The 55,280-nt window shown below is 47.4% G+C and overlaps 2 long non-coding RNA genes across 2 annotated transcripts, besides 20 other annotated features; both read right to left on the bottom strand.

The window, feature by feature from the left end:
* Positions 554–1,053: an enhancer, noted in NCBI's record as "H3K4me1 hESC enhancer chr9:92179407-92179906 (GRCh37/hg19 assembly coordinates)". NCBI's record gives its function as "activates a minimal SCP1, AML or CMV promoter by ChIP-STARR-seq in naive H9 embryonic stem cells {active_cell/tissue: H9 hESC(naive)}" and the evidence as "EXISTENCE:reporter gene assay evidence [ECO:0000049][PMID:30033119]".
* Positions 5,796–5,965: an enhancer, noted in NCBI's record as "experimental_108686 CRE fragment used in MPRA reporter constructs". NCBI's record gives its function as "activates a minimal promoter by MPRAs in K562 erythroleukemia cells, with activity observed for both the introgressed and non-introgressed 9:92174580 variant alleles {active_cell/tissue: K562}" and the evidence as "EXISTENCE:reporter gene assay evidence [ECO:0000049][PMID:34662402]".
* LOC124902207 (uncharacterized) lies at positions 8,402–12,179 on the bottom strand. Its single transcript, XR_007061655.1, has 2 exons — positions 10,676–12,179; positions 8,402–10,041 (listed from the first exon to the last, which is right to left on the bottom strand). It is a non-coding gene; the product is annotated as an uncharacterized LOC124902207 (long non-coding RNA).
* Positions 11,743–11,832: an enhancer, noted in NCBI's record as "active region_28554". NCBI's record gives its function as "activates an Ori minimal core promoter by ATAC-STARR-seq in GM12878 lymphoblastoid cells {active_cell/tissue: GM12878}" and the evidence as "EXISTENCE:reporter gene assay evidence [ECO:0000049][PMID:35858748]".
* Positions 11,886–12,487: an enhancer, noted in NCBI's record as "NANOG-H3K27ac-H3K4me1 hESC enhancer chr9:92167973-92168574 (GRCh37/hg19 assembly coordinates)". NCBI's record gives its function as "activates a minimal SCP1, AML or CMV promoter by ChIP-STARR-seq in naive H9 embryonic stem cells {active_cell/tissue: H9 hESC(naive)}" and the evidence as "EXISTENCE:reporter gene assay evidence [ECO:0000049][PMID:30033119]".
* Positions 15,453–15,622: an enhancer, noted in NCBI's record as "experimental_108683 CRE fragment used in MPRA reporter constructs". NCBI's record gives its function as "activates a minimal promoter by MPRAs in K562 erythroleukemia cells, with activity observed for both the introgressed and non-introgressed 9:92164923 variant alleles {active_cell/tissue: K562}" and the evidence as "EXISTENCE:reporter gene assay evidence [ECO:0000049][PMID:34662402]".
* Positions 22,455–22,524: an enhancer, noted in NCBI's record as "active region_28553". NCBI's record gives its function as "activates an Ori minimal core promoter by ATAC-STARR-seq in GM12878 lymphoblastoid cells {active_cell/tissue: GM12878}" and the evidence as "EXISTENCE:reporter gene assay evidence [ECO:0000049][PMID:35858748]".
* Positions 22,705–22,844: a silencer, noted in NCBI's record as "silent region_20015". NCBI's record gives its function as "represses an Ori minimal core promoter by ATAC-STARR-seq in GM12878 lymphoblastoid cells {active_cell/tissue: GM12878}" and the evidence as "EXISTENCE:reporter gene assay evidence [ECO:0000049][PMID:35858748]".
* Positions 22,955–23,014: an enhancer, noted in NCBI's record as "active region_28552". NCBI's record gives its function as "activates an Ori minimal core promoter by ATAC-STARR-seq in GM12878 lymphoblastoid cells {active_cell/tissue: GM12878}" and the evidence as "EXISTENCE:reporter gene assay evidence [ECO:0000049][PMID:35858748]".
* Positions 23,520–23,569: an enhancer, noted in NCBI's record as "active region_28551". NCBI's record gives its function as "activates an Ori minimal core promoter by ATAC-STARR-seq in GM12878 lymphoblastoid cells {active_cell/tissue: GM12878}" and the evidence as "EXISTENCE:reporter gene assay evidence [ECO:0000049][PMID:35858748]".
* Positions 23,600–23,649: an enhancer, noted in NCBI's record as "active region_28550". NCBI's record gives its function as "activates an Ori minimal core promoter by ATAC-STARR-seq in GM12878 lymphoblastoid cells {active_cell/tissue: GM12878}" and the evidence as "EXISTENCE:reporter gene assay evidence [ECO:0000049][PMID:35858748]".
* Positions 25,784–25,953: an enhancer, noted in NCBI's record as "experimental_108676 CRE fragment used in MPRA reporter constructs". NCBI's record gives its function as "activates a minimal promoter by MPRAs in K562 erythroleukemia cells, with activity observed for the introgressed 9:92154592 variant allele {active_cell/tissue: K562}" and the evidence as "EXISTENCE:reporter gene assay evidence [ECO:0000049][PMID:34662402]".
* Positions 26,321–26,490: an enhancer, noted in NCBI's record as "experimental_108670 CRE fragment used in MPRA reporter constructs". NCBI's record gives its function as "activates a minimal promoter by MPRAs in K562 erythroleukemia cells, with activity observed for the non-introgressed 9:92154055 or rs62558383 variant allele {active_cell/tissue: K562}" and the evidence as "EXISTENCE:reporter gene assay evidence [ECO:0000049][PMID:34662402]".
* Position 26,405: a transcriptional cis regulatory region, noted in NCBI's record as "Neanderthal adaptively introgressed variant 9:92154055 (GRCh37/hg19 assembly coordinates) or rs62558383 in the experimental_108670 CRE". NCBI's record gives its function as "modulates activity of the experimental_108670 enhancer by MPRAs in K562 erythroleukemia cells {active_cell/tissue: K562}" and the evidence as "EXISTENCE:reporter gene assay evidence [ECO:0000049][PMID:34662402]".
* Positions 29,183–29,352: an enhancer, noted in NCBI's record as "experimental_108664 CRE fragment used in MPRA reporter constructs". NCBI's record gives its function as "activates a minimal promoter by MPRAs in K562 erythroleukemia cells, with activity observed for both the introgressed and non-introgressed 9:92151193 variant alleles {active_cell/tissue: K562}" and the evidence as "EXISTENCE:reporter gene assay evidence [ECO:0000049][PMID:34662402]".
* Positions 29,622–29,791: an enhancer, noted in NCBI's record as "experimental_108660 CRE fragment used in MPRA reporter constructs". NCBI's record gives its function as "activates a minimal promoter by MPRAs in K562 erythroleukemia cells, with activity observed for both the introgressed and non-introgressed 9:92150754 variant alleles {active_cell/tissue: K562}" and the evidence as "EXISTENCE:reporter gene assay evidence [ECO:0000049][PMID:34662402]".
* Positions 33,122–33,291: an enhancer, noted in NCBI's record as "experimental_108657 CRE fragment used in MPRA reporter constructs". NCBI's record gives its function as "activates a minimal promoter by MPRAs in K562 erythroleukemia cells, with activity observed for both the introgressed and non-introgressed 9:92147254 variant alleles {active_cell/tissue: K562}" and the evidence as "EXISTENCE:reporter gene assay evidence [ECO:0000049][PMID:34662402]".
* Positions 33,122–33,293: a biological region, named in NCBI's record as "Neanderthal introgressed variant-containing enhancers experimental_108656 and experimental_108657".
* Positions 33,124–33,293: an enhancer, noted in NCBI's record as "experimental_108656 CRE fragment used in MPRA reporter constructs". NCBI's record gives its function as "activates a minimal promoter by MPRAs in K562 erythroleukemia cells, with activity observed for both the introgressed and non-introgressed 9:92147252 variant alleles {active_cell/tissue: K562}" and the evidence as "EXISTENCE:reporter gene assay evidence [ECO:0000049][PMID:34662402]".
* On the bottom strand, positions 34,083–41,448 carry LOC105376137 (uncharacterized). Its single transcript, XR_930102.3, has 3 exons — positions 39,055–41,448; positions 38,521–38,653; positions 34,083–37,713 (listed from the first exon to the last, which is right to left on the bottom strand). It is a non-coding gene; the product is annotated as an uncharacterized LOC105376137 (long non-coding RNA).
* Positions 42,415–42,524: an enhancer, noted in NCBI's record as "active region_28549". NCBI's record gives its function as "activates an Ori minimal core promoter by ATAC-STARR-seq in GM12878 lymphoblastoid cells {active_cell/tissue: GM12878}" and the evidence as "EXISTENCE:reporter gene assay evidence [ECO:0000049][PMID:35858748]".
* Positions 42,665–42,744: an enhancer, noted in NCBI's record as "active region_28548". NCBI's record gives its function as "activates an Ori minimal core promoter by ATAC-STARR-seq in GM12878 lymphoblastoid cells {active_cell/tissue: GM12878}" and the evidence as "EXISTENCE:reporter gene assay evidence [ECO:0000049][PMID:35858748]".

Below are 55,280 nucleotides of genomic sequence, written 5' to 3'. Positions count from 1 at the left end.
TATGAGGACATTTGTAGTTATTAACTTTATAATATATAATGCAGTACATAATTTTTCACAGTTCTTATAGGGAATATGAAAGAAAACAAGTCTTGAGAGTTGTTTTTTGTTTTTTTTTGAGACGGAGTTTCGCTCTTGTTGCCCAGACTGGAGTGCAGTGGTGCGATCTCAGCTCATTGCAACCTCTGCTTCCCAGGTTCAAGTGATCCTCCTGCCTCAGCCTCCCAAGTAGCTGGGATTACAGGCACCTGCTGCCACCCCTGGCTAATTTTTGTATTTTTAGTAGAGATGGGGTTTCACTGCGTTGGCCAGGCTGGTCTAGAACTCCTGACCTCAGGTGATCCACCCACCTTGGCCTCCCAAAGTGCTGGGATTACAGGCCTGAGCCACCGCGCTGGCCTTAAAGAAAAAACTCTTTCCTGCCATGGGAAGTCTGGGGCCTCCAAAGGTGAGTCAGGAGCTCCTGTGAGAGGAGGGGGAAGCACCTGCGCTCAGGGTGAGGGAGAGGGCGCGGGGAGAAAGAAGTCCCACCCAGGACCCTGGCGCACCCATTCTCCAGCTTCCGGGGACTGCACCCTAAACAGGGGCTGGTGGTGGAAGGGGGCACCAATATGCCAGTCTCTGGCCTCAACCAAAAAAGGGTCTGTTTTGCTTTTTGTTTTTAATCAACATTTTTATCCCCTTCTCCTATGCTTCATCCTCCTGTGCGTGGCTCTGTCCCAGCCTCCAAACAAAGCTGGCTCTGCAGGCTCCAGACCGGCTGCGATTGGCTGACATCATGGAGCAGAAAATTACCACCAAGAGCTTCGTGACATCACCATCGTAGATCAGCGGGAAGTAACCAGGGCCTCAGACCAACAGAGCCAGCTGTCAGTCACCAGAGGCTAGCTGGAGGCTTGCCCCCGCCGTCATCTAGAGCTCCCTCTGGCCACAGCATCAAAAATGGCAGGTAAGAAGCACTCTCCTTTGCCGTCTTCTGAATGGCTGGCTGTCAGTATTTACCACTTTCTCTTCCCTTGGCCTCCAAGACACCCTACTTCTCAGAGGCCACGGTTCCCCGTGATCGATCACCCAGTCAGTGCAGTGTGGAGCCGCATACTGGTGCATGCTTAGGACAAGAGTCCTGTGGGGACCCAGCACAGCCCTAGCCACCTGAGACAGACCGAGGCTACTTTGCCAGTGGCCTCTCCTCCATTCTGGTCGTTTCCCCGTGTGTCCTCTGCAGTCCTGGAGCGGTTCTCCACATTAGAGATGCAAAAATGCCAAAAGAGACGCACATGCAGAGCCTGTGCTGACCAAGATCAGAGAGATCATTCCCTTATTCCCCATTCAACAAAAATGAGGGTAAACCACATGAACCACTGTGCGGGGGACAACAAAAGATCAGATATTGGCAATTTTCAATCTAATCGTATTTATTGAGCCCCTCCATGTCCCCTGCACGTTTCCAGTGCTGAATATTGTGAAAGGAAATTAAATCTTGAGACCCCAAACTCATTAAGCCAAAGGGAGAAGTCAAGCTGGGGCCTGGATCACGCAAACCTCCCTCCCCCTTTTGGCTCCTAAATAAGATGGCTACAAGGTGAAAAGCTACATGCCTCCCCTGTATTTTGCCCACAAGGAAATTCTTAGTGAGCTGCAAGATCTTTTAAGGTGTTTCTGTTAACATTTCACCATGACAACGTAAATTCAAAGCTTATCATTACAGACGCAGTCACCCCCCGCCCACCAGACACAAATGCATATGGGATTGTTTTGCTGCCCCATTTTGTCTAAGTTATCTTATGTAAAATGCAGATTCCCTGCATTTTTCCCCGACCCATTTGTCAATGTCATCTTATGTAAAAAATGCAGATTCAGTGAGCCAGACAAAGTCATGAATGACTATTTTTCCCTACCCGCCTCTTACATGAAAACTGTGTGCTTCTCAATATCCCGCCCTTTCCCCTTTAAATTTGGAGCCCTCAAAATCGTCTTCGGAGCAAGGAATCGACCTGTCTCCCTGGCATGTCCTTAACTTTGGCAAATAAACCACCTAAAATGATTAAGACTTCTCTCGTCATTTTTCTCAATTGACAACACAAAGCAGCGAACCCAGGTCCCTGACCTCGTGCAGGTTCTTCAGCCCCAGGGGCATGGGCAGTGGACTGATGTGAAGTCATTTTGTTCATGGTGGAAAAGCCATTCTCTTCCCAGCTCTCAGGCCGTGGGACAATGTCATAAGAATGGCCCATTCAAGCTTGTGTGGAGTGTGTGTGTGCGCGTGCACGTGCATAGGTGTGCTGAGGGTCTGGGGTGTGGGTGGTGGTCTTGCCCTTGGGATAATAACATTCCCATCATACTAATACTCTGACTGCTACATCTTGTCATCTTCAATGCTTGTCCCTAACATCTCTTCCTGTCATTGAGATGCAATGTGACCAACAAACATTGAATCAGGACTGACAATGTCAGAAAAAGACAAGTTAGACCACACATATATAATACTTCTAATAATTAAACTATTCACTTTGGGAGAAATAAAAACCTAATTACGTATATTAAAAGAAAGGCAAGCTGGCCTAGGAATAATGTAAAACAGTCATTTATTAATGGTAGGTTTCACTGGCGAGGTGACAGATTCCCTAATTGTTCTGTTTAGCCTCATAACTAATATTTTAATGCTTTTTAAAATTTTTGATTATTGTAACAACCCCTAAGCAAGTAACTACAGAGGAAAGAAATTGTCACAGAAGAGGCCAAGAAAAATAGGAGTAAGTTAATCTGGAATCTAAATATTGTAGACAGACCACAACGTGGTTAATCTTTAGCTTGACCTCCTCTCTAGGGAACCAAACAGAATGTAGTGAAGTGGAAAAGACAATTTCTTAAACTGATAACTGTGGCCTTAAAGAATTCTGTAACTATGACACCCAAGTCATACCCAGTCTTTTTTAAAGCCTTTCTCCAGCTCCTGGGGCCCTTTGCAAATTGTTCATTAACTCCCCAGGGTTGCACAGTGCTGGAAGGAACAAGAGCTATTATAGCACGTCAGCATCTGAGGCTGGCCAACTTATAGGCCTTGGAGAGCCCAAATTTCATCAGGAAGGGAGGGCGCCAGGGAGCCAAGTGTAAGGAAGCCCTTCCAAGGAGGGTTGATGGAGCCATCATCCTATGACCACGGCGTGGTGGGCAGCCCCGGGAGCCTGGGAGGGGAGGAAGGCACAACTCTGGACCCGGGTGTTCCAGGCTGGGCTGTTGGAGATGGGCCCTGAGCTCCCTGCGTCAAGCCCCATCCCTGATAAGAGCAAGCAGCCTCTATAAATGCTAGTTGAATGATGGAGTTGGATTCTATAATAACTCGGGCACTTCCCGTAGCACAAAACCAGATGTCCCAGGACAAAACTTTGGGGACCATGAGGGTTGCAGGCGCTGAGGAGTCCCTCGGGCAACCAAAAGCAACACCACTGAGAAGCAGTGATGAGGGAAGTGACTGCTAAAAACACGTCCACACACACCTAAGATCTGGGAAAATACTGGCTACGAGGGTGGTAGCCCCATGCAATTACTGAGCCCTGGAAATGTGGCGAGTGTCACTGAAGAACTGAATTCTAAATTTTAATTGAATAAAATTTCAATAGCACATACAATCTGTGGCTGTCAAATTGGACCATGTAGCTCTAGGGCAATGGCAAGGCACCAAGCATGTAGAGCAGGAAGATGACACTATCAGATCTGCATTTGACACCGTCTGATCTGCACAAAACGTCTGGTTTTGTGCCATGGGAAGTGCCCACGTTTTTTGTGTTTTTAATAAAAGGTAGAAATCAAAATTGCATTTGCAATATGATCTACATTTTGACAATTTTTTTTTCTTTTTTTGAGATGGAGTCTCACTCTGTCGCCCAGACTGGAGTGCAGTGGCGCGATCTCGGCTCACTGCAACCTCCACCTCCCAGGTTCAAGCGATTCTCCTGCCTCAGTCTCCTGAGTAGCTGGGACTACAGGTGCCCGCCACCATGCGCAGCTAATTTTTGTATTTTTAGTAGAGACGAGGTTTCACCATGTTGGCCATGATGGTCTCCATCTCTTGACCTCGTGATCCACCCGCCTCACCCTCCCAAAGTGCTGGGATTACAGGCGTGAGCCACCGCGCCTGGCCTTGACAATTTTATATACATTCATACTTACATACACATGAACTGAACAGTTTGGGAAGAACTCCAGAAAATATCATAGTAGGTTAAAACTGTTATGGGGCTATAAAGTTTTTTGCTTTTTATGCTTTTCTCTATTTTCCATGTATACTACAACAAGCATAATATACATTTTTCATAAAATAATAAACATCTTTATTTTTCTAAAATTATACTGCCCACTTTTAAAAGCATTTAATTACTACCATCAAAAACATGAAAATGACCCAAATGTCCAGCTACCTGTAAATGGATAAACAAATTGTGGCACATCCATAAACAAAAGACCACCCGGCAGTGAAAATAAATGGATCACCGGCACACACAACATGGGTGAGTTTCAGAAACATCACGCTAACGTAACATTTACATGGACTATTCCTGGAAATGTGTGCAGGAGCAAGTCAAGAGTTTTGGTTTTGTCTTTTTTAAGAGCATCTAATAGGACCCGTACATCTGATTGCAACTATCTGAGCACATTGCCAACTTTGAACAGGAATCCAAAAAAAAAATAGGAAGTTTGGGTTTTACTGAGTATTTTTCTTTTTTATTTTATTTTATTTTTTTGAGACAGGGTCTTGCTCTGTCGCCCAGGCTGGAGTGCAGTGGTGCAATCTCAGCTCACTGCGACCTTTGCCTCTGGGACTCAAGTGATCCTCCCACCTCAGCCTCCTGAGCAGCTAGGACCACAAGTGCACACCACCGTGACCAGCTAATTTTTGTATTTTTTGTAGAGATGAGTTTTCGCCATGTTGCCCAGGCTGGTCTTGCACTCCTGAACTCAAGAGATCCTCCTGCCTCAGCCTCCCAAAGTGCTGGAATTACAGATGTGAGCTACCTCGCCCTGCCCAGGCATTTTTCTTTCCTGTTCATGTTGCATTTCCATACTGATGCATCACAGGTGAAATTCCTCCTAACTTTCTTAGAAATTCCGGCAGCCCAGGTCTTTCCTTGGAGCCCTGCAGCTGCACATCTAGACAGCCTGTTCCTCCCGAGTACTGGGCACCCACTCTGGAAGGGACGGGGAACCCCACCAACTTTGTCCTTCTCATATCAGCAGCCTGAGAAGGAGTCCTGCCAGCTCCCTTCCCTGCCCACTATCAGAGGCCACCACTATTCTGACTCCCGAAGATCTCTTGAATCTTTCCGAGATCATGCAGCCATTATTTACCCCCAGCACCACTGTGGCAACATCTCCACAGGTCCTTACACTGTCCGCATGGAGCCACAGTGAGTGACAAATAACAGTAACAAATGCAGATCCGATGGTGTCATCTTCCTGGTCTACATTCTTGGTGACCTGCCGTTGTGCTACAGCTATGAAGCCCAACTTGGCAGCCACAAGTTGCATGTGCTATTGAAATTTTATTTAATTAAAATCTAAAATTCAGTTTCTTGGTCACACTAACCACATTTCCAGGGCTCAGTAGTTACATGCGGCTACCACACTGGTCACTACAGATACAGAGGTTTTCTCTCTGTGCAGCAAGTTCTGCTGGACGACGCCGAATTGAAACATAAAGCAAGACCTTGAACTGGCCCTCGAGGCCTAGCAGCACCCCCAGCCTCACCTTGCACAATGTTCCCTCACACGCCACCCTCCCATTGCTCCAGTCCTGGCATCCCAGAGTCCCTTCCACCTCAGGGTCTTTACACATGCTGCTCCCTGCACCAGGAGCCCCACCTCTGCCCTCTGCCCCCACACACCTACCTCATCTAGCTGATTCCCCTCCTCTGGTAGAATTCAGAATTCGCTGGTCAGAGATTTCCCTGCCTTCCCAGATGAGGTCAAATCCCCTTGTAGAGCAATCTAATGGCTCCTATACTTATGGTTTAAAGCACTTTAATGATGAGAGCGTTGTTGTAGTTTAAGTAGTGAAGGGTATCATTCATTGCTTAGAGTGTCTTTTCCTAACAAGAATGGAAGCTCTAGGATAGCAGGTGTCTCATCTGTCTTGGACAACACCCAAACCAGTGCAGTACCTGGGACATAGTAGGAGGTAAATACATATTTGTTGAATAAATGAATGAGTTTAGAGGCTGATTCAAACAACATGAGTATCATAAGAGTATTAACACCTAACAAAGAAGGGTTTCCTCCATTCTAAACTCAGAGTAGTAGAAGCTGTGAATTAAATAATGTTTTGACTATCTGCTGTACACTTCATGTGGGATTTGCCGCAAGGACAGGGGAGGGGCCAGAGATAACAGCTTAGGTGGAGAGAACCTGCTGAGCAGCTGCCTGTGAATTGGAGAATGTAGCCAGTCCAAAGCTTTCCCCAAAAGCCTGGGTAGTGAGGGACGTTTGGCTGTTAACACCAGAGGCAAGAGCAAGCCTCTGCTGAAGGCAGGCTATGATCACAGGCCTTTAATATGCATTGCATTCAATAGAATCTTACACTTTTATACATTAGTGCAAAAGACTGAATGTGCCTCCTCTCCCCAAACCATATGTTGAAACCCTAACCTGAAATGTGATTGTATTAGGAGCAGAGCCTCTGGGAGGTGATTGGGTCATGAAGGTGGAGCCCTCATGAACAGGATTAGTGCCCTTATAAAAGAGGCCCCAGAGAATTCACTAGCTCTCTACTCTCCATCACATGAGGACACAGCAAGAAGGCATCATGGTAAACCAGACGCAGCCCTCACCAGACACCATACCTGCTGGTGCCTTGATCTTGGACTTCCCAGCCTCCAGAACTGTGAGAAATACATTTCTGTTGTCTATCAGCCACTCAGCCTATAGTATTTTATAGCATCCTGAACTAACACAGCGATACATACTGTACTGAGTTCAGAGGATATGATAGACTGTCTTGGATTTGCTTCAATGTGAACAGATATCTATAGGAAAAAAATAAACTTCGTCCCCTGCCTATACATACACAAAGAGAAATATGGAATGGATTACAAACCCAAAATAAAAACTAAAGCTATAAATCTTCTAGAAGAGAACATGTGCCAGCTTCACAGGAAAAAGCAAAAACCACAAGAGAAACTATTGGTAAGTCACTTTCATGAAAATATAAAACTATTATTCATTAAAATACACCATTTAGAAAATGAGGAGGCAAGCCACCTATCCGGAGAAAACGTCCAGGGTTGATTCGCATTACTGGTGGTAGTTACAGTCTGTGAAGTGCCTCTGTCCAGGGTTGATTCTCATTACTGGTGGTAGTTACAGTCCGTGAAATGCCTCAGCACCAATTTAGTGAACACCAAACCACGGTTCTTAGGGAAGGGAAGGTTCCTATGAGCCTCTGGTGATAGCATTGTCATCAACCCATCAATGCATAACCTTGTTTGATGTGTGTTTCTATTGAAAGATGCTTTATTTGATCAGCACTGTTGATTCCTTTACATTGAACTCGCAGCCAACACACTTGAATGAAGCTTCTCTAACACACCAGTTTTCTCCATAAGGCACAGCACAGCCTTCTTGCACTTTGGAGCCCCAGACAGCGCTTCAGCACCATGCCGGGGCTGTTACAAACTATGAGATCCCCAACAAAATGCACAGAAACGTGAAAAAATGGGGCACTAAATGGACCGTAAAAAGGACACTCACCGTCCCTGTGGGAGCTGCAGCAAGAAGGTGGGGAGTTGCCCTGTCCATCCCAGCTGGGGCCACACACATCAGACAACTCCAATGTCTCAGGGCTCTGTGTGTGCCCACAAATGGCCACAAAATCGTCCACAGTATTGACTTAGGGGTTATAAGTACATTTTATCAAGTAAATGAATTCAGAAATATGGAATCCACGAAGAATAAGGATCAACTATGACAAAGAATTGGCATCAAAAATATATAAAGGCTGGGTGTGGTGGCTCACTCCTGTAATCCCAGCACTTTGAGAGGACGAGGCAGGTGGATCACGAGGTCAGGAGTTTGTGACCAGGCTGACCAACATGGTGAAACCCTGTCTCTACTAAAAAATACAAAAATTAGCCAGGCGTGGTGGTGGGTGCCTGTAATCCCAGCTACTCGGGAGGCTGAGGCAGAAGAATACCTTGAACCCAGGAGGCGGAGGTTGCAGTGAGCCAAGATCATGCCATTGCTCTCCAGCCTGGGTGACAGAGTGAGACTCCATCTCAAAAAGCAACAACAAATTTATATATATATATATATATGTATGTATATATGTGTGTATGTATGTATGTGTGTGTGTGTATATATATATATATATATATATATATAGAAGTTATACAACTCAATAACAAAAAGACCAACAACGAATTTTTTTTAATGAGCAAAAGATTTGAACACATTCTTCACAAAGGAATGAACACCCTTGGCCAATAAGCACATGAAGAAAGGCTCAGCACGGTTCACCTACAGGAACGTGCAGATTCAAACCACATGAAGGTGCCACGGCACACCCACGAGAGTGACCGGAGTGTGAATGCGCAACAGCGCTCGGCATCGGTGAGGTTGTGGTGGGTTGGTGTAGGACCCCCACATGCGGTTATCGGGAATGGGAAATGGTCACTGCTCTCAAGAGACTTCCCAGCAATTTCCTGTACAAGGTACAAGTAAACATTAGTCACGTCTGATTGAGCAAGTCCACTCCTAGTGCTTACCCAAGAGAAATGGAAGTCCTCTCTCTCTCTCTCTCTCACACACACACACACACACACACACACAGACTTGCACACAAAGTTTCATAGCAGCTTTGTTCCCGGTAGCCCCACACTGGAAACAGCCCAAGTCCAGGGCAGTCTATGGTCTATGATCCCCTCCCCCTGGGCCACTGCAACCTGTGTTGCAGCTCACCCACCCTAGAGGGCAAAGGTGGGGAAGTGCTGGGTGCTGCCGGTGACATCACAACAGCGTCTGAGCTGGGGATGACACTCCCCCTCTGCAGAGTCAGAACACCCCCACCGGGCCAGCCAGTACCTTCCACGCCGGAAAGCACTCCACCTCCACTACCTCCCAGCTGACCTTCCAGGTGAGGGATGCCAGGCTGACCCCTGGTCCTGGAGCTGTCCACCCTTGTGCCTCATTCAAATCCCATCTGTCCTTCCAGGACCACCTCCTCCAGGAAGTCGACTCGCTGACCCCAAGCCACCTCTGACCTGCCCGTAGCAGGCATGCCTGCTCCCTCCTAATCATGTCTGTCCTGCACAGCTGGGGTTTCCTTGGTTTCATTTTAACTAACATTAACTGACCACATCTTAGGCCCCAGACTCTAAGCTAAACACTTGAAGTGCATTTCCTTATTTAATCCTCTCACAACCTGCCACATGGCATTAGGGTCCTTATCTTACAGAGGAGGAAGCTGAGGTGAAGGGAGGTAAGGCACACGTGTCCCTAGTCAGCCAGCTGTTTCATCAAGATTCAAACCCAAGTCAGGGAGGGAGGAGGAGCAGGTGCCCCAAGGGAAGGGGGAAGCTGCTGCCAGAACTGGGGTAGGGGCAGAGGCAGGTGGCATCAGGGGCTCTCAGCCAAACTCAGCTCCCCAGGGGGACAGAGGCACACCCGGAGGGCTTGGCGGGAACATCAGTAGCGTGCCCAAGGGCACCCACTTCCCAGGGCTACTCCTGCATGGGCAGGACACGCCAGCAACAGCAGCCTGGAGGAGTGGGGACCAGTGACCCTTCTTCAAATTGCCAGGCCTCAGTGTTCTTCGAAAACCCCAGAGGGGCCTGTGGTAGTCCTGGAAAGCCAAGAGCTGCTGGGCCAAACTTATTTGATCTCAAAAAGAGAAGAAATGTGTAATTTCCAGCCCTGAAAGGTTGTGGAGCACACCACAAACACCTGTCATAGCTGTGTGAGTATCTTTACTTTTCAGGCATGCACGGTTCATTTCGTTTCTTCACTGAGACTTGACGGAGGGCCTTGGTATGTCAGGAACATCTTTAGTGTCTGGGGAACAGAGGTGAAAAAGACATAAGGTGCCCACTTGTGCAACTGACACACAATAAACACAAACAAGAGAAATATCAGGGAGTAGCCACTGAAATGCAGAAAGTTAGGGAGTGAGTATCCTCGGGACACACCAGCTCCTATGGGTGGAACAGTACCCAGGGTGTCTTGGGGTTTCCACGTGAAGGAGCAGGGAAGTGCTCGGTGAGGTCCCTCAGGCTAGCAGGGCCTGTCCCGGGAAGTAGGAGGGCAGGGAACTGGGGAGGAGGCCAAAGGAGAGACCGGCAGATGCGGATGGCCTTGGAGTCCATTTCCAGCACCTTGGCAGGCTATCAGAGGGTTTCAGCAGGAGAATGGTAAGACTTGACTTGGGTTTTTCAAAAATCCCTGAGCATTTTCAAGAATGCCTGAGCTGTTTTAGAGACTGGATTTGGGAGTGGGGAGCACGAGTGGACTCAAGGGCCAGGTGGGGCCTCCTACAGTGTCCGGGGAGACAGAGGGTGGTGGCCCAGGGAAATGTGGGGACAGATGGGGTCCGGACACATTTCAGAGTTAGGGAACAAGATATACTGAGGGATTGGAGAGAGGAATCAAGGATGACTCCTGGGCAGAGGCGGAGTGGACGCCCACTCACCAGCGACTCAGGCTGAGCGGGGCTCTGCCCTCCTCGCCTCCCTGCAGCTTCTGGGTGGAGAGGCTCTTTCTCCCTGCTCTCCCCTTCTTTCCACTCTTCTGAAGACACAGCTCAGCTTGCATCTGGTTGCATGCAACAGAAATGGATTCTGGCCCACTTCCAGAAGAAAAGGATGTGATGGAAAGAAGTGGGTTGGGGTCAGGCTCAGAAACCCCAAGAGAAGCTCCTGGGGAAGGGAGGGGCTAGGGCTGCTGGGGTCCCTGAAGCAATTGCTGATGAAGGATCCCTTCTGCTGTGGAGGTAAATCTCCAGGAAAGGCCTGAAGTCCCCAGATGGCTTACTGGAAATCCACACTTCCCAGAAAGTCCAACTGGCCAAGCAGGATGTCCTGTTGTGACAGGACATTTCACCCACAGTCTCACTCACCAAGATTAACGGTGAGAAATGTCCTGTGCGAGAAGTCAGAAGAGGGAGCAGAGGCTGGGGCCACCAAAGCTCGCAATACAACCCGCTCTTGGCTCTATTTTCAGATGTTTTGGGTGTGAGTCCTGGCTCCAGAGCTGTGTGATGTGGCCAGACTACTTATCTTCCCTGTGCCTCAGTCCCCCATCTGAGAACATGGAGATAATAGCAATGTCTACTTGATAGAGATGTTATCAGAATTGAGTGTAAAATAGAAGAGTTTCTGGTATCAGATCAATGCTCAATACGTGTCCTTGTTATTACTAATTATTGTATAACTATGATTCCTCTTGGACAAGCAGGGACAGAGGATCTTAGGGGAAGGAAGCCAAGTAGGGGAGTCAGAGGCCACGTGAATTCCCTCAATGCAGAGGGTCCACCATGTGCCTGCTCAATGGGGAACTGACCCATGACTGTCTTTAGGGATGGGTGGGAACCTAGAATGCAAGTTCTCACTGAAACAATCTCTGGGCCAGTGAGTTTCTGGAGCAGCCAGCACACACCTGCCTAATTCGTGTTAGAGCTAAGCTCTACTTATTACAGCCCATTTCTGTGGTCAGCATTCTCAGGTGCTTCTGTGGCAAGATGCTCGCTCAGCACCTGCCACACAGTGGCAGAGAAGGTAAGAAACCTGGACTCGCACCACCCCCCAGAGCGGAAACAAGGCTCCCTGCCTCTCTGGTATCCCAGGGCTCCAAGCAGGAGTGCAGGGCTGGAGGAGGAGTGAGCAGGTCCCAAGGCTAGGGTGAAGAGGGCTTCCGGAGAAGTGGACAGCAGGGTAGGGGCTGCAGGAAGGACACAGGGCTGAAAGGGTGGCTGCAAGACAGCACAGGGCAGTGCAAAGAAGGAGATGGAGGCTGCCTGGGCTCCCTGGGAGGGAAGGAGATGGTGGTGGGGCGGGCCTGGGGGCAGCTGCAGCCCTGTCACACCTGTAGAGATGAACAAAGAAAACCACTTTAGTTTGTTAATGTTTGAAGGCGTCCTCAAGATGAAAAAGAGTTAAGAGTTACTATTAAATACTGTAATTACGCGTTTCAAAAGCCCTCAGAATAGGGAATGAGGAAAACAGCTCTACACATCACTGTGCATCTGCGTGCAGGTTAATGCCTGCTGACAAGGACATTTCCGCTCCTCATCTGGGAGCAGGCCTTGACTATAGTCATCCAGGTTCCCAGCTCACCTGGGCATATTAGCATATTAACCTAGGAGAGAGAAGAGACAGGGCTGGGGCCCCTTCTGGTGCAAGACAGAGAGATCCTTCTACAGCCTGCACCCTCATCTCAGAGGGACAGCCCGTCACCTTTGCCCTACGGGAGGAACTCACACAGCCAGCAGGGGACAGACCCTGGCCTGATCCCACCCCCTGCCCACTCTACCTGCCCCCTTTCCAGATCACCCCAGCTGAGAACATCTGCACTAAGGCCATGGCTTTAGTGCACATCGAAGAGCACCCGGGGGGAATACATTTCCAGAATACATTTCCTAAAAGATTGCACAGGTTACATACATCCCGTTGCAGTGACACAAAGTCCTGAGGTGGCAGGGTCCTGACTGTTCCCTGGACTCATGGCAGTGACCCCCAGTGGCCCACACCTTGTGTCATTCCCTTCCCTTCCATGTCAGCAGGACCTGAGGCTCACTTGTAACTGATAAAGCAATGCAGAGGGGACGGGCTGTCCCTCTGAGATTAGGAGCGGGATGTAGAAGGCTCCCTCCGGCTCACATCATCAGGAAGCTCCTCCAGGTGGCCTTGCAGAACAAGCTGTGCAGTGAACTGTCCACGGAGAAGACCGCCTGGCAGAGCGTTCTCCGGCCCACAACCAGTGAGAAGTTGATAAAAAGATCTTTCAAACAGCTTTATTCCCCTGAATTTGAAGTCAGAGATAAAAGACACAATCCTGCTGGGCACAGTGGCTCATGCCTGTAATCCCAGCACTTTGGGAGGCTGAGGAGGGTGGATCACAAGGTCAGGAGTTCAAGACCAGCCTGGTCAACACGGTGAAACCCTATCTCTTCTAAAAATACAAAAAAAAGAAATTAGCTGGGCATGGTGGCAAGTGCCTGTAATCCCAGCTACTCAGGAGGCTGAGGCAGAGAATTGCTTGAACCCCAAAGGCAAAAGTTGCAGTGAGTGGCGATCACGCCACTGCACTCCAGCCTGGGTGACAGAGCAAGATTCTGTCTCAAAAAAAAAAAAAAAAAGACACAGTCCTAGGAGAAACAAAATCTACCAAAACTGACCCACACACACAAATAGAATACATGAATAGCCCTTTACCTGATAAAGAAATGAAATATATAATTCAAAACCCTCCCACAAAGATTACTCCTTAAGAGATAAATTCTTCCAGAAAGTGGTAATAGAGGAAACAGTTCCCACTCAATTCATATGGCCTGCATGATTGTAATCCCTGAACCCAACAAGAATGTGAAGAGAAAGGAAAATTGCAGGCTGATCTCTCTTACAAACAAAGGCATAAAATCCCCAATAACATATTAGCAACCTGAATCCAGCAATTTATAAAACAGGGATAACAGATCATAACTAAATTGAACTTATTCCAAGAATGCAAAGTTGGTTGAATATTGAAAAATCAAAGTATATTGCCATATTAAACAGATAAATAATTTTTAATTATATAAAATCATTTTAATAAAGGCAGAAAAGTATTTGATAAAGTTCCAGCTATTCATTGAGAAATAAAAATAAAATCCTAAGCCCCACAACTGAGTGAATGGACCCTTTCTTGGCCAAGGGGACCCCAGGGTTAAAAACTTCAGTGTTATAAAGATGTCAATTATCTAGAAGTTGATCTGTAAATTCAATGTGATTCCAGTCAAATTTCCTGTGTGTGCGTGGGGTGGGGGGTGGGGGGAATGGGGTGTGTGTGTGTGTGTGTGTGTGTGTGTGTGTGTGTGTAAAAGCTGAGGGCCGGGTGCGGTGGCTCACACCTGTAATCCCAGCACTTTGGGAGGCCGAGGCCGGTGGATCGCGAGGTCAGGAGATTGAGACCATCCTGGCTAACATGGTGAAACTCTGTCTCTACTAAAAATACAAAAAATCAGCTGGGCGTGGTGGTGGGACCTGTAGTCCCAGCTACTCCGGAGGCTGAGGCAGGAGAATGGCATGAACCCGGGAGACAGAGCTTGCAGTGAGCCGAGATCACACCACTGCACTCCAGCCTGGGCGACAGAGCAAGACTCCATCTCAAAAAAAAAAAAAAAAACTGAGTTTCCGGCCATGACGGGATGAGAGGTCAGACCCACCTGAGTATGCCCCCTTCCTTATTAATCTTTAACCAGAATTATTTCCTAAGGAATAAGCAGAAACCAGCTCTGGAAAACAAGAAACAGACAATCATTAGCCAATCACCTCAGGCCTCAATCAAATGATCTCTTGCTTTTGTGCGTTCGACACAGCTGACAAACATCCCTTTCTGAAAACTGACCACCATCTCTTGACTAATTTGGGTCAATTTACGGAGAACTCTCAGTGAGAGTTTTTTTGTTCTCCATTTCACCTTTAGACATCAGAGAACCTAAAACTCCATCCTTGGATGGTGCTAACACTGCCCATTTTAAATATGTGACCAGTGAAGAGGTGTGAAGCTCAACTGTGTATTTTTACCTTTCATGAATATTCGTGACTCCTCCCATAGCGTGCTGAATATGCATACTTAGCCAGCCGGTTCAGCATGAATTCCTGACTTACTCTTCCCTCCCTCCAAGCACTTGCTCTCGGTGTGAAGGCTGTGCTTCCCAGCCTGCAGGATGGCCGATCTACGGGCTGCAACCCTTTATGAGAAATAAAGCTCTCCTTTCCAAATTGATGAACCTTGTGATTCTCTTCAGTTTGCATCATGTTTTTTTTTTTTTTTAGAAATCGTAGAAAAGTGGAAGTAGGACAGTTCCTTTAACTGATAAAGGGTAATCATAAATGTGTATTTAATGGTAAAATGTTGAAATCCTTTCTTCTGGGATTGGGAGGAAGACGGATGCCACTCTTGGCACTGGTGATCAGCACTGTGCAGAAGCCCATAGCCAGAGAATGGCAAGAAAAGGAATAAAGGGTGCAAGGATTGGAAAAGAAGAAATGAAACAATCAGTAACGTGAGTAGTACGATTGCCTAGGATGAAAATCCAAGAGGGTCGATGGGAAAATTGTTAGAATTTGAAAGTACGTGTAGCAAGTTTCCCAGATAAACATCAAAATTCAGAAATCAGTTATACATCTTCATACTAGCAACAAAGAGAGAATTATTTTAAAATATATCATTTATGATTATACCAAAAATATCAAATGCTTGGGAATAAACTTGATGAAAGATGTGCAAGAGTCTATACAGCAAAACATAAAACAACATTAAGAAATTTTCAAAAGACCTAAATAAATGAAGAGCTATACCATGTCTACGGATGAAAAACTTCAATGTTATAAACATGTCAATTCTCTAGAAGTTCATTCATAAATTCGGTGTGATTCCAGTTAAATTTCCATTATGTGTGTGTGTGTGTCATGTGTGTGTGTGAAACTTGACAAGCTGATTCTAAAATACATGAAAATGGAAGAGCCAGGACATTCAACAAGGTTGGAGGACTTGTTCTAGTGGACATCAATTTATGATATACGCTCAAGAATTAATCCAATGTGATATTGGCTCAAGGATAAAAAAGAAAATCAGCCAATGGAACAGACTAGAACACCCAGAATGATATCACAAAAATATGATAGTTGATTTCCGAGGAAGGTGGTCCCACAAAGTGGTGGGGTCTTTCCAAGGAGTCCTGTGGAAACACTGAGATCAGATATGACCCTTGGCCACTGCCTCCCACAATTCCAGGTACACTGAGAATCTATTTGTAAAAGGCAAAACCCTAGAGCTTTGGGTTACTTTTAGAAAGTAATGTAGAATGTCTTTGAGACTCGGCAAAGACTTCTTAATCTGGATGTAAAAAATTCTAACCATCAAAGAAAATACTGAGAAATAAATATTTCTCATAAATACTACATTGAAATGAAAAGTTGTATGTATCGAAAGAGACTATGAAGACAGCAAAATGGGCAAAACTAAATAGTAGTGTTTAGAGATGGTGCTGAGAGGGTAGGGTAATAAGGGAAGTGGGAGGGGATGACCGTTCCCAGCTGAGCAGCTGGAGGGGGATGAGGAGCTCGACAGGCAGGGGGCACCAGAGAGCAGGAGAGCTCTCGAGGCTGGCCACATGCAATTTCCTGAACTGAGTGGTGTTTATATGAAGGTTTGGTTTATAACAATTAACTAAGCCATAACTCATATGTTTTCTGAGCTTTTCTGAATAGGTAGCATATTTCACAACAGAAAGAAGTAAAAATACCTACATAAATATTTAATTATTTTAGAAATCCACTTGGACAGTTTAAGTGGATTGGTTTTTTGAAATGGATGGTAATGATATGTGAGCTGTGTATTTTTTTATTCATTATTTTTTGTGAGGAGACAGGGTTTCACTCTGTCACCCAGGCTGGAGGGCAATGGCATGATCTCGGCTCACCGCAGCCTCCACCTCCTAGGTTCAAGTGAGTCTCCTGCCTCAGCCTCCTGAGTAGCTGGGACTACAGGCATGCACCACCCCACACCCAGCTAATTTTTCTGCTTTTAGTAGAGACAAGGTTTTGCCATCTTGGCCAGGCTGGTCTCAAACTCCTGGCCTCAAGTGATCCGCCCGCCTCAGCTTCCCAAGGTGCAGGGATTATAGGCGTGAGCCACTGCACCTGGCCTGTGAGCTGTATTTTTTTTTTAAAAAGAAAAGGCTCTGCAGGAGCTCATGGAGGAGAATGTGCTGTTTCTTCAGGCCACCCTATTACACTCGGGAAAGGTGCTCATGCAGCAACTCAGATTCAGCACCTGCATTTAAAAGCCTCTTGCCTCATTTATGTCTGTCTGCCTGGTCTCTGCAACGACTTTGCTGAAATAAGCATCAGCTCATAAAGTCAAACATGCCTATTCATGACTGCTCCACCCTGCGCCGTGCAGACCGCGATGAGACACCCATGTGTCCTGGAGATACAGCTCAGCAAGACACAGTGACAGGGAAAGTCATCTGACGAGGGGAGTTCTTTTCCTTCATGTCTAATTCTTCCAGTCAGGTGGCAAAATAGTCAGTGAAGAGGAACAACACAAAATGAAAAATTCCATTCTGCACAGTGGAAAAATTCAGTGTTTTCAAGGACACTATGACCAAGCAGGCCAAAGGGTGCTGAGCAGAAGCAGAAGAGCCCGTGGGAGCTGGGAATAGCCAGGTTGGTGAACCAGTGGACACCCACGTCTCTGCATGGAGACCAGCCTTCTAGGAACTGGTCCAGTTGTTTACTGTTTGGGGCAGTCAGATGTCCCTGAAAGTAGCTCTAAAGCTGGGAATAAAGGTCCCAGAGCAAACTACTCAGTGAAGAACCCCCTGAAAAATTAACACAGAGAACAGCCTTGCTCAGCCCCTATGTGCAAAATGACTTGGTGAGCTTCAAGAGCAAGGGATTGCAAGGACTTGGCTGATGGTTCCATGATACTTTCATCATCTCCAAAAGCCCAGTGGCACACACAACCACAAGGCTCAAAGAACAAAGCCAACGTTTACTTGGCTCTGAGTTCAAATTATTTTCCAAGCATTGGGTAGAGGATGGAAAATAAATATTTAATTTTCCTTTATATTTTAAGGGAAATAAGCATTCATGAAAGTTACTAGAACCTGAGATAACAATGCATTACGGGCCAGGCACGGTGGTTCATTCCTGTAATCCCAGCACTTTAGGAGGCCAAGGCAAGTGGATCACCTGAGATCAAGAGTTTGAGACCAGCCTGACCAACATGGTGAAATCCCGTATCTACTAAAAATACAAAAAATTAGTTGGGCATGGTGGCAGGTGCCTGTAATCCCAGCTACTCAGGAGACTGAGGCAAGAGAATCACTTGAACCTGGGAGGCAGAGGTTGCAGTGAGCCGAGATTGTGCCATTGCACTCCAGCCTGAGCAACAAGAACAAAACTCCATCTCAAAAAAAAAAAAAATGCATTACATAGGGAAATCATTGTTTAGATTTCCCTTGCTATAGAAGAAACTGACATCATAGTTCCTTTTAAAGTGTAACCCTGAAAAAGACTGGCATCTGTAACAATTTAAAATATAAAAAAGAAACATATGTAACTTTTTTAAAAAGATATACAATAACAAGTGTTGGTGAGGATATGGGGCAACTAGAAACATCGCACATTGCTGATGAGAATGCAAATTGGTGCAGTCACTTTGGAAAACAGTTTGGTAGTTTCTCTGAAAAGTTAAATATAAACTTACTGTATGAGCCAGAAATTTCACTCCTGGGAATCTATCCCAAAAAAATAAAAACATTCATCCACACAAATATTTGTACATGAATGTTCATGGCTTCATTATTCATAATATTATTCGTAATGTACTTGTCAAGTCAAAGCAAAGGAAGGCATGTGCAAATTATAAGATGATTGTAATTATAAATTATAAAGTGATTATGATCTATTTAAAATATACTTTTTAACAAGGATACAAACATGGGAAGGGAAACTCCCCATTGATTTTAACTGAAGTGATACCCAAGAAGGAGGTGCTCCATGAATACGGATGGCAAAATCATATTTAGGAATATCAAAACATGATTTAGAAAATCAGACAGAAAATATACTGAAGAAGAGTTAAAATAAGTAAGCAACCATCTCTCTGGGGATAAATAATCTGAAAGCTGATATTTCATGGAAACGCTTGGGAACTTGTCTGGCCAATAAAATCTTGAGACGGCAATGGCTGTGGTGACATGACTGACTATGTTTTCTAGGAAATAAAGAAGAGTAGACTGACATATTCGGAAGAGAGGAGGAGTAAAGAAGGCAAGAAAAAGAAAGAAAGAAAGAAAGAGATAGAAAAAAAAGAAAGAAAGAAAGAAAGAAGGAAAGAAGGAAAGAAAGAAAGAAAGAAAGAAAGAAAGAAAGAAAGAAAGAAAGAAAGAAAGAAAGAAAGAAAGAAAGAGAAAGAAAGAAAAGACAGGTTTAAAAAGACAGAAAGAAAGGAGAGGAACGAGCACAGTGACTCACACCTGTAATCCCGGGACTTTGGGGGACTGAGGCAGGAAGATCACTTGAGGCCAGGAATCCGAGACCACTTTGGACAAAAGGACAAGACCCCATCTCTTCAAAAATAAAATAAAATAGCCAGGAGCAGTGGAGTGTGCCTGTGGTGCCAGCTACTCGGGAGGCTAAGGCAAGAGGACTGCTTAAGGCCAGAAGTTTGAGCCTGCAGTGAACTGTGATTGCACCACTGCACTCCAGCCTGGGCAACAACGCAAGACCCTGTCTCTTAAAAAATAAATAAATAAGAAGCAGAAGAGGAAAATGAAAAAAGAAAAATAAAATAAACGCTCTACAGAAGTTTGCAACAGCAAAATAAGTGATTGCAATAGCACAAGAGACAGCAGGGTTAAGGTAGATGGAATGATACTATATTCACATCTTATACTTTATGTGATGTGGCACACCATCACTTTATGTGGACTGTCTTTCCAGGATGCCATGTACAGGCATGCAAAGCCTTTGGTTGAAGGTAAGGATGCATATTCTAATTCTAATGTTTGTATCCCCTGTAGGTCTATTTCTATATTGGGTTGTTTCTGCTTGTTCTTATTAATGTTACCTTGTCTCCTCCTGTGTTTGACTAATTTCTATTCCAGACATTGTATTTGAAGTTATTTCTAGAAATACTTTGAGGCCTAAAAAATTTTCATGACTTCTGTAAGTCTCCTGGCCAAGAAGCAACCTGGAATTACCTAACTTTTTTTTTCAAAACTTGAGAGTTTCTGAGCCCCCAGATGTTTCAACACCAGGCCACAGTCTATTTAAAGTGGGCTTTGTTTTTGTTTTGTTTTGTTTTGTTTTGTCTTTACCTCTGATTCAATGTTACTCCAACAGTGTGGCCTTTTAGGGTTCCAGTCCAAAGCACAGGAGATCACCATGGGTACCCCCAGGCTCTGGCACTCCAAACTCCCCCCACATTCTTCCAGGATGTCAAATGCATTGCTGGAACACTCAGCCATCTCCATAGCAAAAGTGACCCAAGTTCCAGGCTCATGTCTCTGAACTTCTGTCTTCTCTTGCATCTCAGTCGTGGAATTCTTCACATCCTGGCTAGCTTTCTGATGCTTTCAAGCAAACTTTAAAACATACCTTTTCCAGCTTTCCTATTTGCCTTCAGCAGAAGAACTGGGTTGAATTACTTAGTGTAGCATTGTCAGAAAGTCTCCAAATCAAATCTTAATGTTTTAAATATTGGGGGTCTGTGATGGCAGAAAAACACCCACATGAAGAGATAATAGAGTTTAATTAGTAAATATAAATTAATAATATGTTTTAATACACATAAATGTAAGTTAGTAAATATGTGCTTTGGACTGGAACCCCAAAAGGCTACACTGTTGGAGTAACATTGAATCAGAGGTAAAGACAAAACAAAACAAAACAAAATCTAGGCTGATAGTGCAGATGTATTTATTCATTGATTCATTCATTTATTCAACCTCTCACTATGAGCCAGGTAGAGTTCAAGGGATTTAGAGTATATCAGTGAACAAAACAGTTGAGGACGCTCTCACGACTGCATGTCACTGGGACAGGACATAACCTGTACAATCACCTTTAAAAGGTACTTTGGATGTGTTCTCCAAGACACAGACTCACATGCATGCTTCCTAAGTGCACTAAAGCTATGACCAGAGCGCAGGTGTCTCCAGCTGTGTGATCTGGAGAGGGAGGCAGGTAGGAAGGGGGCAGGGCTGGGGGCAGGCTGGGCTCTGTCCCTGCAGCTGTGGCAATCCCTTCTGCACTGGTGAGGAGCAGCCCAGCCCTGTCTCTTTTCCCTCCTTGGTTAATATGCTAATGTGTCCAGGTGTGCTGGGAGCCTGGCTGGCTTAGGAGGTTGGCAGACCCTGTCGAATGCCTGCCCTCACAGGCTCCATGAGAATGCTCCGTGCTTTCAGCAGGAAGTGTTACTCTACACTCACATGCCAAGGGGCCACCCTCTCCGACTCATCAACTCGCTCTCCCAAGGGTTTTTTGGAACACAGGTATTGCCTTCAGCAGCAACCCTGAGCTTTCTCCATCTTGAAAATTTCTTCAAATGTTCATAGGCTGTAGCAGTTCCGTTGTTCATGCTCTCTTCGGTGAGATCAAAGGGCATGTGATTGGCCAGAAGTGGGGAAAGAAGCTCTCAGTCCCTGAGGAGCTCCAGGTGGCTGACTGCCCTCAATGTCCCCATGTGCCATGGCCCAGCCAAGAGCATATTCTCTTGGTGATATCAGTTGAGTCCATGGGCAGGCCGCCTGCTGTCTCCTCTGCAGCTCCCTCCCATCCTGTCCTCCAAGAATCTCCCCCTCAGTCCTGCCTGCTGTGCCTGTGTGTCTTTAACTGTGCCCTGGGTATTACTTGAAAACCTGCTTGTAGACACGCTCAGAGGCCGAAGATAATAACACTTTCCTGAAGAGAGGACTTGTCTGTGCCTCTGTGCTGGCCTTGGTTCAGTTTCAGGGACTGCGATGGTCCGGGCCGCGCAGGCGACAGAGAGCTGGGTTGCAGGCGTGGAGCGGACCCTTGACTTAGTGAACTTTTGGAGTTCTTTTTCTGCACCCACCAGCCTTCGACCAGGTCTGGTTACTGCTGACTCCAGGATTCAAGGCCACGGTGGAAAAGCAGATCCAAGGGCTAGATGAGCTTCCTGGGTTCCAACCTTCTTCCAGACCTTGGCTGGGTGATTTTTCACCAACCTGATCACTTTCTGATGCCCTGGAGCAGCACACCGTATTTTATATTGTGTGAGCTTTTCTAGTTCTCCTCTGTAGGACAGTTGATCTAAATTACTGCATCCACCACTATCAGAGGCAGAAGCTCTATGTTCTTTATGGAGAAAGCTTTCAAATAATGCAGAAGCGTGCCCACAGGAAAAGTGAACATTGGCCCTTCCGGCTCACTGCCAACCCATTTCTATGGGGAGCAGCTGCTGCAGTTGGTATGGAGTCTCTGTGTGTGCATACATGCATAGGTTTTTATTCCTCGACTGAACAATCTCCTCACCATGGGAGGACCAGGGGGCGTGACAGCTCCACTCTGGGAGTTGCTGCTCCCTGACGACCATCAGCACTCCCGGCCTCTCTCAGGACCGTCCCGTGTGGCTCGCCATCCCAGGTGGCCCTGCCCCCACCCCTTCTCCAGAGGATCTGGCAGCTGTATTTTCATTCCAAGGTACCTGACCTAAAAGTGTATTGGCCGCATGTTGGCATCTGTCCTGACACAGGGAAATCTGTCAGGGGAGAAACAGACTTGTCCACACTGCGTGATCATCCTCTGTGTTGTGCCATTTTGGTTGCTGAGGACAGGAAGGCAGGCAGACGTGCCGCCTCCACGGGGATTTTTATAGCAAGGCCTGAGGGCTCCAACGCCTCTTCGGCTGGCTGAGGCATGCAGAGGGATTTCCAGGCACAGTGTGTTTTCCAGTGCATGAACAGGAGCAAGTGCTGCCTGAGATGGGCGGCCAGCAATAGTGGGAGCCTGTCACGCCCTGTACACCTGCATCCTGTCTGGTCCCCGTTTTAACAAGCACAAGTATTAATGGCTTGGCCTTAGCAGGTGCCCTGGGAGGCTGGGGCAGGTTGAGGTCTGAGCAGTGCAGCCAGCCTGTCACCTGACTCACAGCCCCCATCAGCTCTGCTTTCAGAGCAGGGACAGTGGCTGTCACACACATCGCAGAGCACAGGCCAGCACTGTCTAGCTCTTGGGGCCCTCAAGGCTTACAGCAACAATAGAATTGTCTCTTCACTTAGGATGGATTTGTGCCCGTTTCTCTCTCCATCTCCAGACACGCTGGAAACACACACATCAAACAGGGCCAACTGAGCCTTCTGTCCCCATCTTCACTACTGAAAGAGCTTTTCAGCTGACTTTTAAAAAAAATTCTTCACTATCACACACATGCATTCACACATTTTTTGCGGATCTGGAGAAGTGTTGGCCGTATGTAGCTGTAATTTGAGAGAAGGATATCAAAACACAAGTCCATGGTTTTCTCCGTATTGCCTCATGACAAATTATGTGTTACACATATTTTGTGAACTTCCTTAAATCCTTCCTGGAATGAAACAGGTGTCTTAGTCTGCAATCCTCCAAAAGCAGGCCCTGATGCAGGTAGCTTTTTGGAAGGTGGGTCCAAGAAGCACAAGTGAGGGATTAGGGGGCTGAGCCAGGGAGAGGTGAATGGCTTCCAGGATGCATTCATGGGCAGGTGACTGTGGGTGATTGGCCTCAGTCCCACCACAGATGCTCTGAGGACCTGCATGGAGAACTCCACTGAATTGTCCCTGTGGGTGACAAGCAGCCTGCCCAGGGTAGCCAACTGCCCTGCACTTCCCTGTCACACCAGCCTGCATGGGACGTCCCCGGGGACCAGAAAAGCTCTCAAGCAAAGAGACTGCTGCTGTGCTGAGATGCGATGCTGCCCACCTGCTGCAGCTGTAGAACCCAGGCAGGTTGCAGGGATTTGGGGAGGGGGACCAGCAACATTGGTTTGCTGGGCTGTATAGAAAGAAATGAGACCACAAATCAAAGAGCCTTTGAAATGACCTGTTTGTTTAAGTATGTGAGTAATTGACCCCAGTCTTGTCTCCGGGCCACGGTAAGGGCATTCAGGAAGTCCCTCCTCACATTCATACCATCGGGTGAGAAGAAGGCAGGGCTCGCCTCCAGCAGGGTCTGCTGTCAAGCAGGGGGTCTTCAGGTGTCTGGGAAGATGGGCTCCAGGGGCAAAGGCAGCAGCCACCCCCTGCACAGTGAGAGATGGGAAAGGGTAAGATGACCTCCTCCGAGAGAAGCAAGACAACTCTAGCCAAGAAAGGAATCCACAGCCTCTCCCTTCTGTGGCGTCAAGGTTGGCAGGTGTGAAGGGGGGCTCTCAAAATATTAGAGTGTTAAGACAGACTTCCAGTTAAAAAGTCGTAGGATAACCATGGGCTCCCTCTCCAAATGTCCCTAAAATAAGCATACAGGACAAAAAGATAAAAACCTACCTATACCCAAGCAAGGACATGGATTCAAATATGTGAAGAACTCCTGCAAGTCAGTAAGAAAAGGGCAGACATGCTAATAGAAAAATGGGCAAAATATTTGGATAGTGCAATGGGTATTTTTATGGGTCCACTTGACTGAACCTCAGGGTGCCCAGATATGTGGTCAGGCATTATTTCCAGGTGTGTCTGTGAGGGTGTCTGGAAGAGTATTTAAATTGGTGGACTGAGGAATGCAGGTGGCCCTCCCCAGTGTGGGTGGGCAGCATCCAATCCATTGAAAGCCCAAATGGAACAAAAAGGTGGAGGAAGGTTGAATTTGCTCTGCCTGCTTGAGCTGGGACATCAATCTTTTCCTGTTCTCAGTGCTCCTGGTTCTCAGGCCTTCAGAATCTTCTGAAATTCCTTCTGGAATCTAAACCATCAGCTCTCAGGCCCTCAAACCATACCATCAGCTTTCCTGGGTCACCAGCTTGCAGATGACAGATTGTGGGATTTATCAACCCCCATAATTGTGCAAGCCAGTTCCTTATAATAAATTTCTTGTAAAAGACTTGTACGAGGCTGTTCAGAGTACAACTGCACATAATCGCTACAAACTGAAGCAATTCAAATTCCACCCTCAGTAGAATAGATAAGATATATTGAAATACAAAAATATAATCACATATTAGGTAAATTATATATTATTAATTATATATAAACCATGTATATAAATTATGTACAATATATGCATGAATAAATTATATATTATATAGAATATATGATATATTACACAGCTATATCATTACATTGTGTTGTATAATACATAAATATATTATTATACATATCTATATATTTAAGTGACACTTATATCATGCACATGGCATATTACAGAATGGAATCCAATGTGGCAATAAGAATGGATGGACCATGCTCATGAGCACCTGGGTGAATCTTACAGCATGGACATAGCATGGTGTTGGAGGTGAGTCAGACACAGAAGGGACACTGTGATCCAGAGACAGAATCAGAAACCAGCCACACTAAGCTCGGTGGCCACACTCTGCCACCCTGAGTGTCTTCAGGCTCATTCTCAGGAGGAGTTAAACTGCAGGAATGGGCCAGGGCCTGCTTGTTCTCCTCCCAAGTCTCTGGTTCTATTTGGCTTTTTCAGCTCTGTGCATCCATTACCTTGGTGAAAATAAACATTAGTTTAAAAAAAAAAACTAAGTAAATCAACTCAGGCAGTGCAGGATGCCCAAGGAGCATTTGAACAGAGCTGTCTATGTGTCAGGCAGCCCCAGGGAAGACCCAGGGAAAGCAGCCCTCGTGGGTAGGGCTGGGGCAGAGGACACCCTCCCAGGCACCCACGCTGCAGGGGCTGTGGGTGCTGCCACTGCCCTTATGTGGGTCCCGTCCTTTAAACCTCATTTTCAGAGCTCAAATGAGGGAGCCTGGCAAGACGTACCTAGAGATGCACGTGTCAGCCAAGGGGCCACTCTGGGAACTCAGTCTCCTGGGAGGCTTGAGGACATGAAGTTTATGTTTTCACAGAAAAAGGAGAATCAAGCTCTTCCCCAACAGACACAGGCACACATATGCAAGCACACATACCCACAGACATGCACACACACACGCATACATGAAGAGGCATGTCGACACACGTGTATGCATACATGTGAGCAAACATGGACGCAGGCCCACATGTGTGCGTGCTCATACACACATGCACAAACTCAGACACACAGCACATGCAGGCACATACACATGCCCATGTGCACACACGCTGGCTGCACCATGCATGTACTCTAAGGGGCAACGTGGTGGTGAGGTATTGCAGTGACCACGGCAGAGCAAAGAGGAGGGAGAGAAACTGGTGACCCAGGTCCTGAGCAGGGCAGGGTGCTGTGTGGCACTGCCCTTCCCTCTAAGACATCATCCTTTCTGGTTCACCGAGGGGACAATGGAGGCCCCTCAAAGTGACCTCAGGCCTTAGCTCAACCCCAACAGCTAAGAGGACTGGAGACCAACACAGCACTTTCTCATCTTTCTTCCCCTGCACGCTGTCTAACCAGCCTCTGTCCCCACGACACCAGCTCCTGCATGCCAATGCCCACCCCTGTGGTCCACCAGAGCAAGGAGAGGCAGCCAGGGAAGGAAGGTGGTAGGTGACAAGGACAGGCAGCTGCCTGGCGTTGGCAGGCAAGACGGGGACAGGAGCCACCCTGCCCCACCCACCTGCCTTTCATTACCAGGTAAACATCTGCCTCACTTGACACCCCACTTCAACCTCAGCAGCTGTGAGGCACCAAGAACCTTAGAAAGCCAGGGCCCTGCCAACAAAAAGGGCTTGTCATTACAGAGCCCGTCCCTCTGCTGGTGACCTGCAGACACCGGGTGGTCCCTGCACCTTCCCCGCTCGCTCAGGGAAGCCCTCGCCCCCATGCCCATCACCCCACTGCACACACTGAGGCTCAGGCTCCCCAAAAGGCATGCGAGGGAGCACCCCAGTTGGTGGAACGGAGCCTAAAAGAGTATCCACCCGGTCACTCAGCCATCTCTGACCACAGCTCCCCACCACAGGATCCCATCCCCTAAGGCTTTCCCTGCCACCAGGGCCCTGCTCTTCTTGGGGCCTCACACTCACCCTTTGGAGTGTAGAAGGGACCAGCAAGCCTAAGTGGGAGAGTCTGCATAGAGGGAGCCCCGCTGGACATAGGCCCACATATGCATCTGGACATAGGCCCACCTATGCATCTGGACAGAGGTCCATGTGTGCATCTGGACACAGGCCTATGTACGCACCTGGACATAGGCCCACATATGTGTCTGGACACAGGCCCCACGTATGCACCTGAACACAGGCCCATGTATGCACCTAGACATAGGCCCATGCATGCATCTGGGCCCTCCTTGCGGCAAATATAGCATCATTGCCATTTAAGGATCCAAGAACTGGAAATGACAATTGCTCCAGAATTTGCCAAGAGACTGGAAAGGAGATCAAGGCTCAGCTCTGCCTGCAAAGCCCATTACCCCAGGGATGAGGAAGGCAGTGCTGCAGGCTTGCCGGTGGGTCTCAGGACAGTTTTCCCTTATTTTATAGGTCAATCTACTCCTCAGGAGGCTACTGCCAGACACTCAGTGTTACATCAATGCTGTGTAATAATACTAGCCAGGAGAGACCAGACTCACTGTGCCTGCAGGCTGGGCCCAACAAACAGGCTCACAGGGCCGTGGAGCAGGGATTGCTTTAAAAGGAGCAGTGTGTACAGGGAGTGGGGATGCTGAGGGTGTTTTTGCACACCTACTACACTCAGGAAAGTGTCTTGTGGGATGAGACAGGAAAATCTAAGACCTCTGCCTCCGAAGAGCTTCACGTCTAGGAGAAGGCAAGGCCCTCAGGCACAAGATAACAGCAGCAACCAACCTGGGCCCAAACTGGCAGCTCCTGGTTACTTGAGGAGTCCCAGCTCCCTTGGGCTCGCAATGGCTGTAGGCGAGGGGCTGCTCCTGTCAGGTCCCTGCAGCTACCTGCACAAGGTCCTGTGCATCTTGGTGCTTGATGTTGGCTGAATTTAGCAAGATAGTCTCATTTGGTTCCAAATGGCCCATCCCTGTTAATGACCACTCCCAGAGGGCTCTGAGACGCCACTACTAACTATGAAATTCATAGTTCAAGGACAAAAACAGGTGTCCATGTGGAACGCTCTGAGCACGAGGGTTGAGAGCCAGTTTCCATCTTGGTCATGAGCCACTGCAATGTTAGGAACCAAGTAAAAAGGTATGCCCAAGTTATTTTTCCTGCCATAGATTATAAATGACATCAGGGCATGGAAACACATTGTGTGCTTTCAGAAGAGCAGGAATTGCATTTTCTTCCCCCTCAACATGATAAATCCCATAATAAAGAACAGCCGGCCCTGAGTAACAGCCTGGAGGAATCTGGTTGCCAGGCATAACCCAACGACATGTGTCTTTCTGGTCTTGATCAAATGTCACTTATTTACAACAAAACTACCCGGGCTTCTCCTGGGCTCTGAAGACAGGAAGCCAAGGGAGCGCCTGGATTATGGCTCAGCACTCTGCAAAGGCCTGTCCTGCCCTTGACATAGCAGCAACTCTAAAGAGCTTTCTCCTGGTTGGGCACCTCACTGGGAACAGTCCCCAGACGCCCTTCCAGCAGGCACACTGAGCCAAAGCAAAGGCCCAGCGGCCATCAGCATCACCTTCCTGCATCAAAGGTCTCGCTGGTCACTTGCTGATGTTCTCTACGGAGACTCCATGAGCCTTCTGAAGCCCATATGGGGAGGCACAGCCTGCAGGGCACTCGGCTTCCAGATTAATTGGAAATCAGGCGCAGAAATGATCACAGAACTGAGATGAGCTCTCCCCACTGTCCTGGGTCAGGGTGGAAAGGCTGCCAGGCTGTACCCTGCCTTCATGGTGGAGGGGCAGTGAAATCAACACAACCCAACCAGAAGAGGAGGCCCGCCACCTACACGCTGGCTGCCTGGGGACAGACAGCTCAAGCCAGTGAGCCTCAGCCTACACACTGATAAGAACAGTTACCAGTTTTCAGAGAACTGTTGAACACATCAGATAAGGTAACTAATAAGGTCCTGGACCATGCATAAGTCAATATACAGTAGACATTTCCCAAACGTCTTTTCTTATATTGCTTTCCTTATTTAAAACATGCATATACACATATGTATATATGTGTGGTTTTACATATATATATATTCATTGTAAGAAAAAAAAAGTAAAAGGCAAACACAGAGAAGCAAAAACAAAAGAGAAAGAAGAGAGAGGAAAAAAAGGAGACCACTTTGTGTTCTCACCTCCCACATCTAACCGTTTCTAGCAAGTTTGTCCACTTCCTTCCTGCCTTTTCTCTGCACATAGACACACCTACATATGTGAGGGGTGATGTGTGCTCCAACTTCCATATTTTCATGTAATATTATGCCATGGATAGCTTTGGATGCCATTACGTCTTACTCTCCAGTGTTACGTTAAATGCCTGTATTTTAAATCCATTTGCTACGGATGCACCCAAGCAACTTAGCTCACACCAGTGCCGGGATCCCCTTTTCTTTTCCTGTTTGTTCACTCTGAGACCCATCTTTCAAAATCACCTTCTATCTGATGAAATCACACTGTGCACTCAGAACTTTACTCAGATGATTGAGTAGTTTGTTTTATTTTGCTTGTGATTTTTTAATTCCTTCTTCTGAAATTGTAACACCAAATGGGATAAATAATAATGTCCTGGAAATTGTATATGGATTCCTCCACAACTGAGAGCACTCTCCTTCCTGCACGCTCGTCAGGCCTGCTTCATGGGGTCCCAAGGATATCTCCCAGACCTGCTATCTCCCACCCTCTCCCCCTTCCTCTTGGCCCCACTTGGGACCTCAGACCTCCTCAGGACCCTGCACTTGTCTTTGGGTTCTTTAAAGTCAATCACTTTATGACATCCTCAGCCCCTGGAGGTGGTGCCCTCCTTCAAGGACTTTCCTTCCTGGTGGCTGAAGGACAATTGGTGCCTCTCCTCACCTGCTGGCCATTTGTGACCCCCCTGGCAGGTGTGGGTGTCCATAGAGCTGAGACAACCAGGGGTCCCTGGGGGCTCAGAGGGTGTGAAGCAGGGCAAGGTCTCGCTGCCATGGGGCACCATGAGCACATCCTATACCTGAGGGCAAGGTGAGGCAAGGCCAGAATGCCAGCGCAGCCCCAAGTGTGCCAGGTGGAACTTGACAGCTGTCAACAGAACAACAGTTGTGCGGAAACTGGGACATTTATCACATTTCCACTTGCCTGACAAGGTAAAGACTGCAATTTTTCATCTAAAAAGGAAATTAGAACTCATTGCCTTGATTAAATATTCTGCACTTATTTACACCCACAACCCCAATAAAACTCAGACACACACAGGGTCCTACACACACACACACACAGCCTTATACACTTGTACACACACAGCCCTAAACACACACCAAACCTACAGCTCTACACACATGCACACACACACAGCCCTACACACACACAGGCCTATACACATACACACACACAGAGTTCTATACACACACACACCACCCTACACACATACACACACAGTCCTACACACACACGCAGCCCTACACACACACGCCTACACACACACACAGAGCCCTACACACATACACACACACAGCCCTACACACATACACACACACAGCCCTACACACACAGCCCTACACACACACACACAGCCCTACACACGCACACACACAGCCCTACACATACACACACAGCCCTACACACATACACACAGCCCTACATACATGTACTCACAGTCTCACACACAGCTTTCCATGCGCAGGTATGTGTGTACACCCTAGAACTGTGTGAGCAGGAGTGTGGTGCGCAAAAGGCAATGGTTTTTCCATCTCCCATGTCCTTTTTAGTGCTGTCCATTTCAGCTGTCATAAATTATGACCTGAGCTAACGCATGCAAAGTTATTAGGTTACCATGTGTTCATATATGTCCTGTGTGAGCCGGAGCCATCCAGCCCCCACAACACAGACACCCCCACACCCTCATCTGCAGGCAGGACTGGCTCTCCGCCCCCTGCTGTCAGCATCTCAGCTCCTTCCGCAGACTCTGGTGCAAGCAAGCAGCTTAATTATTTACAACAGGAGATTCCCGAAAGAGCCATCAATCCTTCCATGGAAAACCTCCACAGACGGCTGGCCCCTGGGAGGCTGCGCATCCCTCACCTCAACTCTTCACCTGGCTGCCCCATCAGCCCAGACAGTGACCCCGTCCTCGCTAAGCCCCACCTCAAATCAGACATAAGGCCCTCATGGACTCTGCCCTTGCTGCCCCCACCCCACATACTCTGGGCCCCCCTTCCCACATGAGCAGGAAACGCAGCTTTTAGTATCCTGGCAGTGGAGGGTGGAGTGGGGGCAAGATCTGGGGTCTGGCATTCGACCCCTGGATGGAAATCATGAGTGATTCTGATTATTCCTCTATGAGTTTCTTATTTTCTAACTGACAAATATTATTTTTAAAATTATTAAACTACAATGGATAAACATTACTTTATTAATCATAAGACCATCACCTGATGAAAATTAGGCAAGAAAAGGAAATTGAGTTCTGAAAACCATTCGAGAAGAGAGCTAAAAAACAGAGACCAATCTAGCTATCACATCAAAAATAGGACCCAGTTAACTGGTAGAAGGCATTTCTGACAAGCAGCAATGAACGCACAGTGCACAGGGGGTCACATGGCAGCTGGTAAGAATCTCACTGGACTGGGTCACTCCCAAGGCCCACGCTGTCCTCCAAGGCAATTTACATTCCTCTCCATCATCAGCCATGTGGATTTTTCATTAAAACAATGGCTGCTGTTCCTGGATGACCTGTTACAAACCATAATCAATCAACCTCCTCCCTAATGTCACAAACTGCCACCGCATTACACACTCCAGGAGAGATGCCAGGTTTGACTGGCACAGCTCCGGGCAAAGCTATCTGCTTGGCCCAGGAGAATCCTCTCCAGCCCTGCTTGACCCTCTCCTCAAGCCCATCCTTCCCAGCACAGAGCCACAGACACTGAATCAGAGGGACATCAGCCTGCAGCATGCTGTCCCAGACTCCGTGTCTTGCCAACCACCTGAAATATCACCACGATTTTGACTGTCACCATGGCAACTGGAAAGTTCCAGGGAAGTTGGCCCGAAGGCATCTCCCAGGATGCACCCCCAGCCTCCTGATGTGCAGCGCTGTCTCCTATGTCTGTTCAGGCTGAGGACTTGGTGCAGGGCTGAGGATGCCTATGCTGGAGTCCACCAGCCTCGTGGGAAGCAGCGTGCCCTCCTGCTGTGAAGCTGTGGGTGAGTTTCCCTAGGGGTGAAGACTAGATAATGTCCCTATGTCAGGAGTGAGGAGCATGCCTGAGAGACTACAAGAAAGGCTTTGTATTAGTTGGGGTTCTGGAGGGACAGAATCAATAGGATATATGTATATATATATATGGGAGTTTATTAGGGAGAATTGGCTCACACAGTTACAAAGGCCAAGTCCCACGCTGGGCCATCTGCAGGCTGGGTTATGAAAAAAGTCAGTCCAAGTCTGAAGGGCTCAAAACCAGGGAAGCCAACAGTGCAGCCCCCAGTCCTAGGTCAAAGGTCTGAGAGCAACCAGGAGGCTGCTGATGCAAATCCCAGAGTCCAAAGGCCAAAGAACCTGGAGTCTGATGTCCAAGGACAGGAAGAGAAAAAGCCTCCTGCTCAAGAAGAGGGAGAGAGAGAGAGAGAGAGAGGGAGAGTGCTGGATATCCATCCTCCTTCCACCTGCCTTGTCCACCTGTTCACCCCCAGCTGACAGAAGGGCGCCCGTCCACATTGAGAGGGGGTCTTCCTCTCAGTCCTCTGACTCACAGACACACCCAGAAACTGCTTCACCAGCCATCCAGGCATCCCTCAATCCAGTCAAATTGACCCCTTTTAACCATCACAGCCTTCATGCCATCATTGTGAACTGCTGGGCCTGGAGCCATAGTCCGCCCAACACCAGGGTGACTCCATCCCTATGCAGTATGGTGAGGGACAGGGCTACCTGGAAGTGATAAAGCAGCTCTCATCAAACAGGAACTATTGACTCACTGGCACTCCCAGAGCCTTTCAAGCCAGAGAGCCGACGGTGGCAATGACAGAGTGTGGACTGCACCCAGCACTTATGAAGGGGCTGTTGTGTGCTGAACAGAAACCTTGGTCAGGAATTCCAATTATAAATGGCAACCTTTGTCACTAGCATCATTACAAGCCATCCTTGTTCCACTGGAGTTCTCGTTGCACATGGAGCTGGGCAGCTGCATTCCCCTGCACAACACAAGAGGCAGGTGGGCCAAGACCCCAGCCACTCAGCTGGAAGATTCTCTCCCATCTTGCATATTGCCACATGGATAGCTCAGAGAGGTGGCATTGTCCTTCCCATTCTGCAGACTACAAAACTAAGTCTCAGAGAGCTCAGGCAGCTCTCAGGTCACTAGATAGCAGAACTCAGATTCAAAGCCCTTGTCATTAGTGTTGTTGAATAAAATACGGACAGCCTAGTTAAATTTGCATTTCAGATAAACAGCAAATAAACTTTAGTATAACTATATCCCCAATATTGCATAGGAGAATATTTTTGTTGGCTAAGCCTGGCAACCCTGTTGCAACTGATGTGTGCTCTCATCACACGGAAAGCAGGTGGCCACTCATAGGCTAGGATGCCCATGCTGGTTGCTGGCTGGGGCTGAGCCATGGAGATGTGGAGGCCCCAAATCCTGGCCATTTTCAGGCCATCTGCACCACCGTGGAAAATCTGCCGGCTCTGGGAGAGATGGTGCTTAGCAGAGAGGCTGTGAGCCTGCCACATGAATGGCCACCCCTTCTGGGCACCAGGTCCTGCTGTACTCCAAGTGGGGACCATGGAAGCAGTTCACGATCCCTGCAAGGACTCCAGGCCCCAGAGGGATGCAGGCTGACTCTCACCACTCAGGAACAGTGCTGTTCTCATAGCTAAATTGGAGGATGATTCTTCTTCTGACTCAAGTCTGGTCCAAGCATGTTCACACACCTAAGCCCACCATGTCCAGCAGAAAGCATGACCCCAGAGATAAATGGGATTGAACCCCTGGCTCTGTGTGCACCCCTTTTTGTCTTTCAGGCCCTGACAGTAGAAGCTTCCTGGACCCATGAGGGAAGGATGGCACCCAGCTAGGAGCAGAGATTCACCCAGGGGCCCCCAGAGTTGCTTTTCTTGTTTCATGGATTCCTGGTTCAGTTCTATTCCTGGCAGGATAAAGTGTTTTTTCCTTTGGTGTTTTTTTTTTTTTTTTTTTGAGATGGAGTCTTGCTCAGTCACCCAGGCTGGAGTGCAATGGTGCGATCTCAGCTCACTGCAACCTCTGCTCCTGGGTTCAAGCCATTCTCCTGTCTTAGCCTCCTGAGTAGCTGGGATTACAGGCACCTGCCATCAAGCCCAGCTAATTTTTTGTATTTTTTTAGAGACGGGGTTTCATCATGTTTAGGAGGTTGGTCAGAGTGGTGGGAGAAACTATAGGGAAAGGAGCAGGCCTTCTGAAAGGTCAGAAGGCTCTGCATAGTTTCGGGGGAGAATAGCTGAAGACAGCTGTTCTCTAACCCTGAGGCAGAGGGCAAGGAGTAGGTACAAGGGATTGTAGGGAAATTTATCTTAAACAGGCTTGTTTACTTATGTTGGCCAGGAGCTGACCTGTGATCATCCGCCATAAGTTCCATAAGTTCCCTGAAAGGGGAACAATAAATGTTAATTACCCACAGATTGTGTATTGCTTCAGGCTTTTAGCATTGTGCCTGCACTCAATAAAAGCAAGCAGCTCCAGCTTCTCGAGGATGCTGTACTTTGGCCACTAGAGCCTGGAAGTCCCCTAGCTGCTCTTCCACTGCATACCTGTGTCTGAGTACCCCGTTCATCCGTCGATTGGCCAGGGTCTGTGGGACAGACCCGGCAAGCATATTGGCTATGCTGGTCTTGAACTCCTGACCTCAGGTGATCTGCCTGCCTCAGCCTCCCAAAGTGCTGGGATTACAGGCATGAGCCACTGTGCCCGGCCCAGATAAAGTCTTTAAGAGCAGTTATTGGAAGTTTTTCATTGTGTTGCCTGCTAATGAGAAAACTTCCATTCCACAAAGACCTCCAAGCATAGAGATTAGTAGACAAAAAGCTAACTCTCCAGGACAATCTGTTCGGCACAGAAAAGTGCATAGAGCTGGCTTTCAGGGCCAGTGATACAGGAATGGCCTCACCGGCTGCTTCTCAAGCACTATGTGACTGTAGCTGCCCTCAACCTGTGCTCTGGAGGAGGTGATAAAGGGCAGTTGTCTCTGTGGACCAGCAAGAAATTAGACAGTTATCCACCTGGTCATTCAACCTAACACCTGAGACAGAATAGTCACCCAAACAGGGCATCTCATTTTCTGAACTACATCACTGTTAATTGTAAAAAGTCAATATACATATATCTATGCAAATTTATTATATACACATAACTACTGTATGTATTATACACATTACAAAACATACACCAAAACTTTTAAAAGATAAGATAAACCTGAAAGACTATTTCCAAATGTTCTGCTAAAAATGCTAGCTTAACTATTTACAATAGCCAAGAGATGAAATCAACCTGTGTCCATCAAGGACACATAGGATAGAGAAAACATGGTGCATATCCACAATGGGATGCTATTCAGTCATGAAAAAAGAATGAGATCCTGTCATTTGCAGCAACATGGATGAGCCTGGAGGATGTTATATAAAGCAAAATAAGCCAGGCACAGAAAGGGAAATACTGCATGATCTCACTTATATGTGGGAGTTAAAGAGCTCATAGAAGTGGAGAGTAGAATTGTGGTTACCAGAGGACAGGAAGGCTAGCGGGGAGAGGAGGATGGGGAGATGTTGGTTAACGGGTACAAAGATACAGTTAAAAGGAAGAATAAGCTCTGGTGTCTGCTGCACAGTAGGGTAACTGTAGCTAACAATAAGTTCTTGTATATCTCCAAATAGCTAGAAGAGAGGCATTGTGAATGTTCCCACCACAAAGAAGTAATGAAGTTGTAATGGTTATGCTAATTACCCTGATTTGATCATTACACAATATATACATGTAATGAAACATCACATTGTATCCCATAAATACATACAACTATTATGTGTCAATTAAAATTAAAAAATAAGTTTTTTTTAAAAATGCTGGCTTAATACTGCATTAGCTAACACTCCATGAGCAGCATACCCAGGGCATGGTTTGTGTTGACAATGCTGGTGTCAGTCTCTCTTTCAAACAGTTTCTTGCTCTTGTCATGTGCGTGGGGCTCCAGTGAGATCTACAGTGTCGGCTCTGCCATTGTCTCATTGCCAGAGAAATGATTAATAGAATCTTTATTCTGCCATCTCTTGGCAGGAGTATTATTAAGCTATCTGTCCCTTACATGATGGGGAGAGTAGTCACAGGGCTTGGGAAAAACAGGGGCTGCCGGAGGGCAGGTGCACACTCAGTATCAGCACAGGGCAGGGTTCCTGGTTTTTAGAGAGAAAATGAAAATGCTGACATTTTCTCCTGTGCACCACCCCCAAACCCGGGAATCACGAACCCTTCACTTGGGAGTCCTTGGACACAGCAGGTAGCAGGTACCTGAATCTCCAAAGCCTAGAGGATGACCCACTCAGATATGAGTGCAGTCTAAAGGAGCAGCCTCTTTCTCCTTCCACATGATACCTGAGAGTGAGACCCACCATCCCCATCACAAATACACCATTGGTTTCTGCTCCAGCTCCCTGGAGATGAGGGAAGGATCAATTCCCGAATCACTCAGCAGTCTGTGGGCTTGCTGTCCTGGTTATCTCTGTGCTGGGCTCCTGATTCTGCAATACCATCTCTGGCCTTCACTGAGCAGCCCTGAGGCTCACTCTGTCACCGTGTCCACAGATGTCCACCACAGCCTTGCTGACCTCTGCAACCCTCCTTGTGACTCCTCTCCCTGTGTGACTTCACTCGGTATACAAAAGCCTGCATCACCGCTCCCGTTAAGAGCAGCTGAGCCTGTTCTTCACTTTGTTTATTTTGCTTAAACCTTTCCGTTTCCATGCCCCACCCTGAGATTCAGATCAAGGTGTTTTTCTATTGTGACTTCCCTATGGTAGCCAGCCTCTCCCTCTTCATGTTCTGTGTAGTCCTGTCCCACATTGAATAGGGCTGACCAGTGTCATCAACAGACATCACAAACATGATTGTGCCTGACTTCCAAGGCTAGCTCATAAAACATTGAGTCTTCTGCCTTGCTCTCTCTGGGATTCCTCACTCTGGAGGAAGCCAGTTGCCATGCCATAAGGACGCTCAAGCAGCCCGGCAGAGAGGTCTGCATGCCTCCCACACACAAGCAGCACCAACTGCCCAGCTGTATGAGGAACTGCTTGGGAGGTGGAACCTCCAGCCCCATTCATACCTTTAGATGAGACAGCGGCCCCAACCGCTCAGCTAATTGCTTTCAAATTCCTGACCCACAGCAACTGCGAGAGATCAGAAATGCTTATTGTTTATGATTCTAAGTTTTGGAATAGTTTGTTATGCAGACACATTGAAGAATTCTGACTACCCAATTAAGAGAATGAAAAGTGCGTATGGCAACATACATCCATAACTGCACACACTTATGCACAGATATTTGAATCAGATTATACTAAACCGTATATACTATTGAAGGTATACTAGCTGCTGCTGTAATAACCAAATCCTAGCCTCCACAGCTAAACAAAATAAAAGTTTACCTCTTGTGCGTATCTCCATCCATGTGGGCGCTCCTGTTTGGGTGATTCACCTCCCAGCAGGGATTCCTGGACCCACTCACTGGGCAGCTCCACATCTTCAATGGTGACTCTCTTCAATTCAATGGGCAGATGGCAAAAGAGACTGTGGGAGTCACATCCACTTCTTAATCCTCTGGACCAGAAGTGACACTCACCCCATCCACTCATGTTCCATTGGTGAGAACCAGACACTTGGTCCTCCCTAGATCACAGTCCATGGGTGCTGAGGAATGGGGTCCTGGCTGGGAGCCACTCCCAGCAATAAGTCAATGCTGTAGAATCTTTTGTAGTTAGCTACCCATCCCTTCTATGTTCTGATTCATTTGCCTTTTATTAATTAAAAATATATTCTGGATATATTATGGATAGCCTTTAAGATGGTCACCTCCCCCATGATCCCTGCCTCCTAATATGCACTCCGTTGCATAATATCTTCCCCTGGAACACAGACTTGCTTCTAACCCATAGAAAGTGACAAAGATGATGGGATGTACATGATTATGCTCCATAAGATGATCACATCAGTCTTGTTAGGAGACACACTCCCTAGCTAGCTTGGAGGAAGCAAGTGGCCACATAAAGAGGGCCCCTGTGACAAAGAGTTGAGGGCAGCCTCTGGCCAACAGCCAGCAGGAAATAAGGCCCTCAGTCCCACAGCACACAAGGAACTGAATGTTGCTGACAACTATGTGAGTGAGGAAGCAGGTCCTTCCTCATTCGAGCCTCAAATGTGACTGCAGCCCCAGCCCACACCTTGGTTGTGGAGGACCAGCTAAGCTGTACCTGGACTCCTGACCCACAGAAACCGTGAGACAATAAATGCTGGTTGTTTCAAGTTGCTTAGCTTACAGTTATATTGTTAGCCTTTGATTACTAATTTAGGCATCTTCCCATATCTGGGCATACTTACCTACTTCTCTTTAAAGCTACATGTATCCCAGTGTGGCTGGGCCATGCTGTATTTAACTTGGGACATGCAGATGGCCTTCTTTATTTTCTACCATTGTATACAGCATGCAGGCACATTCGTGGATCTTGCACTCCTGTAAATATAGAAATGACTCATAAATGTTCTCAGCTAATGGGACTGCACCTGTAAAATTGTGACACACCTATTGCCAAATTGTCCCCCAAAAGGAATATCATGGCGATAGGTTGAGTTTTAACCAGAAAAAAATGCTGAGCAGAACATTCCAGTTGGAGGAGAGTGACTGGGCCCCGACAGATGCCTGGAAAGACCCAGGGCCCCTCTGGGAGAAGGAACCACTCAGGCTGCCTCAGAGAGAGAGCAAAGAGGAGGGAAAGGGCCTAAATGGTTTCACTCAGGAGCCCTTGAAAACAGGGTGAGAAGTTGGAAAATAAAAGTGGGGGCTGTGACGGACTGGTGAATGATTTCCTCAAAGTTGGAAAATTAAGAGTTGATGCCTTTGCCCCTCACTCTCACCAGGTGCAGATCCCCGTCCCTGGAGCTGGTAATGAGGGTAGAAGCTCTCCACTGGACCTTCTGATTTGTTTTCCTCTTATGCTCTCTCTGGGGGAATCATCTGGGTATAGGAAAATGAAATTATTGGGTCAAAAATCATATAAACTTTGAGTAGCACATCCATACAAATATATTCAAGGAGTTTCGTGGAAGGCTTTGGAATCTCAAAATTCCAGTTTTTCTTCTTGGTTAAATCCTCCCACGAAGTCAGCCAGTCCTGGGTCGTGGACTTTGAAACTCAGGGCAAACCAGCAGCATTGGAAGCAGGCTCTCTGCTCCTGCCCTTGTGCTTCCTACCCCAGCTGGGTGAGGCGCTGCCTGGGGCTCCGGGCCTGGCTGGTCCTCTTCGCCGTGCGCCCCGCTTTGCCCTCCCCACTGCACAGCCGGAGGACCTGCTGTCTTGCCATCTCTTCCATGTCCTCTCCTCTTCCTCATGATTCGTGAAGTCATGAACACTGAGAAATGGAAGAAATGGTTAAATCTTTGGAACCAACTACTTCCGCTTTTGTCTTTGTCTCCTCAGAAATTACAGATAACAATTCATAAGGCAAATGTGTCATTAAAGGAAATGGCCACAGGAACCCAAACCGCTGTGAACTCAAGTCACCAGTCACACTCACACTGTCTGGGGCTTAATGGCCCCACTTTCCACAGGGACGTTCACACCTAAGCTTTGAAGTCACCTCTCCACCTGGACAAATGGGAAGGCGCCTGTTTGTCCACCACCCTGTGCTGTGGAAGGCGTGTTCAGAGCAGGCCTTCTGAAGAGAGTCATTTTTCAAAAACACAAGCGACAGTTTGCGCCTCCAGCAGCGCTCCTCCTCCAGTCTTCACACCTGCATCCCCTATCTTCTCCACTTTCCGGTGTCTCTCATGGCTTTCTCCTTCCATCTGTCCTTAGCCTTCTTGTCAGTCTCCCTACAGCAGCGAAACCCGGGCTCAGAGGGAAGGCACTGAATTTTAGGAGGCTCCGGCGTTTTCCCCCCAAGGCAAAAAGACAGCCTAGCTTCCTGGATGCATCCCAGCCTTTTGCTGATGTTAAGGGGATTGCTTGAGTCTTCAATATCTTAAAACTTCAGTAGCTGGAGTGGAGATTTTGGGGACACGAGTGGAAAAGCCAAACACACAGCAGCAGCGCATGTCACACATGCAGTCAGAGTTGGATGGTCAGACCCTGAATCCCACTCAAATGAGGCTGTCTTTCTCTAGTGACTCCAGGTAACCATGGAGACATCAGCAACCCAATCAGCCTGAGCTCTTCCATTCCCAGAATGAATCTGACCCTGCCAGAGTCTCCATCAGACCAGGCGGAGCTCATCCAGGCTTTCTCTCAGGGGGCTGCAGCCGAGACTGAGGCCGGGCAGGGCCATCTCAGTGACCTCTTCACTCACAGGTCCAGCCCCAGGCGGTGGGGACAGGACAGCTGAGCCAGCTCCCACTCTCTCTCTCCTATATCTCTCTCCCTCTCTCCTACATCTCTCTCCCTCTGTGTGTCTCTCTTTTCTCTTTGTGTGTGTCTGTCTCTGTCTTTCTCTTTTTCTATCTCTTTCTGTCTCTTTCTGCCTCACTCTGTATCTCTCTGTCTCTTACTCTCACTCTTTCCTTTCTCTGTGTCTCTATCTCTGTTTCTCTCTCTCTCCCCTCTCTCTTCTCTCTCTCCAACTCTGTCTCTCCTTTCTCTCTGTGTGTATCTCTGTTTCCCTGTCTCTCTTCTCTCTCCTCCTCTCTGTCTCTCTCTTCTCCCTCTCTCTGTCTCTCTCTCTCTGGGTCTGTCTGTCTCTCTCTCCTCTGTCTGTCTGTCTGTCTCTTTCTCTCTGGTCTTTCCATGTGGTTTCTCCACTTGGAGTCCTCTGAATTCTGACTTTTTATATGGAGGCTCCCAGAGCAAGTGTTCCAAGGGCATTGGACACAGAAGTGTGGCCTCTTTTATCTGAGCCTCAGAACTCACACAAAGGTCCATCTGGGTTCAAGGACAGGAACACAGGCTGCACTTCTTGGCCAGAGGACTATTAAAGAATTTGCAAACATGTTTTAGAAGCACCACGCTGCCCACCCTCCCAGCGAGCCTGAGGAGTAGTGGGGGTCCCCAGAGAGGAGGTATCTTTCTGAGACCCAAGATGTTGACTGTCCAAAAGCCTCCCTACCCTTTGCTCTTGGCTGACACGGGAAGACCCTCAGCCCAGGATGCAGCCCAGAAGGAAAGGGCAGAATAAGCTGCTTCCCCAAATCCTTCCTTCTAGCACACCTCCCTCTGCAACCCACAGAGCCCAATGGGCCGCTTTCAACCTCCTCCTATCTGTCTGTCTGGGACCTATGTGGAGGTGACACCCTCCAGCTGTCCTTCCTGTCTCTGCTGACAGATGAGATCATCAGTGAAAGGAATGAAAACATGGGCTTAGGTTGGTTGAAAAGGAATAAATATGTCTGTGTAAAGTATCACTTAGGCTGATTTTTGTAAAAATATTTCCATAAAAGTGATTTTGGCAACAAATATGAGAACGCCCATCTCAGAGGGGCTTCAATAATTGTGACACTTACGGATGCCACAGAAGTGGCCTGGACATGGAAAGTCAGAGCTGGCGCCATTGCTCAATGATGTCCTCCAAGCCAGGCATGGCCTGCCCTTCAGTTTTCACTCTCAGCACAAGAGCTTTAGGGCCATACACTGCTTACCTCCTGGTTACAAAATAGCTATGAGAGCTCCAGGCATCACGTGAGCATCCCAAACCAGAAGGAAGCCATAGGGAAAAAGACCTGGAGGCTTCAGCTGACTTCTGTTTACCTCTCCACGTGCAGAATAGGGTTCTGTGCCACCCCATAACAATCGGTAGCAAAGGGAAGGGGGTTGCTACAGCTAAATAGCTTAAACCAAAGGGACTGCAGGACGCCTAGTTTCTCTGAGATCAAGGGCTCTTTGCCTGCAACTTTAATGCAAAATTGGATTCTTTTGGCAGGAAAGGAAATGAGGAAATTCCATTAAATAGGAAAAGGACAGTGTCTTCCATGAGTATAATCAGGGGATTCCAGATGTTAGACTGGCTTCCTATTTCAGGCAAGGTCTGTGTTTGGAATTCTAAATAAAGTCAAGTCACAATTATCTCTGGAATTAGACAAAGAAAGAGCATGAATAAATGACCAGTAAAGCTAATTGTACCCCAACATTCCAACCCCTTATCCCATTATTCCATTGGCATCCCCATCTCTTATTATATATTTTTTTGAAATCTAATAACAAAGAAAAATGATCTGATGAATATCTACCCAGGAGCTACTCAACAGAATCCTGCTGAGTCACTGACCACCTCCATGTCCTCACCTGCTATCATGCTAGAGTGAGGATGATCAGGTGGATGGACCCAAGGCCAGCAGCAGGACAAGGAGTGAGCCAGCCAGGGCCTGAGTGATTGACTAGCTACGCTAAGAGCTCCAGCAGTTCAGGGAAGTAGTTCCAGTCACTGCAGGTGGTCAAAAATTTTCCTCACTGAGTCTACGAGTTTCACAGGTCTTGGATTTCTTTTGACATTGGGGAGAATTGCACATCATCCATAGGCTGCAGACTTTCTTCCTTTCCTTGCGTGACCATCCTGTGAAAGCTTGCTGGCCTGCACTTGTGTTTCACAGCACTTCTCAGATGGCCCTGTGGTGAGGTATTTGTGTCCATGCCCTGCTAAACGCTGAGCCCCTGGGAAGGGCCTGCACACATCAGTGTGCTCCACACACTGGACATGAATGGGACACACGTCTACCCCTCTGAAGCTGCTCCGTTAACTGGCTCGAAGCCTGCAGACTTTGTTTCCAAGCCATAGGGTTTTACTCCTGGTGCAGGATGAGTAGTTCTTGCAGGCCTCTGACTCTTCTACAAAGAGGAAGTGCCTAAGCTGGGGCAAAGGCAAACCACTTCCTGCACCTGAAAAGCACTGCCACGAAACAGCACTGAGGTCACCGGAGAAGTCACCAAGTCTAAAACACTCTTTTCTGCTCCCACCCTGTAAACGTCTCCATGATTCCTGCCACTCCCCTCCTCTCTCTCTGACCCCTTCAACCCTACGACTCAACAAAGACTACTGAGTGCCTGCCATGCATAAGACACTGAATTCAGTCTGAGCAGGAGGCAGGCCAGGGTGAGAAACACCCGCCTGTCTCCCGTGGGCCACACCCCCTGCAGACTGAGGCATCACTTTGGGCTCAGTCTCAGCCACTTTTTACTTGAAAATGTTATTTTCCAGATCGTTGTTCCTTTTATCTCCAGTAGTTAGAATCATGGAACATCTTTCAGCCAAAATATTGGACACCTCAGCAACACATCCAGAATTTCTATAAGTTTTTTTTTTTTTTTTTTTGAGATGGAGTCTTGCTCTGTCACCGAGGCTGGAGTGCAACAGCATGATTACAGCTCACCGCAACCTCTGCCTCCCAGGTTCAAGTGATTCTCCTGCACCAGCCTCCCGAGTAGCTGGGATTACAGGCATGCACCACCACACCCAGCTAATTTTGTATTTCAGTAGAGATGGGATTTCACCAGGTTGGTCAGGCTGGCCTCGAGTTCCTGACCTCAGGTGATCCACCTGCCTCGGTCTCCCAAAGTGCTGCGATTACAGGCGTGAGCCATCGCACCCAGCCTATAATTTTCTTTTTTATAATTTCTATTTCTTCATTGATATCCTCCATTCAGTGAAACAGTATTTTATACTTTGCTTTGGTTCTTTAAACATATATATATATATATATATATATAGTTTTTTGGGTTTTTTTTGTTTGTTTTTTGAGATAGGGTCTTGCTCTGTCACCCAGGCTAGAGTGCTGTGGTGCAATCATAGCTCACTGCAGCCTCAAAGTCTTGGGTGCAAGCAATCACAAAATTCAGGGCCTGCCTCAGCCTCCTGAGTAGCTGGGACTACCGCCACACACCATGCCTGGCTCATTTTTAAGTATTTTGTAGAGATGGGGTCTCTTGAACTCCCAGGCTCAAGCAATCCTCCTGACTCAGCCTCCCAAAGTGCTGGGATTACAGTAAACATATTTTAAATAGCTGACCTAAAATCTTTGTCTAGTAAGTTTGGCCAATACCTGGGCTTCCCCAGGAACAGTTTCTACTGTCTGCTTTTTCCCCTGCATCTGACAACAGTCATCCTTTCTTGTTTCTTTGCATATTTTTTTTTTTTTGAGACGGAGTCTCGCCCTGTCACCCAGGCTGGAGTGTAGTGGCCTGATCTCAGCTGACTGCAAGCTCTACCTCCCAGGTTCACGCCATTCTCCTGCCTCAGCCTCCCTAGTAGCTGGGACTACAGGTGCCTGCCACCATGCCTGGCTAATTTTTTGTATTTTTAGTAGAGACGGGGTTTCACCGTGTTAGCCAGGATGGTCTCGATCTCCTGACCTCATGATCTGCCTGCCTCAGCCTCCCAAAGTGCTGAGATTACAGGCGTGAGCCACCGCGCCCAGCCTCTTTGCATATTTCTTAACTTTTTGCTGAAAACTGGCATTTTAAATAATGAAACGTGACAACTTTGGAAATCAGATTCTCCCCACTACCCAGGGTTTGTTGTTGTTGTTGTTGTTATTTGTTCAGAGACCTTTCTGAGTTAGTTGTGTGAAGCCTGCACTCTTTGTCATGTGTGGCCACTGAAGTTTCTCCTCAGTTAGCACAGTAGTCAGCTAGCAATTGGACAGAGATTTCCTTAAATGCCTGTATGATGGTTAATTTTCAGTAACAACTTGACCAGGCTAAGGGATGCCCAAAAAGCTGGTAAAACCTTATTTCTGGGTGTGTCTATGAGAACGTTTCCAGGAGAAATTCGCATTTGAATCAGTAGACTGAGTAAAGAAGTTCAACCTTGCGGTGGTTTAAATGTGTCCCCCCAAAAAGCATATGTTAGACATTTAAGCCCCAGTGCACCCCAGTGTTGACAGGTGGGATTTTTACAGGGTGATTAGGCCATGAGGGCTCTGTTCTCATGGATGGATTAATTTGGTTATCATAGGAGTGGGGTCCTGACAAAAGGATTCTCTCTCTTGCCTGCTCTTGCCATTCTGTGCTCTGGCACGGGATGACACAGCAGGAAAACCCTCACCAGAGGTGGGCCCCTTGATCCTGAACCTCCCAGTCTCCAGAACGGTAGAAAGTAAATGTCTGTTCTTTATTAATTACTCAATTGCAGGTATTCTGTTGTATAGCAACACAAAACAGACTAAGACAAGCCTTCATCAATGTGTGTGGGCACCATCTAATCCACTGACGGTGATTTTTGTCCAGATAGAACAAAAAAGCGAGGAAGGGTAAATTTGCTCCCTCTGCATGAGCTGAGACATCTATTTCTTCCTGCCTGCGAACATCAGCACTCCCAGTTTTTGGAGCTATGGAATTGGAGTGGGACTGACAGCACTGGCTCCCTGGGTTCTCAGGCCTCTGGATTTGGACTGAATGATGCTGTGGAATTACACCACTGGCTGGCTCTCCAGCTTGCAGACAAGTAGATCATGGAACTTTTTAGCTTCCATAATTGGGTGAAACAATCCATCATATATCTATCTATCTATCTATCTATCTATCTATCTATCTATCTATCTATCTATCTATCCTATTGGTTCTATTTCTCTGGAAAATCCTGACTAATGCAGCCTGAAGCCAGTATGTCCCCTGATCTTTGCAACAGGGCTCTGTGTATGTGTGTCTGGCATGCCTTCAACATTCAGTCAGCCAGTTAATTGCCAACTCTGCTTTGGCCTTCACTTCCTGCTGGCACAGGGCCTCAAGGTCAGCCAGAGGTGACAGCTCTGGGCCTTCTTAGGTCTTTCCTGAGCCTGCGCACACCTCTGAGCATGGGCACAGCCTTATGCATGCACTGCAAATCACCCCAAGCTAGTAGCTTAAGACAACACCATTGTATCATATGACATTTCACAATTGTAGGGTCAGGAATGTGAGGAGGACTAAGCTGTGTGAGTTGCTGTATAGGGTGTTTCATGTGGTGATAGTCAGATATCAGTGGGGCTGGAGTCATCAGAAGGCTTGACTGGGCCAGCCATCCGGTGACTCACCCACCTGGATGGACACTGATGCTGGCTGCCAGCTGGTAGCCCGGGGTTGTTGAATGGATCCTCTCCATGTAGCCTTTTGCTGCAGCCTGGGCTTCCCATGGCATGGTGGGCTGAGGAGGCTCAGGCTTCTTATTTGGTGGCTCAGATCTCCAAGAATGAGGGCTTCAGCAAGCCCCGCAGGAGGGAGCTGTCAGCCTTTGATGACCTGGCCTTTGAAGTCACAGGCACCATTTGGTTGTACTCTTTGTTGGTTGGTACTCTTGGTTAAAGCAGTCTGAAAACCTCCTTTTGCTTCTCATGCCACCCTGGGGGCTTTCCTGGGACATGCCCCGGCTGCATGAGGACTGAACCATCAGCTCGTGAGAAGTGAAGATTTTAGTCCAGGAGGGCAGGGCCTTCTAGAGTTTGCTTCTTGACCTGTTGCAGACACACAGTTGAGCCCTCCCAGATCTGGTGAAGGGAACAAAACTCACTCCCTGCCCAAGTTCCTGTTCTGGCCTAGTTTCTCTGCATCCCTGAGGCTACAGTTTCCAAGAAGGCCAATTCTTTCCAAAACCAGACTCAAGGCTGCATTTAACACCAAGGGCTTTCAGTTATTTCTGTGCATCTGACAATCTGGAGACCCCTTCCTTCCCCCTCCCCAGAAAGGAATCGGGTTAAGATTTGCCAAGACTCAACAAAGCACAAAAAGGAAGTGATCTCTCTGTGAAAGGTCTCACTCAGGTGCTGGGCTGTACCATCTCCCAGCTCCAGGCCCACCCTCATGTACAGACAATCAGGGGTGGGAGAGTGGCTGTGCCTCGCACTAAGGACAGATGTGCTAGGGCCTCACCTGTCACCCTCCTGGCAGGGGTCACCAGGCTTTCTTGAAGTCTCCTCAAGCTGAGATTCACACTCATTTTCCAAAGGTCTAGCAGCAGATATGCAAAGATCAACTACGTGCTTGTCAGGAACAGGTAGCATTTTCTGCTGTCAAGGGCAAAAAGATACTATCCCGAGGGCTGGTATCCCAGGAGGCAGAGGATCCAAGATACAGCCATCTCTCCTTCCTCCAAGCCTGTGCTGTGTGTTGCGCCCTTACCCGGATGGCATGGAGGCAGTCTCTGACCTCCCCTACCCTCCCTGCCCCTCTTCACATTTCCTTCCCAGGCACCCGACCACAGGCATGGAGGCTAAAGGCCCTTGATGGACATCAGTGAGCCTTCAGCACCTTGAACACAGTCCGTTATCATAGTGATGCATCTGCAGCCCCTCTGGGGTGTCAAGGGCACTGGGGCCACAGACAGCAGCCCTGCAAGGTGTGTAGGCTGCTGTTCCTGCCCAGGACAAAGAGACAGCCTCCAGGCCCCCAACCTTCTGTTCATGGAGATGATCTACTTTGCTTGTTTTAGATGTTGGGACGCACATGTTTTGTTTGTTAAAAAAAAAAAAAAAAAAAAAAAAGCCTGGCTAAAAAAGGCTTAAAGACACATATGTGGCCCATAAGCGTATGAAAAGATGCTCAATATCACTAATCATTAAGAAAATGCATATCAAAAACCACAATGAGATACCATCTCACACCAGTCACAATGGTTATTATTAAAAAGTCAGAAAATAACAGATACTGGTGAGGTTGTGGAGAAAAGGAAAGGCTTACACACTGCTGTTAGGAATGTAGATTAGTTTGGCCACTGTGGAAAGCAGTCTGGTGCATTCTCAAAGAACCTACAATAGAAGTATCATTTGACCCGGCAATTCCGTTACCCAAAGAACCATAAATGATTCTGCCATGAAGACACATGCACCTGTATGTTCACTGCAGCACTCTTCACAATAACAAAGACATGGAATCGACCCAGATACTCATCAGTGGTGGACTGGATAAAGCAAATGTGGCACATACACATAATGCTACACAGCTATTAAAAAAAAACAACAACAACGAGATCATGGCTTTTGCAGCAACATGGATAGAACTGGAGGCCATCATCCTAAGTGAATTAACACAAGAAGAGAAAATCAAATACCACTTGTTCTCACTTATAAGCAGGGGCAGGTGCATCAGCTCACACCTGTAATACCAGCATTTCCATAGGCCAAGGTGGGCAGATGGCTTGAGCTCAGAAGTTCAAGACCAGCCTGGGCAACATGGAAAAATGCTATCTCTACAAAAATTATGAAAATTAACCAGGCTGGATGGCCTGTTCCTGTAGTTCTAGTAACTTGGGAAGCTGCAGTGGGAGGATGGCTCGAACCTGGGAGGTGGAGGTTACAGTGAGTCGAGATTGTGCCACTGCATTTCAGCCTGGGCAACAGAGCCAGACCCTGTCTAAATAAATAAATAAATAAATAAATAAATAAATAAATGGAAGATAAACGTTGAGTACACATGGACACAAAGAAGGGAACAATAGACACTGGGACCTATTTGAGGGTGGAGGGTGGAAGGAGGTTGAGGGCTGAAAAACTACCTATCCTATACTATGCTTATTACCTGGGTGGCAAAATAATCTATACACCAAACCCTCATGACATGTAATTCACCCATATCGCAAACTCACGCATGTGCCCCCTGAACCTAAAATAAAAATCGGAAAGAAATAAGTTAAATTAAAACTTTTTTTAAAAAAATCAAATTAAAAATTTTAAAAAATAAAAGGAAAATATGTCCCAGATAACAAGCATGCATCCTAGTGGACCCCCAGGGGCACGATTCCTTAACCAAGGCTTGGCCTCACTGACTGGGCTTTCTTTCTTCCAGTGCTTGGGGTTCCTGTGGGGAAGACAGTTGTAGGTGAGGGCCCATGCCCACCCCCGCAGTCAGCTCTGGGCTTACTCCCTGGCCCTTCTCAAGGCGCCTTCTCCACCACAGTCTCTCTCTCCTCTCCTCATCCCACTCTTTCATCCCTGAAAGTGTCAAAGCCTCTTAGGGCATTTGGTCCAGAGAAGCCGAGAGCAGCCCGAGGGCTGGGATGAGGGTGGAGACGAAGAACCAGAGCTGAGTGGTCTTCATCTCTCCTTCCTCCAAGCCTGTGGCAGGTGGCTTGCTGTGTGTTGCGCCCTTACCTGGGTGGCATGGAGGCAGTCTCTGACCTCCCCTACCCCCCCTGCCCCTTTTCAGGTTTCCTTCCCAGGCACCCGACCACAGGCATGGAGGCTAAAGGCCCTTGATGGACATCAGTGAGCCTTCAGCACCTTGAACACAGTCTGTTAGCATGGTGATGCGTCTGCAGCCCCCCTGGGGTGTCAAGGGCACTGGGGCCACAGACAGCAGCCCTGCAAGGTGTGTAGGCTGCTGTTCCTGCCCAGGACAAAGAGTGGGAGCCCCAGGCCAGGCCACCCAGAACCCCATCTCTCCCGCTCCTTCCTCACTGGCTGGTGAGATGCAAGCCACAAGCCGAGAGACTAGATGCTCACCTCCTTCTGTCCAGCCATCCCCCGCCCCTGGTGCTCCTAGAACATCCGTCAGCCCTATTCTGTTCCCAAACATCCTTCTTCTCTCATTTGGCCACCACCTACATCCAAAGACAGTAGTAGTAAGATTCAAGCTCAGATACTTTTAGAAGTACCAGCACTATTGAAGACCTGAGCCCTAAAGAAATTAGAAATTCTCACAGTGGAGTGGCAAGCACCGTGGTGGGGAAGAGGCCTTCCTGGTGCCCCTAAAATTTGCTGCTCCAAAGCCAGTTCTGTCATTGAGACCAATTGCTACTCCATGAGTCCACTGGCGCTGAGCCACTTGGGCAGAAGGTTCCCTGGCAGCCTCCCACCAAGGTTTCTCAGCCCCAGTCAGCGCTGAGGATGAAGAGGAAATGTTTTTCCAGATCAAGGATTTTGTATTATGATATTAGAAAGAGTAAGTCACCAGCCTGGTGCAGTGACTCACACCTATAATCCCATTGCTTTTGGAGGCCAAGGCAGATGGATCGCTTGAACACAGAATTTCAAGATCAGCCTGGGCAACATAGCAAGACGTCATCATTACAAAAAATTAAAAAATCAGCCGGGCATACTGGCTTGTGCCTGTAGTCCAAGCTACTTGGGAGGCTGAGGTAGGAGGATCACTTGAGCCCAGGAGGTGGAGGCTGTAATGAGCTGTGATCACGCCACTGCACTGCAGCCTGGGTGACAGAATGAGACCCTGTCTCTAAAAACAAAAACAAAAAGAAAGAGTTAGTCACAAGCAGCACAAGCAGTGGTCCATTTATAGGGCAGCCATGGCCCTTCATCACGGTCTGTCATTCATCCAGCCTTTTAGGAACAGCAGATGCCTTTGGATATCCGAGGGGGAGGGGCAGGGAGAACCAAGAGACATGATTGTAACGTGGGCTAGCTGCTGTTTCACACAATTTAATGAAAGTGAGAGTCGATAATTGCACAAGGAAAATAAAAGTGTAAAACATATGAATACGTTCACAAAAAAGCATGCTTTTTACAAACCACCAATGAATCTATTTTCTGCTCTGAAAGGCAAAGCAATAAATTACTTCAAGTTGACACTGACAAAGGGGACCAGTACCACATGTGGTAGCATCATGGGGATCCTCTCTGCCTCAGGGCTGAAGTCAGGTTGTGGGGGCGGGCAGCATGAAAACCTGACCCCAATATGTGGGCATCCTGGAGTGGGGCCAGTATGCAACCCCACAACGGAGGCTCACCCTTTATCTCTCCTGGAAAATACATTTCGACTGAGGGATTCTGTCTTTCTCTCTTAACTGGGTTTTTCCAGCACAATCTTTTGCTGCATTCTGTATCTGCTGCAGTGAATAGAGACACCATTGCATCCCTAATAAAAAAAATACCAGTAGGCTTTGTCAAGGCCCACTTTTTCCTGGCTCCACTTCACTCTCCAACCTTGAGCTGCCAATGGTCCCTCGGTCCTAATACCATTAGCACATGGCTACGATGCTGGAGCTTTGCAAACCACTTTACTTAATGAAGAAGGAACCACAGCTTTCTGCTTAGCAGGAGCAGCGTAGCATGGAATGAGTCCACTCTGTCCACGTGAAATGCTTTCAAGAAGAGGACTTTTTCCTTCCGATTCACTTAGAGCCTTTGAAATGAAATATAGGGACTTCAATTTTCCCTCTGAGTTGAAGAGGAATGGGCTGGGCCTGGGGAGCTTCTTTATTAAATATTGTTATATTATGGAGCAAGAATATTGTGAGGGTTTCCCACTTGTGCCTTACCATTGCTTTTGTGTTACCCACTGCTGGCACCAGAGAAAATAGCCATTTTTCTGAACTTGACATTATATAAGAAGATTTCAAATATCGTATTCCACACCAAAACCCTGTCCATATTAAGTCTGGCTGAAGCACATTCGTCTCTCTTTTGGCTGATACGATTTCCTGCAGGTTCACCTAGTGTGATGGTTTGAACAGATTGTGGCAACAGATGGAAAAAATAACCATCTGATTTTGACATAATGCTAAGAAATAGATTTGATGAGCAATAATTAGAAGAAGCCATACACAGTCAGAGAAGACAATGTCAAAACAGTGAGATTTACTATAGGTCAGAAGAGGCTTAAACACAGAATGGGAAGAAAAAAGAAACTCCTATAAGAGAGTGTGGAAAATGAATTCTGAAATAGAGAAAACACCTATTTCCAAGGCTGTGCTGTCTTTCTAGGAGATTGTGTGCTAATTTGTAACCCTCGGGCTCCCAAGAAATCCTTGAGCTAGGCATATTAACCATGTTCATAAAGTCTGTAAAACGAGATAGGGAAATGCCCCAAGGTGCATACATGTGTGATTACAATGATGACAGCAACACAAGAGTCTAAGAAACACTCACCTCTGTGCGGTAGCCTGTCAGGGCGAGTGGAGGCTGAGCTGGCGGGGGCTGCAGGAGGCTGCTCGGCACTGGTCATCTCTGTCCTTCAGACGGGTGTTTGCTGTATTCATTTTCAGTTCTTTTCAACACACCATGAAAAAGTTTCAATATTGAAACACGGTGTTGAACCCAGTGTAGGGCCCACAGTAAGCACTTAGTCGGAACACTGTGTCTTTAGACATCATTAGGTGTCTGCAGTGAGATGATTGTCCTGGTAACCTGTAAATGAATGGATGTTTGAAGCCTCCTAAACTCTTCCAGACTTTTAAGAAGACCTTGTTTCAGTGCCCGTGGCTCCAGGATCTGGACTGAGCCTGGACGGAGCCAAGCTGGGAGGAGGAAGGAGCTGAGATGCACCCAAAGGCACAGAGGGAGAATGTCTCCAGGTACAGGAGTCTCTTGATTTATATGAGCTTGGAGCCCAAGACTCCTATTTTTAAAGTATGATGGAGGGTGATAACTATTATAAGTAAACAAATAGATCTCCATTTTCACCTGGCAGGCAAAAGCTTCCAGTCATTAAACAGTATTAGGTATATTGAATTTAATTATAAACACAAGGATGCCATCTATATTATGTCTAAAGAAGAATACACAGAAACCATGAACATAAATACAAGAACCCCTATTTTAAAAACTTTTAAACTTCCTAAGTGGTCCAGTTGCTCTAGTGGGCGTGTGGGGGCTAGCGTGAGCTCCATCAGGGATGCAGAACCACAAGGTGTGATGCCTACCGCAGTTCCAAGCCTGTGGAAGGCTACTGTCTCAGAAGCCTGGGGCAGCGTCAGGAAGGGGACATGGGTATAAAGAGGGTGAGGACAAGTCACATCCCCAAGGTGGGCTGGTTTGCAGCGTGTGCTCCTTAGCTCTGAGCCGCCAACCTCGATGATGATCCATGTGTCCTGCGGGAGAAGGGGACACCCTTATCTCAGAATGAATTATGCACCCGGCCCAGGGGAAGGAGAAGCTTGGGGTGGAGGGATCTGGCTATTTCTGGAGCAGCCACAGGCCCAGCCACTGCCCACCCCAGCCTGTGCACCAGCAGACCAGCCAAGACATGTGAGCTGCAGTAGCATCTAGTGGACCTGGCCCCGCCTTCCAAGCATAAAAGAAACATTTCTGTGCTTCCCTTCTGCCTTACAAATAGCATGGTCCACGCTAACTCTGAACAATGTGGGGAAGCTTCACTAAGGTGACTCCATAGCAGTCCACCAAATTGCTCCATTCCACAGTTTGCTGGTGCCCAGCCCAACAGCCATCTCCCCCTCACCTCCATACCTTCACCCAACCCGCAGCCTTCAACCTGCACCACACTCCCGCATACACCTAGGTCCAGGAGCCGTTTCCTATGGCGAGCAGACCTACAAGCCCAAAGGCTGAGGGAGGCTGTCTTGGACCATTCCTGACACCAAAATAAACACAGGAGACTGGGGAATGTATAAAGAATAGAAATTTATTTCTCAAAGTTCTGGAGGCTGGGAAGTCCCAGATCAAGGTGCTGGCAGGCTGGGCATCTGTGAAGGTTGTTCTCTGCTTTCTAGAGGGCACCTCATTGCTGCATCCTCACAAAGGCAAAAGGGAGGAACGCTTGTCCTCACATGGCAGAGAGATGGAAGAGGGCGAACCCACTCCCTCAAGCCCTTTTAGAAGGGCCCTGGTCCCATCCAAGCGGGCTCAGCCTTCACAACTTCATCACCTCTCAAAGGATCCACTTCTTAATACCACAACATTGGCAGTAAAGTTTCAACATATGAATTTGGGGGGATATTTTCAGACCATAGCATAGGCCAACCCAGCCACCCAAATCAGCCAACCCAGGTCTTTATTTTTAAACATCAACAGATAACCAAGAATTACTGGACACTTGGGAAAACTCATAAGGAGAGAGAGGAACTTGCCAAAGAGGCAGAATATCCGACCAGGAAGAAACTCTTGATAACTGCAGGAACAGAAGAGCAATTCACGTAATTCCAACTAGTTTCCTCAGACATCAGGGAAAGAGTTGAAACCATAAAGAGAACCAATGCCATTTAAAGTATTAAGTCTTAAAGGAGAAGTGTCCTGATGTCTGATGTCTGCAGTCGGACTGTATTTTTTAAAATGAGATGGATTAATAGCTGGGTGCATAGATCACCAGGTGCACAGATGTGGGATAAAGCAAGTGTAGCCACCTGCTAATTGGGGAATTAGTGGTGGGTATCCAGGCATTCACCAACCAATTGTTGCACCATTTCTGTTTGGAAATTTCCCTAGTAAAATGTTTGTGGAGGGGAATGAGCACTCTGGAGAATGGGAGAAGAGATGACAGTAGTTGAAAGATGTCAACACAATTTTGGAAGTTAAAAAGCAGATGGATATGTGGTTCTGACTTAGCAGACCAGAGAGAGCTAAGTGCCTGGAGGGCAAGGGCCGAGAATCCAGATAGTCTTGTGCAGGACTCAGAGAAGCCTCGAAATTGGAGGTCTCTGAAGGTGGAGATGAGGTGGAGACCAAAAGTGAGAAAACTGGGTGAAAAGCTAAGCATCAAAGAGACTTCCTCGTCCATTTCCTATTGTGTGCAGCCAGGTACAAGCTGTTACTTTCTGTCTTCAGAGATGCCAGGGACAGGGGAGGGCAGAGGCCTGGCAGTGAAAATGTATCACGGTAGACAAGGAAACCCTCCAGCCCCGTGCCCATCTCAGCCTGAGAACACGGCAGCCAGGCAGATCCCCACCCGTCTCTCACCCCTCTCCAGACAGGAGAATGGAGGATTCTTTCCCAGGGAAATGTACAGCCAAGGAGAAAAGATTTATTGATATAGAAAGTCAGGTGCCAAAGAAGTATCTGGTCCCTGCCCAAACACTCTGCAGTGAAGTTCTCAATGAGCGATCAGTAATCAGCAGCTCCTACTTGCTTTTGAGTGTGTAGCCAGGATCACCATGGGGGAAGCCTCACCACCAGAAGACAGAAATGAACACATTGACCCACCCAGGAGAAGGAACTCAAAGGAAGCAGAGGAAATGGAAGAGAATTCAAAATTCCCCCCCAAATTAAAATTAAGATCGTCAGTGAAAACAGATAATATTGTTTCCATTAAATAAAAACAACATACTACCAAAAAGTAACCTTTTTAAAATAAAAAAGAGCTCTTGGAAATTAAAATTTAGATTGCAGAATTAAGAACGGTAATAGAATTAGAAGAGAAAGTGATGGGATTCTAAAAGTAGAAGAAAAACACCAAAATGGCCAGGTGCTGTGGCTCATGCCTGTAATCCCAACACTTTGGGAAGCTAAGACAAGAGGATGGATTGAATCCAGGAGTTCGATACCAGCCTGGGCAACATAGCAAG

Source organism: Homo sapiens, chromosome 9, assembly GCF_000001405.40.
Source record: "Homo sapiens chromosome 9, GRCh38.p14 Primary Assembly".
Taxonomy (NCBI): Eukaryota; Metazoa; Chordata; class Mammalia; order Primates; family Hominidae; genus Homo; species Homo sapiens.
This window is presented reverse-complemented; position numbering and strand designations above follow the sequence as displayed.